The sequence below is a fragment of the Amphibalanus amphitrite genome, unplaced genomic scaffold (assembly GCF_019059575.1).
Source record: "Amphibalanus amphitrite isolate SeventyFive unplaced genomic scaffold, NRLGWU_Aamphi_draft 000718F_arrow, whole genome shotgun sequence".
In the NCBI taxonomy this organism is placed as follows: domain Eukaryota; kingdom Metazoa; phylum Arthropoda; class Thecostraca; order Balanomorpha; family Balanidae; genus Amphibalanus; species Amphibalanus amphitrite.
The window spans coordinates 299,584-371,672 of NW_024882212.1; the positions used below are offsets into that span (position 1 = coordinate 299,584).

The 72,089-nt window shown below is 48.2% G+C and overlaps 1 protein-coding gene and 3 long non-coding RNA genes across 4 annotated transcripts; all 4 read right to left on the bottom strand.

The window, feature by feature from the left end:
* Positions 1-16,427: 16,427 nt before the first annotated feature.
* LOC122365143 lies at positions 16,428-22,284 on the bottom strand. Its single transcript, XM_043336117.1, has 3 exons — positions 22,279-22,284; positions 18,360-21,771; positions 16,428-18,018 (listed from the first exon to the last, which is right to left on the bottom strand). Exons 1-3 carry the CDS (start codon positions 22,282-22,284, stop codon positions 16,739-16,741), a joined length of 4,698 nt encoding a protein of 1,565 aa, XP_043192052.1. The 3' UTR covers positions 16,428-16,738.
* Positions 22,285-23,487: 1,203 nt separating this feature from the next.
* Positions 23,488-25,357, bottom strand: LOC122365147. The gene is made up of 6 exons (XR_006253690.1): positions 25,272-25,357; positions 24,927-25,013; positions 24,553-24,666; positions 24,208-24,294; positions 23,834-23,947; positions 23,488-23,575 (listed from the first exon to the last, which is right to left on the bottom strand). It is a non-coding gene; the product is annotated as an uncharacterized LOC122365147 (long non-coding RNA).
* Positions 25,358-25,648: 291 nt separating this feature from the next.
* Positions 25,649-26,788, bottom strand: LOC122365146. The gene is made up of 4 exons (XR_006253689.1): positions 26,709-26,788; positions 26,364-26,450; positions 25,990-26,103; positions 25,649-25,732 (listed from the first exon to the last, which is right to left on the bottom strand). It is a non-coding gene; the product is annotated as an uncharacterized LOC122365146 (long non-coding RNA).
* Positions 26,789-27,088: 300 nt separating this feature from the next.
* LOC122365145 lies at positions 27,089-28,820 on the bottom strand. The gene is made up of 6 exons (XR_006253688.1): positions 28,749-28,820; positions 28,404-28,490; positions 28,150-28,263; positions 27,806-27,892; positions 27,432-27,545; positions 27,089-27,169 (listed from the first exon to the last, which is right to left on the bottom strand). It is a non-coding gene; the product is annotated as an uncharacterized LOC122365145 (long non-coding RNA).
* Positions 28,821-72,089: the final 43,269 nt, after the last annotated feature.

The window sequence follows — 72,089 nt, forward strand, 5'->3', positions numbered from 1 at the left end:
GAACGCCAATGTACATGACTCCATAGGGATGTCGCCCTATGAAGCTGTGTTCGGACGCCAGGTAAAGCTGCCTGTGGACCGGACGTTTGGAGAGGGAGCCCAGGTCGCGCCGGATCAGTCAAGTGAACCGGACATTCTGGCATACGTGAAAAGGCTCCAGGAGACTATTGACAGCACTGATCAGTTGATTCGTGATGCTAGCGTTTCAGCTCATGAGAAGAGTAAGGTTCTTCATGATTCTCGTTTAGTTGAATCGGTATTCGAGGTTGATGACAGAGTATGGCTTCGTAAACAGGTCTTCAAGAGAGGAGAGACGCCGAAACTTTCTTGGAGGTGGGAAGGTCCGTACAGAGTTCTCGAGAAAAGGAGGGGCTGGACGTATAGGATTGGCAAGGAAGGAGCGGGTGGTGCTTCGAAAGTTGTCCACCACAATCGTTTGAAGTTGTGTGTGTCTACCCCGACCGTCCCACAGAGGCACTCGGCGAGAGGTGATGAGTCTCGGCACGCGGCGCGAGATGATAAGTCTGTGAGACCAGTGGAGGCTCGCCGACGTGACAGGGCGCGCCCAGATCCGATACCAGCAGATACAGGCCGCGAGTATCAACGTAACCGTGTTTTGAACCGTCCTCGGGAAACCGACCTGACCCTTCCTGTGACACGGCACGCTGATGTTCGGGTAACTGACAGACAGACTGATGAATTCACAGGAGACGGGACATCAGATGTGCAGACAGACGGTGACACGGCGTCGACAGACCATGTTGTTGTTGACCCGACTGACGCCCTCCCAGTGCAAAATGACAGTGCTGACACGAGTGGGGTGACGGATGCTAACCCACCCTTACGGCGCTCAGGCAGAGATAGACGTATGCCTCGTCATCTGGCTGATTACGTGCTGGATTAGATTTAAGATTTCAGTGTGTGCTACATGCATAAGATTTGTTTTCGTTTCATAATAGATGTAGGAGAATGATGTCAGAGCTGACAGCAGAGCTTATCTGGATCACAGTATCTCAGTCGATCTCCAGGAATGGTTAAGGCAATGGTATTTACTGGCTGTGATATGTGCTAATTCATAAGTGCACATGTGAGTGAGCCCATATTAGATCCGAGTAGCAGAGCGGTGCCTTGAAAACAGCAGTCTATGACTCACTGTTTCCCTCAGGTTGATTGTTGAGTCGGTCAGATACAGGTGTAAGGTAATAACATGCAGGGACATCGTGTGATTTTTTTTTCTACGCTACGTTATGTTGTCTGACAGTTTTGTTGACGGGTCGTCAACTTATGTGGCCGGGGGTATTGTTGGCTGTCAGACCAAGGCCTCCGATCGGTGCTGACAACTGGCGACGGATTTGCGAATCTAGATGTACCGCAGCTGAGACAGATGGCGCTGTGTGTTCGGTCGGCCATGGGCAGTTCGTTCGAGGCGAGTCTATGCGGCCCTGTGGCCTGTGATTGGTCGCCGGTTAGGAGTGGGAGATCGGAAACAGCTGTGACGGGATGGGGGTTGGCAAGATGGCGACGATCGGAACGGCCATGCTTATATCTGTATTTTCGGATACAATAAACAAGTTTTGAGTGAGAATCACGTCTTGAGTGAACCCACGAGAACGGCCAATATAACGAATAACTATCATGGACGGAACCGCTTACTCGATTATGCTCGCAACAGTGAAAAACTATGTTTCACCCAAATTCGTTGACACTTGTCCCATTGCACGGACATTTGGGTGCCTGCTGCCACCAGTGACGTCATCATAGTATGTTCATTTTTAAGAAACAATTTCCAGCTACTTACCGTGCACAATTTGAAATCGATTATTTTTTCGGCAAGAAATTCTTGGCCAGACACTGAAGCTGCCAAAACTCACGTGAGAGCTTCGATATTGCACTTAGAGCCAGCGTCCTTTTGAAAAAAAAAAACGAACTATAGGCGCCTGTCCATGACTCCACGTGGGCAGTCATACACAGAGATATCTGCCTGCTTCTCATCATTCAGATGGTGACATTTTCGACCACATACCCATGTCTGTGGTCGCGTTGGGGGGAGGGCATGAAGGATCCTCACCAACTCTTTCGTGGTTGTTATTAAGAATCAGCATGTCGGGAGAACATGCATAACAAAATCGCGTGTGTATCAGTGTTAATTAAATGAGTGTGACGAGAACGGGAAACTGCGGATGATTCAGAATATAAAGTAGAACTTGGAAAATGTGTACTTGATTTTCATTTGCATATCATTCACCCTCCCTTTTCCACCCCTCCAAACCCCTCTTGGTAATTGAAAAAGTACGGGCTTCTCCGCCCGCGTTGTAGATACATATCTGTGGTGCAGATAAATATCTGATTTGCTCTCGGTAAAAGTTTAAAAAGTAAATAGGTTATGGGTGCTTCCCTGCCCCGTTTCGTCCTGCTCCGCCCCTACCCTTCCCGTTTCTCCCTAACCCTTCCTCCTGCTTCCATGCCTCTTCACTCCCCTTCCCTCACTTCCACTCTCTGACTGTCGCTCACTGACTCAGTGATTAACTCATTTATCCCTCCCCATCTGTCTCTCTTCCTTCCCTCCCCGTCTCTTTATCAGACTTACAGGGTGTCCCGAAATTGATGCGCGGTTGTTTTATCCTCAATAACTTATAAAGTATTTGAATTTATGTCATGATTTATTTACTATTGTAGTCCTACTTCAGTCGTATACAATGCCTCACGCGCTCGGACATGTCACATATGTAGGTACTGTGTTTGTTACCGTCGGTATTCTGCGGCTCTAGTGGTCAGCCAATGAGAGCGCGGCCACGTAGCCTGAGGGCCGGCCGGCGCTCGGCCGGTCAGCCGGCGCCGTCAGACGGGTCAAACTGATCGGAGCGCCAGCGAAGGGCGTTGTGCTTGTTTTGTGCTGCGCGTCTGCTGAACGGTGAGTTTATCATTTTGACTGATTTGCGGATATTTGTTATGTTCACTTCTGTAATGAGTTTGTGTGCTTTAGTCAATTTGGCTCGCGCTCCTATTACGGGATTTATGTTAATGGCATTTTAATACGTTTCAGGACGCGGAGAGCGTTAGACATGTTGATGTCGGTAGGTACTCGATACTCAAGGCATTCTGGCGTGAGCGTTTGGGTTATAATATACTGGAAGCCGGAATCAAGAGAGAGACGATTTTGCACTCCCAACCGCTTCGGCTTACATTTGGTGGCAGCCTGGTCCATTCGGACCCACGTGGCCGATCGGGAGTGCGGTGGCACCATTCGTCAAAAGTGATGGGAGTCTCCAGTCTTTTCCCATCTTTGGGAGGTCGGAGTTGCTCTGCAACTGCAGACTGGATGGCTCAGAATCGCCTGTGAGCTTCAGTTTGACTCGCCAACCGGCTCGATTCCCGGTTCAGCGGCCGGCTCAGCGCTGGCGGACACCGGGCTCCGCTGAGTCGCGGCGGCCGTGGCCTGGGGCGGTTGGTCAGCTGACCTGCCTCGCCCGCCGGCCGGGCGACTGTCTGGCTCGTGATCAGCTGACTGCGGCCTGACCAAGGCGCCTGACGTGGCTCGCCGGGAGGACGGATGCACCGGCGGACACGGGTCACCGCTGGAGCGTCAGCTGACTGCACCGTGAGCTACTGCGTGCGCTGTGGACTGCTCGCGCGCGTGAGCTACTGGTGCGCCGGACTGTGGATTTTCGAGGTGAGGAAGTGGGGCTAATGACTTTGTGAGGGGCCTTACTGTGTTCATGATAGGTGCAGCGGGGGAGGGAGACCAATTGAGGGTGATAATGTGACAGTGTATTGTGCATTGTGTTTTGTTATTTGCTTTTTGTCATTAGTTGCCGTGCTCCTTGAGTTGATATTGTGTCATTGAGTTGATATAATTAGCTTGTGTTAGATAGTTAGATCATTTGGCGGCCGTGCACACGTTCGTACTGGGTACTTTCCACTTTTCTCTCGATCAGCTCCCAGGCTCGGGTTACTGCTGCTTTGCACTTTGATTAATTTTTCTCTTATAAATTCATTCCCTATTTCCAAATTACCTTTATACTAGTATCATGGCTCAACAATCTGGTATTACACTTGGGTTACCTACCTTTGCTGGGAACACGGGGTCCGTCTCTAGATTTATTTCTGATTTCCGGACATTTGCAGCTTTTCAGGGTTGGGATGACACTAAACAAGTTAGTTTACTTCCCTTGTGTTTATCGGGGATCGCCCGTGATGCATACGATTGCTTACCAGAGCCGTCTAAAAAGTCGATTTCGTTGGCATTTGCTGGTCTTAAGCAGGCTTTTGACTGAATGGTCCAGATTCGGTGGGTCTTGGAGAAATTCAGCTGCCTCACCTCTGGACCAGGGTAACCTAGGAATGCATCCTGAGGTTGAGTGGCTTCAGCTTCAGGGTTAGGTCTTCAGATACCAGTGGATGGCGGATTTAGATGCCGGGTGCCCTGGTCCAGGTGCCCCTGGTGCCGAAACCGGTAAAATTAAATCCGTTCAGGACTCAGGAGGGACAACATAACAGGCCGCACCAACCGCGCATCAATTTCGGGACACCCTGTAATCGCTCGCTCCCTTCCTTCCCTCCCCTCCCCTCCCCTCTCCTCTCCTCCCGTCTCCTCCCCTCCCCTCCCCTCCCCATCCCTCCCCTCCCCTCCACTCCCCTCCCTTCCTATCCCCTCCCTCCCCTCATCCGTCCTCTCCTCCCTTCCCCTCCCCTCACATCCCCTCTTGGTTACTTGAAAAAGTGCAGTCTTCTCTGCCCGCGCTGTAGATGCATATCTGCCTCGCAGATACGTAGCTGATACGCTCTCGGTAGGTAGTTTAAAAAGTACGTAGATAATAGATGCTTCCCCACCCCGCTCCACCCCGCTCCGAACCTACCCTTCCCCTATCTCCCTAACCCTCCCTCCCTTATTTCATCCATCTTCCCTCCCCTTCCGTCACTTCCACCTTCTGACTTCGCTCACTAACCCAATCATATACTCGCTTGCCTCTGCCCATCTGTCTCTCTCCTTCCCCTCCCGGTCTCCTTCATCGCACTTCTTCGATCTCTTCCTCCCTCCCCTGCCACATACTCCCTTCCTTTCCCTCCCCTCCAATCTCATATTGGTATTTGAAAAAGTACTGGCTTCTTCTTAGCCCGCTCCGCAGATACATATACGTTTTTAAGTCCCAGTTACTGAAGCTGTATATAAAGGCTCGCTCTCGGTAGGTAGCTTAAACAGTAAGTACTGGGTGCTTCCCGCCCACGTCCGACACTAATACTCGGACATGATAGATAATTTTTCAATATTTTGTGGAATTCTCTAACCAACCTATCTCAAATCTGAGTGCCTTACCTCGTCAAGCTCCGCTCCTCTCTGTCTCCCCTTTCTACCCGCAAACCCCTATCCCTGCCCCGACCCCCCCCCCCCCCACACACACACCCTTCTTCTCCGCCCCGCCACTTATGATCGGTAATGTTTTCAATGCTAAAGATGACCCAAATCATCTGTCACACAGGGTGACCCAAAATCTATCACACCCTCCTACAACCCTCATTTTGCAATCTACGGCGTAATATCAATATAATTTCGGCGTTACTTGCTCCTTGAGACCATATTGGCTAAATTCTAGTCACGTGACCTTCGAATTTTTGTGACCCTGACCGGTGAAGGGGTGTACAGAGGTTATTTTCGGGGCAATACCCAGCGCCAGCGGACCAGGTGTCCGGGATGGCAAAACTGCACAGCAAATCGTCCCGCAACGGGGCAGTCGGCATAGTTGCCGGCGGCATGACCCACAGCCAGGTCGCCGAGGCACTGGGCATGACTTCCCGCACGAATTGGCGCTGGTTGTCACGCTACAGAAGCGGATAGACGCTTCAGAACAAGTTAGGTCGCGGTATGAAGACTTCCGCTAGTCGGGTGGCGCAGATCGTCATTGCGAAGTGTGGAGCTTAAGACGGGCAAACCCAAAAGGGAACTGGCAAGGAGGCTGACTGCCAACGAACATCCAGTCTTAAAGTCGACAATCCATCGGTAACCGAATTTGTCTTCTAGTTGAAGCCCACCAAGCCACGTCTCCAGCTGAAAACTTCTTCTGAACATGTCCAGGGTCATCTTTCAACAGCTCGGCGCCCCGGCTCAGCGAGCTAAAACGACCTAGGACTGGTGCAGATCGAACTTTCCGGCATTCTGAGAGAAGGACAAATTGCCGGGGAGTTGCCACGACCTATCGCCAATAGAAAATCTTAGGGCGAACGTCCGGTAAGAGGTACACAAAATGGCACAATGAAAACATGAAAGCATGCTGACCAGGAGCGTGGGATCTGTCTGGTTCAAGATCAGTCTACAGAAGCTGGACATGTTGATGTCTGATTTCCCGGACCGTATGCTTACCCGTATCAGGGAGAAGGTGGGATACAAATGTAAGAAAAGTGCAACTCTCATGTTTATTATTTTCATGCATTTGACGCTGGAAAGGTGTGACATTATTTTTCGGACACCCTGTAATGCTTGCTCTGCCTCTGTCTCCGTCAGATATGTGCATAGATTCGGGAAAATGGATCTGAGATCCGATCCCACGGATCTAGATGTGACCCAGCAGTTTTGTCGAGAGATCCTCCCTGCCTCCATCCTTTTTCCCTCCCTCCCTCACTTTCACTCTCTGACATTCGCTCACTGACCCAATCCCCTTAGGGCCCTTACCCCTCCCCATCTGTCTCCCTCCCCTCCCCACTGACCCAATCATATAATGCTTAAAACCTCCCCATCTGTCTCTCTCCCTCCCCTCCCCGTCTCCTTTATCACATTTCATCGCTCGCTCCCTCCCTCCCTTTCCCTCCCCTCCCTTCTAATCCCCTTCCTCCACTTATCCCCTCCCTCTCCCCCCTTATCCTCCCCTCATATCCCCTCTTGGTACTTGAAAAGTACGGACTTCTCGTCCCGCGCCGTAGATGCATATCTGCGTCGCAGATACGTATCTGATTCGCTCGCGGTAGGTAGTACAAAAAGCAAGTAGATAATGGATGCTTCCCCGCCCCGCTCCGCCCCGCTCTGCACCTACCCTTCCTGTTTTTCCATAACCCTCCCTTCCTGCTTTCACCCCTCGTCCCTCCTCTACCCACCCTTCCTATCCCCTCCCTCCCATCATCCCCTCTCGCTCCTCACTTCTCCTCCCCTCACATCCCCTCTTGGTTCTTGAAAAGTACGGACTTCTCTGCCCGCGCCGTAGATGCATATCTGCGTCTCAGATACGTATCTGATTCGCTCTCTGTAGGTAGTTTAAAATGTAAGTAGATAATGGATGCTTCCCCGCCCCGCTCCGCCCCGCTCCGCCCCTACCTTTCCCGTTTCTCCCCAACCCTCCCTGCCTGCTTCCATCCCTCTTCCCTCCCCTTCCCTCCCTTCCACTCTCTGACGGTCGCTCACTGACTCAATGATAAACTCATTTATCCCTACCCATATGTCTCTCACCCTCCCTCGCAGTCTCCTTTAGCACACTTCTTCCCTCCCTCCACCCCTCCTCTTCCCTTCCCTTCCCTCCCAACTGCTCCCATCCTTTCCCTCCTCTCCAATCCCATCTTTGCATTTGAAAAAGTACTGGCTTCTTCTTCGCCCGCTCGCAGATACATATACGTTTTATATCCCAGTTACTGAAGCTATATATTAAGGTACGCTCTCGGCAGGTAGTTTAAACAGTAAGTACTGGGTGCTTCCCGCCCACCTCCAACACTAGTACTTAGACATGATCGATAATATTTCAGTATTTTGTGGAATTCTGAAACCAACCTATCTCAAATATAAGCGCCATACCTCTTCAAGCACCGCCCCCTCTCCAACTCCCCTTTCTCCCCGCAACCCCCTATCCCGGCCCCGAATCCCCCTCGCCTCTTCCGCTCCATCCCCCCACGCTCCGCCACTCATGATCGTTAATGTTTTCAGTGCTAAAGATATAATACACGGTGACCCAAAATCAATGTCACATCCTCCCACAACCTTTATTTTGCCTAATACGGCGTAATTTCAATATAATTTCGGCGTTACTTGCTCCTGGAGACCATATTAGCTGCATTCTAGTCACTTGACCTTCGAATTTTTGTGACCCTGACTGGTCAAGTGGTTAACGGAGGCTATTTTCGGGGCAGTAGCCAGGGCGAGCGGACCAGGTGTCCGCGATGGCAAAATTGCACAGCAAATCGTCTTGCAACGGGGCAGTCAGCATAGTTGCCGGCGGCATGGCCCACAGCCAGGTCGCCGAGGCACTGGGCATGAGTTACCGCACGATTTGGCGCTGGTTGTCACGTGACAGAAGCGGATAGACGCCTGAGAACAAGCTACTGTGGACGTCAAACCGCGTGGGACGCGACTTTTTCGCAATAACTTTTGAATGCGTTGCCTCTCAAGAACGAAAGTTCGGTAATGGACGTTTCAGACCCCGGCCTAATTCTTATTACTAAGGTTTTTCAATGTCCGATCAATATTTAGGGCACTTCTCGTTCACTCGTAATGTTAAGTTTTGCTCCTGAAACTCTCTCGGTGAGCAGAGGCTACTCCACAAGGGGCGGAGCCATAGTGTGACGTTGGAGCTAAGCTCCGCCTCGGCTGGCCGTTGCCTGAGGCGCTACCTGACCCGAGACCGGTCAGTCGCGGTCCGTAGGGGTTGGTACAGTCGTGTACAGGTTGATGGTCCCCTACTCTTTATCCACCGGGTTCCTATGGCTCAGCATTGGCAGCAGCCGCCTGGTACCGGTAGGCTGTGCCGCATGACCCGAGAGTGAAGCGGCACAGTCTACCCACGCCGTTTGACATCGGCTCGGGTCGCCGGGTGGAGCGCTTTGTAGACCAGCTGTTAGTGGTGTCATTTTCCAAAAAATGTCTGACCGATACCGACCGAAACCGAAATTTGGGAAAAATTTCCGACCGAATACCGACCGATAACATCCCAAGCCAAAATTTGACCGAAATTTGACCGAAATTCTATTTGCTATTACTCTACCCCAAAATTGAATTATTTGGTAAATTCTGATGGAAACTAATGGGAAATGGCATTTCAGTCCAAGTTCAGTCAATTCTTAGCCACTGCAAAATACATTTTGTGGTAGAAGTTACTTACAGTTAAAGACTGGAATTGAGTTTCACAATGGTGTGTATTTGTGGGGCCAACTGAGTCAAAATCAGCCTGCTTGTGGTTGTGGTTGGACAATTGGTGGCTGCTGCCTGCTGAGTGGGATGGCTACTGAAGTTGCCAAAACATGGCATCCCTTGTAGTATTTGGGGGAAATTTTGCAACTTTATCATTAACATCCCAATAACTTTCATTTTAACTAGGCAAAAATGGAATACTTTCTCTTTTTGAAAATGGTTTCACTGACAGGGTGACCGAAAGTGTCCGATTTTTGGGGGGCCTGACCGACCGATTACCGAATCGGTCAGCATATCTTTTCGGTAACCGATTTTTTCGGTAACCGATTGACACCACTACCAGCTGTCGCGTCAGACCAGCGCGGGGGAGGGGCTCGTCTCGGTGGTTGGCGTGGGCTGGCGATTGGTGTGGGGCGTGTTGGTGGACCATGGGGGCTGGGCGGGTGTGTGTGGTCACTTGCTGCATTGCACATTTTGCGTCGCTTAACAATTGCATTCCTGTTTTTGCTAAGCACAATGCACGGAAGACCCAGCGAATATAATTTACTTGTGCATTGTGCAAAACGTGATTTGGCACGGTATCGACGCAACCATGGGTCTTGTGCCACATATATGCATGATAGTTAGGCAATACTCTTATGAAAATGGTAGATTGATCGGATTGATCCTGGATGTCAATTCGTATGCTAAATGTCGACATGTATTAAATGAACGGATGAATGAATCAATCAATCAATCGACAATTGACTTAAAGAAATAAAACCGTATAAATGGCTCGCGTCCACTAAAATCAAACCAGATCCTAACTCGGAAAAGTAGCCGGAGCCCCGATGAGGCTCGAACCGGGACTCCACGTTGAAAGTTTTGCCAATTGATCCATCATCATTCCACCAAGCTAGAGCGACCGGCACCCGAAACCACAAAAACATTCATTAACTTTGCTGCCGACCTCCCGGCCCCGCCGCCCGCCCGGCCAGACTTTGCCCCGGCCGTGGCCACCATCCGGTGTAGCTCAGCGTAGGAATGCTAGACTGTCAAACTGACCGGTAAGTGAGAGGCCCGGTTCGAGACGCTTCGCGTGCTGGATGTTTATTTCTGTGTCTGAGGCAATGCGATTAGTCCACTTTTCAGAAAGATTATTTGGTGACAGGTCTGTTTTCTTTCTTTGCTGCAATTCATGAGGAGACCGTATGGACCCTTACCTGTCCTTCCGCACCCCACTTGGGAGATGGGTGTTTGAACCTCCCCCCCCCCTGGGTTTTGTGAATATCTCTAAAGCGAATTTTTGGAGGGTGGATTACGATCGGTTCTATGCGACAAGTGACCACACACACCCAGCCCAGGTCCGCTCACTCCCTCCCCACATCACCCCCGCCCCACACCACACTCCAGCCCGCCTCATCCACCGAGCCGAGCCAAATAGACAGGCCTGACCCTTACCCCCCCCCCTCCCCCCAGCCGGTGTAACGCAGCGTCCGGTCAAATCGCTATACCAGGCGACCCGAGCCGGTGTCATACAGTGTGGGTAGGCTGTGCCGCTTCACTCTCGGGTCATGCGGCACAGCCTACCGGTACCAGGCGGCTGCTGCCAATGCTGAGCCATAGGAACCCGGTGGATAAAGAGTAGGGGACCATCAACCTGTACACGACTGTACGCGGTGCTTCCTGCCAACACACCCAGCCGCATGGCGTATGTACGTTATTCATGCTTGCCCTAAGGGCTGCAAGAAATATGCGCCAAATATTACGATGATTTAAGAATAACAGAAAATAATTAAATGATTATTTAATAAGTTTGTCAACGTAATTACGTAAATGAGATACATAATGATATAATATATTTACACTGTCAAGTTAATTTTTTAATTAAAATTTTAATTTTAGGTTCTTGTAGATATCAAACCGCCAGGAACGTTAGTACACTTCGTGTTATCCTGCCAATCTCCAATATGCCCCAACTTAACCCGCGCACCGACGGGGGTCTGCGCCAACTTCGCACCGACGGGGGGGGGCGGATGACCGCCCCCCCCCTGAGATCTCGAGAACGAAGCAAGATAGCGACAAGCGGCAAACGGCATCGGATACGCACGGTCAAGATCTACAATTTTTACTAAGGTCATTTTCAGGTCAGGTCAAAGATGACGTCACAGGGGTCGAAAAAGTCAAAATGGCGGCGCTAGATATGGAGAGAGTTTTTCTCGAATAACTTTCGAATTAGTCAAGATAGGAACAAACTAAGGGCATCATCGTGATCCTCTTGTCAATCCGCATCTAATGACATATATGTTGACCTCGAAAGGTCAAGGTCAAAGGTTGACCTCAGGTCACGTGACCTCGAGGTCATCATGTTTATCATTCGATGCGTCTTGACGAGCTGAACACAATGAGACCATCCACGCGTCTGTATCTTATTCCAGTACGGAGTTATTGGCCAAAAACCTTTGGTGACCTTTGATGACGTCACATGACCTCACAGCTGCCCAACAGCAAAACAGACCTCAAGGTAGTGAAGGTTGATCGTATATGAAGTCATGTATGGTATATGGGGCCATTCCGACCCGTTTTAGTGGTAAAAACAGGGAGTTGATTTTTCCCCCATTGACTTATAATGGGGAGGTCGCGAAATTGACCTGACGTTAGGTCACCGATATCAAAATTCCGAGATATACAAATTGTAGCTACTAATGACCTAATAATATTCTGCGACTTTCAAAGGCCTCCGACATCTACTGTAGCTCTGGCACGGTAACAAAGTTGCAAAAAAGTGACTTGAGGTTGGGTCATTCAAAGTGACCTGGTGACCTGACCTTAAAAGGTAGGAGGTTCAAACTTGCACACCATGTGTAAAATTGATAAAGGTATAGTCATACCAAATTTCGCGGCGCTACGCGCCGCGGTTTTCCCGCTATTCGCGAAAAACCTCAGGGGGGCGGATATCCGCCCCCCCGTCGGTGCGCGGGTTAAATGTTTCCGTAATGCACCGGTACGCATGCATATTTACGTCTGGACAACGAGTTGCGTTGGAGAGGCCGGAAATAGTGGCGATTTCAGGACCGCAAGAATGGACCGTCATTGGAATGATTCTTTTTTAAACCGCGCACTGTTTTCGGCCGGAATTTAATAGTTACTACAAAATATTTTGTAATTACGTTTCCATGAAGAATGAATGCCATCAGGGCTAAATGTTTACTACTTTTGCATTTTGTCAAGAAGCATATAGTGCTGAGTGCTGTTATATTGCAGTTTTAGCGCGTTTGTTACAAAATATGAAGCGAATAAGCGCCAGTGTAATTCATACACAGACACTGTGTAATCCATCAGTGTCAGCAAGAGTGTCAGAAGTTAACTTGTGGGGAGGCTATGCTAATTGCTCTTGTCCATCCACTAGAAGTTATTAAATATTTTGCTTTGTGTATTCCAAAAGGAGAGGGAACTATTTTATTTGTGCCTTCATGTCTGAATTGAAGGTAGATCATTAAATTTTCAAGGCAGTTTACAAACAAGCATTTGGTCTTTCTCGTATATAAGCAGTGTGGCTAAGAAGAGAAGGTTGATCAATCCTGAAGTTCAGTCATTGTACCTCAACTTGGCAGCCAGATCCCCAAGAACAGAGGATATATTGTATACCTGTCCTGTAAATCAAAGCATTTTTGTGCCTGCAAAGGCTTAAGTTCTTTGTGGTGTGTTCGGGGTGAGGCTATATGGCCGTTTTTGTTGTATGTTTATGTGGAGATTGAATATAACTGTGACCCTGTGCTTGTTTGTATACTTACTATGGTCAAACAGGGAACAGCACATTCACATAGCATACTCACCTAGCACCTAACTCATAGCTGTACCCTGCAGGATCTGTACTTAATCATGTCTCGAGCATTAACAAAGCACTTAAGTAGCTTAGTAATCACTAGGGTTACCCGCGTGCTCCGCAACGCTAAGGGGGGATTTTTTGACCCGTGGGTTGGTCTGTGTCGATTTGGTTGGTGAATATCCATTTCGTTCGATTGCTTTTTGACGGCCAAGCATTTTGTAAGAAAACAAAAAGATACATCGCATCGAGGTGCCCGTGTCGTATTATCATGCGTTCTACTTTAGAATGATTCGAAAACTGGCGTGAAGTCTTTTGAGGGCCATCGATGAATTTCGCTAAAAATGACAATGTAATGGTTTGGAACATTTACATTTTTAAGGATACTGTTGCTAATTATGCAAAAATGAAGAGTGAATATTGGACAGAATTGAATGCTCTATCCAATGGTACCATATTCAATTGCCAAAGGTATCAGGTTATACAGCAAACCCCGTGTGATTAATAAAGTGGCACAAAATTGACAAACACCATTTTCTCCTGTGATTTGCACCACCTTGATTTGGATCAATCAGCTTTTCATAATTTTTATATGAGAGGCGGTACCTTTCTCTTGCAAATAGGCGTTGATTCAACTCGCTCCATTTAACGGTCACCTAAAAATAAAATTAATTCCAAAATCCCTCAAAAACCGCAATTTTTCAAATAAAAGTGCCCTCTCCGGTGCACGTGGCGCGTGCTATCCTCTGCATTGCACACCATTCAATAGCCCGTTCAATTCCGTACACGATGCTGTTTTCCCCGTGCCGGTCGGATCCCTGGTCACCAAGATATTGCACGGGAACTGGACCCGTGTCGGCCAAAATTAGCCATTTTCGCCCGATTTCGCACGCCGATTTATACATGTAAAGTCTATGACGCGAATTTGCACTTTTTGAGCACGCACCACGCGCTCCCTATCGACCCGATCGAGCTGAGACCCCTCAAAGGCACGTCGCGCATCCTTGATCTATGAGTTGTGCAAATTTCACTGGGCTAGGTGCAACGGTCTGGCCTGCAGTCCACGCAAAGCACCACCAAGTCGGGACCTCGGTAACGGACAGACGCACCCTCCTCAAATAGTAATATAGACAAGCGGCTGCGCCACTTGCTTTGCTGCGTGGTAGGAAAAAATTGCAGCACCAGCCAATTTGCTTTTGAATGGTGTTTGATTCATGTCGATGTGTCCTCTAGAAGCATAGATATGGACGGAAATGTGAAGAGAATTTATAAAGAGCTGTTCTGAGGGCGTTGTTGGATGAAATTTGGGTGATATGGGGTCAAGACGGGTCAAAGGGGTCAGCCCCGGTCACTTTGGGTCAGGCCAGGTCACATAGGTCACCTCTCGTCCGCTGGGATCAGCCCGGGCCACTGTTCTGCTTTTGCCTCCACCACTACCCCTACCCCTACCACTACCCCTACCCCTACCCCTACCACTACCCCTACCACTACCCCTACCACTACCACTACATCTACCCCTACCCCTACCACTACTACTACCCATACTCCTACCCCTACCACTACCCCTACCACTACCCCTACCACTACCCCTACTACTACCCCTACTACTACCCCTACCACTACCCCTACCCCTACTACTACTCCTACCACTACCCTTACCCCTACTACTACTCCTACCACTACCCCTACCCCTACCACTACCACTACACTACCCCTACCACTACCCCTACCACTACCCTACCCCTACCAACACCGCTGGGTCATGTCAGGTCACAGAATAATTGGATCCAATCAGTACTAAAATATCAGACCTAAAGTGTTCTCAGCCCTGCCCCTATTCGTGCCATTCCATTACCCTTACTCGATTTTGTCGGAAATGGCGCTTTGTGGCAAATGTGGCGCATTGCGGCAAATGTGGCGCATCTGCACCTGTTGGTTGAGCATGCATCCTGGCACCAAATTGTACCCTTATCGGGCCATATTTGACAAAACTGTGCGATTTGCGGCAAAAATGGCGCCTTGTGACCAATGTGACGCATTGCGGCAAACGCGGTGCGTTTTTATACTTGTATCACAAACTGCTCCCATTGAAAGAAAATCAACACATTCTCTCGCCACTTTTTATTCAAATTAAAAACTTGCCCATCCGCCAATGCGAGGCACCCGCCACCGATCGGCATGCATTTAGTCCACAAAGTTTGTCGACCCCGGCTCTCAATGAAGATATAAGAACCAATCAAAATTTCATAGGCGTTCTTCCGGCGCGCGCCACGTGCCAACCGTGCACCCCAGCGAGCCGAAACCTAGAAAAGGCGCTGACCCGCTCTGTCACCTATAAGGTGTGCAAATTTCAACCCCCTACGATATACCGTCTGCCCTGTAGGCCGGCTAAATTGAACCCACTACACGTCGTGGCGGACAGACAAACAAACAGACAGATGGATCCTGTTCAAATAGTAAGATAGACAAGCGGCAAGCCGCTTGCTTCGCGTCGCGAGGATATGGTTTGCGCATAATTGTCCAGTTCGAGTAGCAAAGGTTTTGTGTAATAGTGATTTCAAGAAGCCTTGATGTACGCGAAAAGGTGAATGATGGGGTCCAAATGGATAAAATTCAAATAAATGGGACATTTCAGGTCACATGGGTCACAGTGGGTCATGCTAGGTCAGTTTTAGTCACCTCAGGTCACCTTTGGTCATGACAGGTCACTGGGATCCCCTCAGGTCGCGATAGGTCAGGTCATGTCACAGGGGTGAGCTCAGGTCACGATAGGTCAGACCAGGTCACTTACATTACGTTAATTATATTAATTACGTTAATTATTAATTATTAATAAACAGGTCAATTAGGTCACGATGGGTCAAGCCAGGTCAATGGTTGCTGGGCCAGGTGACGTGTCACGACCATATCGCGTGTCACATTGGGTCGCAGCATCACTACCCTTACCTAGCCCAAACTAACCGAACCTAAACTAACCAAACTAACCCAACCCAACCTGACCCGACTGGACATAACCTGACCTATAGGTATAGTATGTTGGTGTAGAAAAGACTGCAATATAGTGGCAAGCAGGAATAAGTCTTATGCAAGGGATAATATCTTGTAAGGGATGCGCTTGCTTCGCGTCGGAGATAAATTTGTTTTCGAAAGATATTTGATTCATATTGATGGGTTAGCTGGAAGCGGAGATACCTATAATCGGAAACGCTCCTAGGAAAATTTTGGCTAAAGAGCTTTGTTGGGTTAAATTTGGGTGACATCGGATCAGACTGGTCACATGGGCTACCCCCAGTCAAGCCTGCTCACAGGGCTACACTGAGTCAGACCAAGACTTTATGATATTATTTCACTATGATATTATGATAAACCAATATAGACAAAAGTCAATATATTAAGTTAATTTTGGTTCAAATTTCGCCCACAATCAACACTGCCTGAAGACAAATTCAGATTAATGAATACACACACAATGCACACGCACACGCGCATGCACACACTCGCTTGCAGAAAAAAAACAGACAATGTATCACAATGATCTCGTTCAGTGCAGCGTTCGTTTCGACGCAGCAGACACACACACACCACTCACATGGGCAAACACACAACAGGCCCGTAACACAGGAGTGTGACTCATATAAGACCTCCACCATGACCGCCTAACTGCACAAAAGAAGGCACAGTATACTCTGGCGGCATCTAGCACCCAATACCTTATTTTAATGACACACACAGCAGCAGACAATCAACATACCAGACCCATAATAGATGGGTGTGACGTATATGAGACGTGCGCCCTGCTCTCTGAACTACTGCCGTGTCAGGGATACCACTCACTACTCCAAGACCTCTTGGTACACGACATTGCGGGTGGAGGTGCCCGCTACAAACACCTCCACGCCGGCAGCGGCGCCCACTCTCGACATCGCCACATACAACTGGCCGTGAGTAAAGACTGGCGAGGGCAGGTACACGCCAACTCGCTTCTTTGTCTGACCCTGGCTCCGGTTGATAGTCATTCCGAAGGCTACACTCAAAGGGAACTGTAGCCTCCGGAATGAAAACCCCAGGCCAGAGTCAGACGAAGATTCGAGTGGGATGCGCGGAACGAACACACTCTCACCCCGAGCAGGGCCGGTCAGCACGCTCAGCTCGAGGACGTTGTCACCCAGGGTTTTGACCACGCACAGTGTACCGTTAACAGCGCGCGGTGCGTCCAAGTTGCGCATGAGAAGAACCGGTGCGCCGGCTTTCAGGCGAATTTTGTGAGGTGGTAGGCCGGAAATTTCTATCTTATTCAGTACCTCCGCTGTTAATGGCACGGCGTTTGTGTCGGTCATGGTGTCGACGCTGTCGTACACCTTCTCTTGCCCTGGCATGCTCTCCATGACGTGGTCGTTGATGATTTTAGCATCCGAATTGAGGACTGTCAGAATAGTGCGCTCTTCGAGCCACTCAAGATTTTGACAATTTTGGGCCAGATCGGGGTAGATGCGCTCGGCCAGCTCGGCGAGTGATCGCGCCGGGCTGAGCACCGTTGGCGGAACCGTCACGCTGTCGAGTGTGCCAGGGCATAGAGGAAGCCGGCCGGAACCGAGCTGCGACAGGAAGGTGGCATACTCGCCGGCCTCGAGGTCACCCTGTAGCTGCACGCGCATGTTTGTACGCAGCGTGAGGCATGTCACATACTGCCACAGCGGGGATGCTTTGAGGCAGGCACCGACAACCTGATGCCGCGCACCACCCTTCACGACCGGCAGGATCTGTTGCCAATCACCGGCAAACAGAGTCAGCAGACCGCCGAACGGCCGGTCGGTGTCCCTTAAGTCCCTCAGCGTCCGGTCCACGGCCTCTATGGCACGCCTGTGGGCCATGCCTGCCTCGTCCCACACCAGCAGGAGGCATCGGCGGATGGTATCGGCCGCTTCTCCTCTCCTACTTAGGTCACACGTGGAGGTGTCCGTTAGCGAGATGGGGATCTTAAACCTCGAGTGGGCGGTCGTCCCTCCATCCAGCAGACTGGCTGCTATGCCAGACGTAGCCACGGCTATGGCCTCTCCGGCGGCGGCACGCACAGATGCCAGCAAAACATTCTCTAGGAACGTTTTACCGCATCCTGTCGGAAGAAAACATGTATGTTATGCGTTTTATAAATTAACTACGAAAAGTTGTCGTAACTTATTAGGTTTGGGACGATACATATGCCATATGGTACATGGCCAAAATTTGCTATATCATCAGAGGTGGCAGAACGGTTTTTTTATAAATACCTTCAGCTGATTATATTAATGATTGGTCGGCATATCTAACTTTTAAACGTAATTTCTCACATATATTGAAACATAATATCTACATAGCCTATGACCATGTTTTTTCCAGAAAAAAAGACTGTTTTCTTCGCACATTAGTCCTAATGCATTAGCCATTGACTCGAATATGAAGTGCGACTGTACTCACCACCAGGTGCCTGTAGGAACAGCAGCCCGCCCTCGCCGGTGGCCAGACGGCGCGTGACTTCGTCGTAGACGTCCCGCTGATCTTGTGTGAGTAGAGGCACACGCTCGTCCACCAGTCGCTGGTGATGGTCGATCGGCTGGTTGTCCTCTTCTTCGGGGGCCTGGGCAGGCGCGTCCGGCGGCTGTGGCAGACCGACATCGGACAGGGCCAGGCCACTGATGCGCCGGAGCTGGCGGCCGATCAGCCGCAGTGTCTCGGAGAAGACGGGGTGTTGTGCGTCGTCACCACCGCCGTCCATGGGGTCATCGTCGTCGAGATCGGCGTCATGTTCCAGCCGGCCGAGCCGCTGAAGGCGCCGCCGCACGTCCTGCGACATGGCTGTGCGGAAGTTGCGCCACAGCAGCTGAATATCGCAGCTGGCGCGGCCCTCGATGGTGATGAGTGCGAAGAGGCACCTCAGCTGCCGGGGGAAGGTGATTTCGGCTGCCTCCGCCATGGCCCGATGCCAGTGCTGGCCGTCCTCCAGCAGACCGAGCACCGAGCAGGCCTCCTGAAAGGTGTCACGCACTTGACCGTTGACAGTGCGGAGCGCCTCAAATGAGCGCGGCCCCCGCACGTTGTGCAGGAGAAGGCGCAGGAAGAAGCGTTCCCCGGCGCGTGGGCTCACCGCGTAAACACGGCCGAGAGCCCGTGCGGAGAATATCCCCGGCACGTTTGGATGTGGTGCTCCCCGCCGCCGCCGCCTCCAGCTTTTTGTCGCCGTCTGCCATGTAAAGTACCTGGGGACTTCATGATAGAGCAGAGTAGCGGCGAACTCGTCCTCTGCGCAGATGTTAAAGAAGCTGGTGAGCTTAGACTGCTCCTGCCTGTCAATCACTTGCCGTAGCTGGTCGTCGGCGTGGAACCTTACCAATCGGTCTTGACCGCCAAGGTGGACCGGCAGCGCTTCTACTGTGGGCAGGTGCTCGTGGATTGGGTACTGGAGCAGGCGCCAGGCGGCCTCCATGGCGCTCAGATAGCGGCCCTGCTGAAAGGTCGCTATCTCGTCGACCACCGCCGGCTCACCTGGTGCCACTGCGAACATGACCTGGTCGCTTCCCTTCGTCACGTACTTCAGGACGTAACGAATGCAGGTGAAGGCATGGGTGATGAGCTCCACATTGACATGGCACTGCAGTGCGCGGCTGAGTAGGGGATTGTATGGCACAATCCAGCGGTTGTCCACAGTGATAGGACCACCGGGTCGGCCGGCCAGCTGCACGGTGCGCCCGCCGTCCAGCGGGCTGCGGCGGCGGTACTGCGGGTACCCCGTGTCGTTCACCTCGGTGACAGCGGCGAACTGCTTCGGGTATCGCTTTGTGCAGGCGCCATCAGCCATGCACGGGGCCGCTGGCCGGTGGGCACCGCACGGGCCGTGCACCATCTTGCTGGTGACGACAGCATGGAGCTCTGGCTCTGTTATCGGGTCCGGGATCTCGGCCGAGACGAACAGGTCGACGGTGTCAGGCCGAGGCTTGTCGTCTGGCTCCAACCACAGGACGATATGGGCATGAGGGAGGCCGCGCTTCTGCCACTCGATGCAGCTGATGAAGGCACGGACCTGACCGAAGACCGCGCCGTCTCGGAGCAGGTGCAGGAGGCCGCGCAGCTTCTGGCGAAAAACTTGTGACACCACCTCTGGATGGTCAGAAGGCTGCTGTCCCGGGTACAGGCGTCGCAGGGTGTCCTTAATTTCCGCCCACATTGGATTGCACGTGACCGTGATGAATAGGTCACCACCTCCAAACTCGCGAACGTACGCCATGGCATCGTTGAGCTTGGCGACCATGTAGCGGGCGCTGCCGGTAAAGGATGCCGGCAGCACGATGCGTCCGACATCAGCGCCGTGCTCGTCACCGGCATGAATGGCGTCCGTCAGGCCGCGCAGCGTCTCTGTCCTCAGTGCCGGCTGGTGTTGGCGCAGGTAGCAGAGGCGGTCCGATTCGATTTTCGCGAAGGCGTCCACCAGTAGCTGCTGAAAGAGTGACTGGCCTCTGGCGATCAAATTGAAATGGCCTGGACGATAGCGCAGATGGAACGCGTAGTACTCTGTTGCTGTTATGTTCATGGCGTGCTTCATTTCTAGGGACCAGCCGTCGGTGCCGTGAGGGTGTAACAGCACGTAGTGCAGGGGGTCGTAGCTGCGGTGGTATTCGTTAATCCGTTCCACACCGCCGTCTCGGTGGTGCAGGACGATGTCCCGGACGCCATGCGGCTCCTCGGGCATCAAGACCGCCACCTCGCCGGTCTCTGGCAAGTTGAAGCGGCGCTCGTGCTCCGTGGCGGGCCGACGCTGTGCGCTCAGAACGATTCTGAGGGGTTGGTCCTCTCGGCGCACCAGCTCAAGAGCCGAGCGAAGCCCGCGCACGTAGATGTTGTTGTCGTGCAGCATCTCCTGCAGCTGCTGGAGCACTTCTGGGTGTAGATTCTCGTACAGGTCCATCCGTGCTTCCAGCTCCCTGTTGTAAAAGTAAATCTGTAGGTACTCCGGCTGAGCGCCCTCCGCCGGCAGCAGGCTCCCGATACGGTGGCACACGGTGCCGTGCACCGTGAACACGGGGTTCCAGCCTGGCTGTCGCACCTGCTGGCAGCCCATGCTAGCCAGCTGGAAGGCGCTATTAAACGCTCTGAGATGCTGTGTGAAGTGCCGATGGTGTGGCGACTCTGGCGAGAAGAGCTGACACAGCACCTCAGGCGGTGGTGGGTGGAAGGGTGGAGCCACCTTGCCGGAGTGACAGCAGGCGCCGGGCGACTCCTGACGCCAGCGGAGCGCGCCGCAGTGGGCACAAACGACCTCCATCTGGCCCAGCTGCAGGCGAGGTGGCGCCACGTACGCCTCGCGGCTGTAGATGAGCGCCAGCTTGTGTGGCGCGCGGCGGCGGAGCTCCTCCCGCTGCAGGCGGTGCCGCTCGGCGTCTGCTGCCAGGAACGCGGCGCGGTCCTCCCGCTGCCGATCAGCGGCGTGACGGGCGGCGTCCTCTGCGAGTCGCTGCTGGCGCTCAGGAGTCGTTTCTCGGTCTCGGGCCACGGCGTGACGGGCGGCGTCGTCTGCGAGTCGCTGCTGGCGCTCAGGAGTCGTTTCTCGGTCTCGGGCCACGGCGTGACGGGCGGCGTCCTCTGCGAGTCGCTGCTGGCGCTCAGGAGTCGTCTCTCGATCTCGGGCCACGGCGTGACGGGCGGTGTCCTCTGCGAGTCGCTGCTGGCGCTCAGCAGTCGTCTCTCGGTCTCGGGCGGCGGCTTGGCGGGCGGCCTGCTGCTCAATTCGCTGCACGCGCTCTTCCGCGGTCTCAGCTGCTCGAGCCACTCTTTTCCGCGCAGCGTCCCCGGAATAGTCTCTCGTACGCTTTGCCGAGGGAAGGCCTCGATTAGCGCCCTGAAAAGGCGCAAAGAAAACAACTGTAATGCATAAACATTAACTCACGCCCGGGTGGGCCTCGCAGCCAACTTCGCCATGGTCGGGGGGGGGGGGCTTTTTGGCCACAACACGTTATCTCGGAAAGTAAGCAAGCTAGAAGAACGCGGTAAAAAGCAATGGATAGCCGCTATAAGATATTTTTGGAATTTTAAAAGTCATTTTCGCTCAGGTCATCGCAGAGGCCGCTGAAGGTTACCAAAGATAAAAATATCGCGACATTTTGTCCCGATTTTGACAACTTTTCACCAATCAAAGCGGGGCATGAGTAAGGAACTAATAAAGCTACAGCGCTGCCGAAACGCGCATTCGATAGCTCTTTGAAAGACCTTTCCGAACATTATTCTCAGATATGACCTAAGCTCAATGGTTTAGCCTCCAGAGGCTAAAAACTCAAAATTGAACGTTTTTGCGGAAAGTTTCTCTGTAATAACTGTCCACTCCGAGCTTGTATTACACTGATTTTACTGGCATCGCGGTTGTCTCGTCGACACGCGTCAAATGAACTATAAGTTGACCTTGAAAGGTCGACCTAAAAATTTGACTTCAGGTCAAGGTCACGTATCAGGCCATGTTGCATTACATTCGATTCGTCTTGTGTTAAACACATTTATGGTGTTTTCATCGCTCTAGCATGTCCCTATCTAAAGTTATTGTCAAAAACTGCTTGAGACGTTTCATGACCGGAGATGACCTTAGGGGCACCAAAGGGGTCACAGAGGCAGTTTTCCGGTTCAGTGCGTAATGTTCACCTTTGTCACGATCTTTGATGGTGTTTTCGGCCAAAAGAAAAGCATTTCAATAGTACTGATTCCCTCATGCGATAGCCGGGGTTCCAAGCTTCTGGGATGTAAGCTATAGGAATGAATGAATCACAATTTTTCTAGAGGCATGGTCACTTAAAGGCCGCCCCACACTGGACCTCGCATGCGGGTTTTGAGTTTGCGGGTTTTGAGTTTGCGGGCATAATACTAATTCATAGAGTGATTAGACCGTTTCCTTATGGTAACTTCATGAATGCAGTGAAGCCGGTACACCTTCAGAAAATTACATATAGTCGCAATACCAGAGTAACGAACCAAAATTCGACTCCAACGAAAAACCCGCAAACCTCACAGAACTCGCACACCTCGCAGCGAGGAAAATCAAAAGTTGACTAAACAAACTTTTGGAATGCGATGCAAGGTGGCTTGCAAGCTAAAAACATGCAGGCTCGCTTGTTAGATGGTAGTGTGGGTCACTCAGCTTAGATTGTATTACTTGATTTTGAAGAAACCCGAAAACCCAAAAACTCGCAACCCGCATGCGAGGTCAGGTGTGGGCGGCCTCAACTTGACCTGGTGACCTGATCTTATGTGATCTGCGGTCAACAATTATGAACACGATGCGAAATTGATGTATCATAAGCTGTACCAAGTTTCGAGGCGCTAAAAACTTACCCACGCAAAAAACCGGCAAGTGTTTCCAACACCCCCCCCCCTCCCCTCGGGCGAAGGTTAGACAAATGCTCCTTACATCACCAATGTATTTCTGTGTAACGGAACAGCTGGGTCCCTGTACGTTGCCAGAAACTGCTGGCGGACTTTATAGACTAAGAATGTTGAACAAATTGAATGATTCGATTGAATTATTGATAATTAAATAAATGATGCTGTCATAAATGATAAGATGTACTTACCGATGACGGGCCAGCAGATCCAAAGATCGCCGGTGGCGGCGGCGGCAGGCCGCTGGTCCCCTCAATGGGCGGAGCGGTGCCGAGTCCCTGTACGGCGCACAGTATGGTTGGCGTCAATGGATGCAACCAAGGGCACCGGTATTGAATAAAAATGTTGGCATATATAATGCATAGTTTAATGTTAAAATTTGCCGCAATACGTTCGGCTTGTTTGTTAGAGAAACGGGCATCAAATGCATTGCAAATCATATATTTTTTGGTGGTACGCATTAAATTTAATGTATTCAAAATGGATCGGTTTCCATAAGACATCGGTAAAATATTATCCTTTCCCTGTATACTCACCGATGACGGGTCAGCTCTCCTCGAAACGGCGATCACCGGCGGCCCACTGGTGCCCTCGCCGGGGTCTACGGCGGCGGCGGCCGAGACGCATGCGTCGGCAGAGGTGCTGGAACCCTGAATAATAAACAAATGGGTGTCATTAATGTGCTCCACAGCGATACACAAACGCGGTGAGCCGATCTATTGAAACGGAGTCTACTTTCAGCAATCTAAGGCACCTGTATTGATTAAAAATGATTGCAAATGTGTTGCAGAGTTGAACATCGCCGGCGCAGGGGGTTGATGCAACCCATCAAGTAAACAAATTAAAGGATTGAATTAAATTAATGACAATTCAATAAATGGTGATGTAATGCATGGTTAAATGTACTTACCGATGACGGGCCAGCAGATCCAAAGATCGCCGGTGGCGGCGGCGGCAGGCCGCTGGTCCCCTCAATGGGCGGAGCGGTGCCGAGTCCCTGTACGGCGCACAGTATGGTTGGCGTCAATGGATGCAACCAAGGGCACCGGTATTGAATAAAAATGTTGGCATATATATTGCAAATTTTAATGCTAAAATTTGCCGCAATACGTTCGGCTTGTTTGTCAGAGAAACGGGCATCAAGTGCATTGCAAATCATATATTTTTTGGTGGTACGTATTAAATTAAATGTATTCAAAATGGATCGGTTTCCATAAGACATCGGTAAAATATTCTCCTTTCCCTGTATACTCACCGATGACGGGTCAGCTCTCCTCGAAACGGCGATCACCGGCGGCCCACTGGTGCCCTCGCCGGGGTCTACGGCGGCGACGGCCGAGACGCATGCGTCGGCAGAGGTGCTGGAACCCTGAATAATAAACAAATGGGCGTCATTAATGTGCTCCACAGCGATACACAAATGCGGTGAGCCGATCTATTGAAACGGAGTCTACTATCAGCAATCTAAGGCACCTGTATTGATTAAAAATGATTGCAAATGTGTTGCAGAGTTCAACATCGCCAGCGCAGGGGGTTGATGCAACCCATAAAGTAAACAAATTATAGGATTGAATTAAATTAATGATAATTCAATAAATGATGATGTAAAGCATGGTTAAATGTACTTACCGATGACGGGCCAGCAGCTCCAAAGATCGCCGGTGGCGGCGGCGGCAGGCCGCTGGTCCCCTCAATGGGCGGAGCGGTGCCGAGTCCCTGTACGGCGCACAGTATGGTTGGCGTCAATGGATGCAACCAAGGGCACCGGTATTGAATAAAAATGTTGGCATATATATTGCAAAGTTTAATGCTAAAATTTGCCGCAATACGTTCGGCTTGTTTGTTAGAGAAACGGGCATCAAATGCATTGCAAATCATATATTTTTTGGTGGTACGCATTAAATTTAATGTATTCAAAATGGATCGGTTTCCATAAGACATCGGTAAAATATTCTCCTTTCCCTGTATACTCACCGATGACGGGTCAGCTCTCCTAGAAACGGCGATCACCGGCGGCCCACTGGTGCCCTCGCCGGGGTCTACGGCGGCGACGGCCGAGACGCATGCGTCGGCAGAGGTGCTGGAACCCTGAATAATGAACAAATGGGCGTCATTAATGTGCTCCACAGCGATACACAAATGCGGTGAGCCAATCTATTGAAACGGAGTCTTCTATCGGCAATCTAAGGCACCTGTATTGATTAAAAATGATTGCAAATGTGTTGCAGAGTTGAACATCGCCGGCGCAGAGGGTTGATGCAACCCATAAAGTAAACAAATTATAGGATTGAATTAAATTAATGAGAATTCAAGAAATGATGATGTAATGCATGGTTAAATGTACTTACCGATGACGGGCCAGCATCTCCAAAGATCGCCGGTGGCGGCGGCGGCAGGCCGCTGGTCCCCTCAATGGGCGGAGCGGTGCCGAGTCCCTGTACGGCGCACAGTATGGTTGGCGTCAATGGATGCAACCAAGGGCACCGGTATTGAATAAAAATGTTGGCATATATATTGCAAAGTTTAATGCTAAAATTTGCCGCAATACGTTCGGCTTGTTTGTCAGAGAAACGGGCATCAAGTGCATTGCAAATCATATATTTTTGGTGGTACGTATCAAATTAAATGTATTCAAAATGGATCGGTTTCCATAAGACATCGGTAAAATGTTCTCCTTTCCCTGTATACTCACCGATGACGGGTCAGCTCTCCTCGAAACGGCGATCACCGGCGGCCCACTGGTGCCCTCGCCGGGGTCTACGGCGGCGACGGCCGAGACGCATGCGTCGGCAGAGGTGCTGGAACCCTGAATAATAAACAAACGGGCGTCATTAATGTGCTCCACAGCGATACACAAATGCGGTGAGCCGATCTATTGAAACGGAGTCTACTATCAGCAATCTAAGGCACCTGTATTGATTAAAAATGATTGCAAATGTGTTGCAGAGTTCAACATCGCCAGCGCAGGGGGTTGATGCAACCCATAAAGTAAACAAATTATAGGATTGAATTAAATTAATGATAATTCAATAAATGATGATGTAAAGCATGGTTAAATATACTTACCGATGACGGGCCAGCATCTCCAAAGATCGCCGGTGGCGGCAGCGGCAGGCCGCTGGTCCCCTCAATGAGCGGAGCGGTGCCGAGTCCCTGTACGGCGAACAGTATGGTTGGCGTCAATGGATGCAACCAAGGGCACCGGTATTGAATAAAAATGTTGGCATATATATTGCATAGTTTAATGCTAAAATTTGCCGTGATACGTTCGGCTTGTTTGTTAGAGAAACGGGCATCAAATTCATTGCAAATCATATATCTTTTGGTGGTACGCATTCAATTTAATGTGTCCAAAATGGATCGGTTTTCATAATACATCGGTAAAATATTCTCCTTTCCCTGTATACTCACCGATGACGGGTCAGCTCTCCTCGAAACGGCGATCACCGGCGGCCCACTGGTGCCCTCGCCGGGGTCTACGGCGGCGGCGGCCGAGACACATGCGTCGGCAGAGGTGCTGGAACCCTGAATGATAAACAAATGGGCGTCATTAATGTGCTCCACAGCGATACACAAATGCGGTGAGCCGATCTATTGAAACGGAGTCTACTATCAGCAATCTAAGGCACCTGTATTGATTAAAAATGATTGCAAATGTGTTGCAGAGTTCAACATCGCCGGCGCAGAGGGTTGATGCAACCCATAAAGTAAACAAATTATAGGATTGAATTAAATTAATGATAATTCAATAAATGTTGATGTAATGCATGGTTAAATGTACTTACCGATGACGGGACAGCAGCTCCAAAGATCGCCGGTGGCGGCGGCGGCAGGCCGCTGGTCCCCTCAATGGGCGGAGCGGTGCCGAGTCCCTGTAGGTACGGCGCACAGTATGGTTGGCGTCAGTGGATGCAACCAAGGGCACCGGTATTGAATAAAAATGTTGGCATATATATTGCAAAGTTTAATGCTAAAATTTGCCGCAATACGTTCGGCTTATTTGTCAGAGAAACGGGCATCAAGTGCATTGCAAATCATATATTTTTTGGTGGTACGTATTAAATTAAATGTATTCAAAATGGATCGGTTTCCATAAGACATCGGTAAAATATTCTCCTTTCCCTGTATACTCACCGATGACGGGTCAGCTCTCCTCGAAACGGCGATCACCGGCGGCCCACTGGTGCCCTCGCCGGGGTCTACGGCGGCGACGGCCGAGACGCATGCGTCGGCAGAGGTGCTGGATCCCTGAATAATAAACAAATGGGCGTCATTAATGTGCTCCACAGCGATACACAAATGCGGAGAGCCGATCTATTGAAACGGAGTCTACTATCAGCAATCTAAGGCACCTGTATTGATTAAAAATGATTGCAAATGTGTTGCAGAGTTCAACATCGCCAGCGCAGGGGGTTGATGCAGCCCATAAAGTAAACAAATTATAGGATTGAATTAAATTAATGATAATTCGATAAATGATGATGTAAAGCATGGTTCAATGTACTTACCGATGACGGGCCAGCAGCTCCAAAGATCGCCGGTGGCGGCAGCGGCAGGCCGCTGGTCCCCTCAATGAGCGGAGCGGTGCCGAGTCCCTGTACGGCGCACAGTATGGTTGGCGTCAATGGATGCAACCAAGGGCACCGGTATTGAATAAAAATGTTGGCATATATATTGCAAAGTTTAATGCTAAAAATTGCCGTGATACGTTCGGCTTGTTTGTTAGAGAAACGGGCATCAAATGCATTGCAAATCATATATTTTTGGTGGGACGTATTAAATTTAATGTGTTCAAAATGGATCGGTTTTCATAAGACATCGGTAAAATATTCTCCTTTCCCTGTATACTCACCGATGACGGGTCAGCTCTCCTCGAAACGGCGATCACCGGCGGCCCACTGGTGCCCTCGCCGGGGTCTACGGCGGCGACGGCCGAGACGCATGCGTCGGCAGAGGTGCTGGAACCCTGAATAATGAACAAATGGGTGTCATTAATGTGCTCCACAGCGATACACAAATGCGGTGAGCCGATCTATTGAAACGGAGTCTACTATCAGCAATCTAAGGCAATAACTGATGATGTAATGCATGGTTAAATATACTTACCGATGACGGGCCAGCATCTCCAAAGATCGCCGGTGGCGGCAGCGGCAGGCCGCTGGTCCCCTCAATGGGCGAAGCGGTGCCGAGTCCCTGTACGGCGAACAGCATGGTTGGCGTCAATGGATGCAACCAAGGGCACCGGTATTGAATAAAAATGTTGGCATATATATTGCAAAGTTTAATGCTAAAATTTGCCGTGATACGTTCGGCTTGTTTGTTAGAGAAACGGGCATCAAATGCATTGCAAATCATATATCTTTTGGTGGTTCGCATTCAATTTATTGTGTTCAAAATGGATCGGTTTTCATAATACATCGGTAAAATATTCTCCTTTCCCTGTATACTCACCGATGACGGGTCAGCTTTCCTCGAAACGGCGATCACCGGCGGCCCACTGGTGCCCTCGCCGGGGTCTACGGCGGCGACGGCCGAGACGCATGCGTCGGCAGAGGTGCTGGAACCCTGAATAATAAACAAATGGGCGTCATTAATGTGCTCCACAGCGATACACAAATGCGGTGAGCCGATCTATTGAAACGGAGTCTACTATCAGCAATCTAAGGCACCTGTATTGATTAAACTTCATTTTTCTCAGATATGTGTTCCGTTCTTACAGTGTCACATTACATTCCACCGACGAAATTCTGTTTTCGAAGGTCATTGGCAAGCAAAGCAAGTAGTGGGATAACCGCGGCTGGAATAGCAACCCAAACACTCAATTTCACTCGCTAGATGGCAGAAGCGTCAAACGCCTGAATGCACGCTGTACCGCAATGCCGCGTCCGCAGCATAGTACCGCCTGAATGCATAGGTACTGTAACCCAATGTCGTTTTTTTGGCTCAGTCGGCCTAGTGCTACCTATTCCTGGGCAGGGGGCAGTTACTCCGGCAATTTTTGCCGGGGAGGAAGTCTTGCGTTAAACCGGTTTATGTGAACCCGGTACCAAAAACAATGTGGGAGCCTATCTTAGGGATAACCGCGGCTGGAATAGCAGCCCAAACATTCAATTTCACTCGCTAGATGGCAGAAGCGTCAAACGCCTGAATGCACGCTGTACCGCAATGCCGCGTCCGCAGCATAGTACCGCCTGAATGCATAGGTACTGTAACTCAAAACCGTTTTTTTTTTTTGCTCTGTCGGCCTGGTGCCATTCCTGAGCAGGGGGCAGTTACTCCGGCAATTTTTGCCGGGGAGAAAGTGTGTTACGTTAAACCGGTTTATGTGAACCCGGTACCAAAAACAACGTGGGAGACTATCTTAATATGGAATCAAAGGTAAGGGAGGTACTTACGTGTGCAGCCAAAGAGCCAAGATGTCTGGAGTCGCAAACACAACAACGGGAATGACTTTTATTAACAATACATAATAGACATGAACACTTGTAAGCTGGTGTCAGTGTAATGGAGCCGGGAAGATTTCATCGCACTGACAGAATGTATAAGACCTTCTTGGCTCCAGTCCCCCGGCGGGTCTGAGGAGTGACATACTTGTTTAGAAAGTACTTTTGTTTAAACTTGAATAAGTGCGAAGATGCTCATGTACTGTGAAGCATCAATTGAAGCATGCTATTCTGCCTGCTAAACAGTTTTGTAGTTTACTGTGGTTCTTCGTCGTCATCGCCATCGTGGGCACGTTTAGCGGTACCTACCTGAGTGTAAACCACGTTGCGAGTCACGCCGTGGCTGCAGGCGGGGAGGGCGAAGCGCAGGTCATCTGACCGTCCGACGCGCGAGGCCACCACGTAGAGCTGGCCGTGACTGAAGGTGAGGGAACACAGACACCCTGCCGAGGGGCTGACCCCGCGCCTTATGAGGGCAAAGGCCGGGCGGCCAGGGAACTGACACCGCTTGCAGAAGAGTGGGAAGGCGTCCTCGGGCGAGTGCAACGGCAGTCGTGGGACAAACACACCGCCCAGAGACAAATGTGACGCATTGCGGCAAACGTATCTGAAGCTGTTGGTTGAGCATGCACCCTGGCACCAAATTGCACCCATATCGGACTATATTTGACAAAACTGTGCGATTGGCGGCAAACATGGCGCGTTGTGACCAATGTGACGCCTTGCGGCAAACGCGGTGCATCCAAACAATCAAATCATTGCAATCAAATCAACACATATTTTCGCCACCATTTATTAAAATCAATAATTTCACCATCCGCCAATGCGAGGCACTCGCCACCGATCGGCATGCATTTAGTCCACAAAGTTTGTCGACCCCGGCTCTCAATGAAGATCTACGAACCGATCAAAATTCCATTGGCGTTCTTCCGGCGCGCCCCACGCGCGAACCGTGCACCCCAGCGAGCCGAAACCTAGAAAAGGCGCTGACACGCTCTGTCACCTATAAGGTGTGCAAATTTCAACCCCCTACGATATACCGTCTGCCCTGTAGGCCGGCTAAATTGAACCTACTGCACGTCGTGGCGGACAAACAGACAGACAGACAGATGGATCCTGTTTAAATAGTAATATAGATTTCCCACATTTTCTGAGCATCTAACATGACATACAGCAGTGCAGAGCAGCTTCAGAGAAGAAACACTTTAAATGCACAGACTCACCAGTCACCCAATGAGCCAGTTCCTCAGTTGACTGTTTCCCTGGATGCAGCTTGGCAAGGTGAGCTAACTATTGGCAAGTTGAAGGTTAGCAGGTAAGATTGAGTTAGGGTGAGTACCTACCTATAACTGGGTGCTACTGCTATGCAGGTCTTGGGTAGGCTGCAAATATGTGTGATGATTGAGGTTAGGTCAGCTGTCGGGTTATTCAGGTATGCTCATTGCTCAGGTCACATTTTTATGGACACTTGGCAAATTAAAAAACTAACATAACCTAATCTAAGCTGAATCTTGATCTAAGCTAACCCGACTAAACCTACACAACTGCTGACTATAGGAACTAAGCACCTACCTACTTGTGCCTACATCTCATACCATGTAAAAGTAGATCTGTTCCTTGGTGGAAGATTACCCTCAGTACTTTTTATCCCAGCCCTGTGAAGAAAACTAATACTTCTAAGCTCTGAGTCACTGCTGGCCATCCACAGAAAGAAACGCTGAGACTGAGAGCTTTGCCATTGTATATTGGACCAACAATCACTATCACAAATGACTATGAACACATTATATGATCACATTGTTGCATGGATTGTCACATTGACAATTTTATAACAATCCTTTTTTCAAGAAATACAGTAATGATTAACTTCAAAATCAACATAAAGTGGATTTAGTGATCCAAGCTTTCTCCTCCAGTAGCAATGGAATGATCGCATGTTTCATTTGCCAGACACTGAGTACCTGATGCACATTACAATCTCAATCTGCATAGCATCTAAGCATAGTAAAGCTGCCAAAGTCCATTCATTCTATATTTTTAGCTTGATAATTAGCACTAATTTATCTTGCTGTTGTAAGTTATGGTTATCATTCAGTATTCATACCAATACATCAATATGCGCTCATCAGTCATTTTCTGGCATGATCCTGCTCAGCGCGCTCTTCAGTATTGCTCCAAGATCTGCAAATTATAGCTTGTTTTCGGCCAATAAGCTCTTTTAATTTTACTTTTTCTTGCTGATATATGAGCCCGATCAACTTGTGTTTATCAACCAAAATTTCATAGTTTTCAATTCAACTTGATATTGATATTGTTCAGGAGTCTGAGTCAGGACCTCTGTCAGCCTCCTGGATACTTCAGATTGTTTTCAGTCACATGCTTCTTAAATATGATATAAGTCAATCTTAAAGGTAGTGTGCCACCTTTGAAAGATTTCCCATTTTATTTTTCCTAGGATAAGAAGCTTCTGTTTTTACCTAATGTCGCAAAAAAAATCAAAAATGGGCCTGGAATAGTGCCTTTTTCGCCTAAAAGTTTATCGGTTTTTAGATATGTATAACAACTGTAGTGGGCTCACCTGCAAACAGGCGTCGGGCAACAATCGCGAATGCAGCGCACTTGTGACAATAAGCAAAGGTCATTACAGTGTTACGACCATACGACGTACGGGAATGAGTTATCAGCTGTCTAATCGTAGACAACACAATGTCGAGCCTTAAACTGTAAGCCCGTATTGGTATTGTTTCTTTTATTTGGCTGTCGAACATTATTTATGGTTTGAAATATGATTTTATGTAAAATAATTGATATCAAAAGCCGTCTCTTAAGTTATGACCCCATTTCACCACACGCAAGTGGCAGAAATGACAATGATCAGCTGACGCATTTTTCTTGGCCGAAGTCAGAGCGCGCAGCCCGACGCACCACCACCGCACCACAAAGTATGAGCAGAAGCCGCGCCCAAAGCCAGGGCCCCGGTAACGTGAGGTAGCCGAGTCGGGGCAGCGTGCGCTGACCCAAGCCGGGGCCGCAGCTTTGGGCGCGGTCTACCGCATCCCCGCAGGCAGCCCCGGGCTATCACATGACACCGGGAGGACGCGCGGCTCCGGCTTGGGTCAGCGCACGCTGCCCTGACTCGGCTACCTCACGTTACCGGGGCCCTGGCTTTGGGCGTGGTCTACCGCACCACCTAACAGGCGTGTTCGAAACCGCAGGAGCTGATGATGAACGGGTTTATCGAAACTTGATTGGATGAGCATATCGGTAATAGCGATTTCAGTGTGTGCATTTATTGTTCATAGTGGTGTGAAATGTGGTTGGGGTACGACCGACAACCCGTCGGGGCGAATTTCGCACTGGGGTACTCAAAATTTGAAGAATTTAAGAAGTTTCCATGAGTTTTGAAGGTATGGATAAGTTCTAAAAATCCGGTTCTCCTTATCTGGGCCATTAACTCCATACGGTCCAAGAAAGCTGGCACACTACCTTTAAGGGATTCAAAACAGCCAACAAAACGACATACAAGAGTACGGAAACAACCAGATAAACTTAAAAAGCGCCTTGGAACAGAGCCAAGTGGTGCTCCATTTGTTTGTTTACAATCATTGTAGTGCTGATGTATTTTTAGGACTCTGAAGATCGGCTTATAAAAAACGAAACGTTTTTACAAAATTTGTAAGGCAATTAATATTTATCTGAAAATAAAAATAAAGAACTAAACTCTGAAAATAAGAACTAAAATATTCAAAAGCCAAACACTATGAAATACATGAATCGGAACGAAAAAGTAACCTCAAAATCCAGCCTAATCACCGGCTCCTAAAACTGCAACAAAATCAGCACTTTTCCCCGCAACTCGTTGTCCAGACGTAAATATGCGGTACGCATAGCCGGAGGGGAGCCGGATCCGCCGGAGTCGTCATATTTTGCCCTGAGTGGGAGCCGGAGCCGGAGCCGTATTGCCATTTTACTCGGAGCCGGAGCCGGAGCTGGAGCGGACTCAAATGTTCAAGGCTCTGCATCCCTGCTGCTAAGTCAATAATTCGTATAGTTAATTTGGTAAAGGGACATACTGAACAATCTCGGTTTTTTCTCGGATTAAAAAACCTGGTAAAAGGCCATACTGAACAATCTAGGTTTCGAGATGTCCGCCCATCTGAGACCCGACGCACACAGCATGCAGAACCGGTTCTGAGTGAGGATCGACCGACAGATGGCAGTCGTGTCTGAACGGTAGATGGCAGGGAATTCGTAGTTAGTAGGCGGGGCTTCGCGAGCAGCCTGACGATAGCCGCCATCCGGGCTGATATTTCACTTAGCATTACGAGTGAACGGGAAGTGCCCTAAATATTGATCGGACATTGAAAAACCTTAGTAATAAAAATTAGGCCGGGGTCTGAAACGTCCATTGCCGAAGTTTCGTTCTTGAGAGGCAACGTATTCAAAAGTTATTGCGAAAAAGTCGCGTCCCACGCAGTTTGACGTCCACAGTAGGTCGCGACAGGAAGACTTCCGCCAGTCGGGTAGCGCAGATCATTATCGCGAAGTGTGGAGTTTAATACTGGCAAATCCAAAAGGAAACTGGCAAGCAGGCTGACTGCTAACGGTCAACCAGTTTCCAAGTTGACAAGCCATCCATACCCGAGGTTGTCTCTTAAGCTGAAGCCCACCAAGCCACGTCTCCAGCTGAAAACTTCTGCTGAACATGTCCAGGGCCATCTTTCAACAGGTCGGCGCCTCTGCTTATCGTGCAAAAACGACGCAGGACTGGTGCTGATCGAACTTCCCAGCATTCTGGGAGAAGGACAAATTGCCAGGGAATAGCTCGATAGAAAATCTTGCGGCGAGCGTCCGGTAAGATGTTAACAGAATGGGTCAATGATAACCTGAAACCACGCTGACCAGGAGCGTTCGATCTGTCTGGTCGAAAATCAGTCTACAGAAGCTGGACATATTGATTTCTGATGTCCCAGACCGTATACTTGCCCGTATCAGGGATAAGGTGGGATAGAAATGTAAGAAAAGTGCAACTCTCATGATTATTATTTTCATGCATTTGACGCTGGAAGGTGTAAAATTATTTTTAGGACACCCACTAAGGCTCGTTCTGCCTCTGTCTCCGTCAGATATGTGCATGGATCCGGGAAAATGGATCTGAGATCCGATACCATAGATCTAGATCTGGGATCATCTATCTTGGGATCTACTAGGATCTTAGATCCAAACCCTCAATTTTGTCGAGAGATCCACTCAGATCAATGATCTGACCCATCAGTTTTGTCGAGAGATCCTCCCTGCCTCCATCCCTCTTCCCACCCTCCCTCACTTCCATTCTCTGACTGTCGCTCACTGACCCAATCATATACTCACTTACCCCTCCCCATCTGTCTGTCTCCCTCCCCTCCCCGCTGACCTAATCATATACTCATTTAACCCTCCCCATCTGTCCCTCTCCCTCCCATCCCCGTTTCTTTTATCACACTTTTTCACTCGCTCCCTCCTTCCCCTCCCCTTCCCTCCCTTAACATCCCGTCCCCCTCCCTTTTCCACCCCTCCAATCCCCTCTTGGTAGTTGAAAATGTACGGGCTTCTCCGCCCGCGTCGTAGATACATATCTGCGGTACAGATAAATATCTGATTTGCTCTCGGTAAGTAGTTTAAAAAGTAAGTAGGTAATGGGTGCTTCCCCGATCCGTTTCGTCCTGCTCCGCCCCTACCCTTCCCGTTTCTCCCTAACCCTTCCTCCTGCTTCCATGCCTCTTCCCTCCCCTTCCCTCACTTGCACTCTCTAACTGTCGCTCATCGACTCAATGATAAACTCATTTATCCCTCCCCATCTGTCTCTCTTCCTCCCCTCCCCGTCTCCTTTATCACACTTAATCGCTCGCTCCCTTCCTCCCCTCCCCTCCCCTCTCCTCCCCTCTCCTTCCCTCCTCTCCCCTCCCCTCCCCTCCCCTCCCCTCCCTTCCTATCCCCTCCCTCCCCTCATCCCCTCCTCTCCTCCCTTCCCCTCCCCTTACATCCCCTCTTGGTACTTGAAAAAGTGCAGCCTTTTCTGCCCGCGCTGTAAATGCGTATCTGCCTCGCAGATACGTATCTGATACGCTCTCGGTAGGTAGTTTAAAAAGTAAGTAGATAATAGATGCTTCCCCACCTCGCTCCACCCCGCTCCGAACCTACCCTTCCCCTTTCTCCCTAACCCTCCCTCCCTGATTTCATCCATCTTCCCTCCCCTTCCGTCACTTCCACCTTCTGACTCTCGCTCACTAACCCAATCATATACTCACTTACCTCTGCCCATCTGTCTCTCTCCTTCCCCTACCGGTCTCCTTTATCACACTTCTTCGCTCTCTCCCTCCCTCCCCTGCCACATACTTCCTTCCTTTCCCTCCCCTCCAATCTCATATTGGTATTTGAAAAAGTACTGGATTCTTCTTAGCCCGCGCCGCAGATAACGGGTGGTCAGTATGAAACTGGACAAAGTTTGAATTGTTACTGTGTCAAAAGTTTTGAAGCGAAAGCAACGAAAATCGCGTTACTGTGCCATTATTTTGTTGTGATCACGCTCGCCCTAATGGATCTGCGACACTGGACCTCTGTCAGCCGCCAAGCGCACGCGCGCTGGCAGCCCCGCTTTTGTCTTTCGCGGCACCTCCGGGTCGATTTGACGGATGGCCTGCTGGATTCTCCGCTTTAGTTGTGCGTCTCAGCTGACCTGCCACCTTCCCTTATACACTTTCTGTTTAATGAGCCCCCACAGATCCTCAATGGCCTAAATCTGAGGGGTACATGGCAGGTTCATGTCATGTGCTATTTCGGGCACCCCAGCCTCCTCAAGAAGTTTCGTGGTCTAGCGCGCGTACTGTGACTGTTGCAAGGTCAGAACCTAACAGAGCATCATGCTCTATGTTCTGAGACTCAGTAGTGGTAACAATGCGCCATTCAAACACTTTTAATAGCACAGTTTACCCGTTACATTGTCTGTGCTCGGCAAGTAACTGGACGCTTGATCCCCTCGGGCTCGTGGCAAGCCAGACGGGCATCTCGGGTGGATAACTTGCTCTCAGGTCGAAAGAGGAGGTGAGATCCGCACGTGGAATAGTGTCTCCACCAGCTGAGGTGTACAATTCGGCAATATAAGGCATTTGGCTGCCACTGCAGGTGAAATAAGATTCATCATCCATATGCACCTCCATGTTTTTGCTACTCTGCATTGGACCCTGTGACAGACGGCGCAGGCGGGTTTTCTGTGTACGCAATTGTGTCTCCGTCACCTTTAACCTATTCCTGTACTTGATTCCTGCTTGTTGACATATTAATTGGTCATATGTTTTGAGTATCCCAAAATTTATTCCCGGAGATCACTAGGAGAGCCCCAACTGTTCCGTGACGGCGCCGGTTTGTTTCTTCAGGAGCTGAATGAGCATTTTCTTGGTGATCTTGCCGTTCCCACCATGCAAAACATCTGCAAGTCCTCAGGACTTATTGATGATCACATATTCTTAAAATCTGGTGACACCCTATGGCGTAATGTGACGCATAATGGTACCATTTTTGTAATTTGGGTTATTCTCACAAACTTGTGCGAACAGGTCCCGGAACGCTTGCTGACTTACCGGCGCAATGTTTCTTACTAGTTAAAGGAACTATCCCACCTTCTAAAATGTTGTTAAAACCAGTTAAAAATGTGTTTGGGTCAAGTCGTGAGTTGATTCAATTTATTTTATAAATCCCTGAAATGAGGAGTTGAATCAAATCGTTTAACTGAAATTGGTAACTACAAAACAAATTAAATAAGAGCACGCAGCAATCAGGTAGGTATGTACTTACCTACTTTAACTTCTAATAAATGATCACTATGTCACGACAGCTTACACTGTTTATCAACATGAGTTGAACAGATTAACAGGATATGTGTCTGGAAAGCAAATATGATTGGAAAATAGGACGAATTTCCTAATAAATTGTAAGTATCATCTCACTGCGACAAATATAAGTCCAGAGTCTCAGTTTGGACTACATACCTATACATTACAACAAAGGCTACATATGTCATCTATAGTAGGTACATTACTTTAATAAATTAAGCGTAATCAATATTGAAAATAACAGTACCTAACTAGTCTCAATCCGAGCACTTCAACTTCAACTTTCATTTCAACCTCCTTTGCAAATAACAATGACAAATTTTAGGTCTTAGCAGACTTTTTTTAACAATGATTTTATTTATTACGTCATTAATATTTGCATGATCTCAGATCTCAGATGATGACTCTCAATTTCACTCTACCATTGTTCACCTGCATTCTGTATTTTGGGCTAGTGACGTAAGATGGTTTTGCTTTTGGTAAAATAATGGACAACACTTTGTTTGGTTTGCTAGTAGGTATCCCGACACATTTTCGTATGGCATTTCTTCGTCCACAAAACTTCGTACGCGCATTTCTTCATATCCTCTTTTCTTGGTGTTCACATTTTTTCGTCGGTGCATTTCATCGTAAACTTGCGGACGAAGATTTACGGAGGGGGGGGGGGGAGGAAATGATGCGTGACGAAGCTTTTCGGGGGAAGAAATACGGACGAATAATCGCGCGACGAAGAAATGCCATACGAAGATTTGTCATGGAATCCTTTGAAATTGAAGTCACGTTCAAGGCCATCAATTGTCACGTTAACAGTTTGTGTTGAGTTTATGTTGCAGTGACAGTGAGTGAGTGCGTACTGTACGAAATAATCACAGAAACACATTCCATCCCTGGTCTGTGGTCAATAGTCATCACTGGGTAGGCATCATGGTTTTCTCAGGTGGATTGTGATGGAACTACTTACTGGTGATATTGTAAAAGTTATTTTTAGTGCATGTTCATTTGTTGTAACTTCATCACAATTCACATTGCCCTATTTCTAGTGTTGACATATTATATATTCACGTCAAGAGTCAACACTCAATTCATATTTGCAACGAAGTACCTGGAACAGTTGGTATTGAATATTTTATCTAGTCACCTGACAGGGGTGAAGCTGTCAACGTCATCATGTTTGACTTTTCATGCGGATCTATGATCTCATTGGATCTCTGACAAAATGGAGGAGTCGGATCTATGATCTGAGTGGATCCCGATCCAAATCCATGGGATCAGATCTCAGATCCATTTTCCCGGATCCATGCACATGTCTGACTGAAAATATGGTTGAGTCATAATTTGAATCGAATCATACATTTGTTGTCATGTTGAGTCATGAGTCAAATCATGTTTTTCATGTTTGAGTCATGAGTCGAATCGAATTATAAAATTTTGTCATGCTTGAGTCATGAGTTGAGTTGAATCATTTCAATTGAGAAATTTTGAATCAGAGTCGAGTCGATTCAATTTTAGAAAAATCTCTTCATAATCGACTCACCAAAAATTTGAGTCGCATACATCCCTGCTCTGAAGCACAGTGCCGCCCTCTGAAGTCATAGTGCCGCCCTCCGCAGTCTTCGTTAAGCTCCTTGAAGTCATTGCGACGCCCTCTGAAGTCATAGCGCCGCCCTCGGAAGTCAGTGCCGCCCTCTGAAGTCATAGCGCCGCCCTCCAGTCTTCGTGAAGGTCATTGAAGTCATTGCGCCGCCCTCTGAAGTCATAACGCCGCCCTCTGAAGTTATAGTGCCGCCCTCTGAAGTCATAGTGCCGCCCTCTGAAGTCATAGCGCCGCCCTCCAGTCTTCGTGAAGGTCCTTGAAGTCATTGCGCCGCCCTCTGAAGTCATAACGCCGCCCTCTGAAGTTATAGTGCCGCCCTCTGAAGTCATAGTGCCGCCCTCTGAAGTCATAGTGCCGCCTCTGAAGTCATAGTGCCGCCCTCCGGTTGTCCCAAAGTGACGAGAATTTTCCCACCCAGTCGGAGTAAATAAGGCGCTTCAAATATTATCCAGCATGAAATTAGTTGTTGAACCCGGTGTCAGACGAATTTGCTGTTTCACTTTCTCATTTTGGCGCCAGTGTTTACACGGCCAATAGCCATTCGTCCAATATAGTAGGGCAGGTCATCAAGTGGCTATTAATATGTTGGAAAGGGGAGGAGGCCAAACATGGGAATTAAGACGGGGTCCTATCTTAACTTTAGGGGCCCCAGTGGTAACCTACTTTACCCGAGCCCGGGTGCGGTTCCTAGCCAACTTTGCCAATTTTTCCCCTCGCATCCGGGCGCATAGCTCGTGAACCGTAAGTGTTACAGCGTCACGGAACAATGCATTTGATAGATCCTTGGAAGCTCCCTCTGCGTTGTCCTTAGATTGGAGCTCAGTTCAACAATTTGGCCCACACTGAGAGCAAAAACTGCCAAAATAGACGGATCTTGCAGAAGCATTTGTTCCATTTCTTTACGTATATCTACTCACTTCACGTATGGTAGGCACAGTTTTTACCGTAATTATGTCTCTCGTATCGAGAGGCGTTAAATTATCTATAGTAGGACCTATAGTCCTATGACCTATAGTCAGACGCATGCTCTAACCGAAAAAGGTCATGCTGTACTAAACTGATCTGTGTTGTTGGGCTGAAGGCATTACATAAAACACTCTTTCATCACTTTACTATGTCTTCTTTTAAAGCCATTGTTGAATTTTTTGGTGCCTTTGGTGACCTTTCTAGTGACTTCTACAGGCTCCTGCACAGACCGGTAGATGCCATGCTGGTCACTGAGAGGTCACGCTGGTCATAGGTCGGTCTCTAAGAGCTCCATGTCGTCGACCTCTAAGGACCCTGCACAGGCTTTGGAGGCTCCACATCGGCCCCTGTAGATCCTATCTCCGGTCTTAGATCCTTGAGGGCTCAAGATGGTCCCCGAGAGCCCTACGTCAGCCTCAAAGAACAGATATCGATTTGCCTAGAGTCTTGCGCTGGTTGAGGGCTGATACCCTAAGCTTTAGGTGGGTCCAACTCGGGCTATGAATTCCTCTGATGGCTCCATGTCGCCCGCTGGGGCCTCAGTCCGACCTCTAAAGCCCAATCATGCATAAGTGCTGAATTCTGGCTGTCGAGGCCTTCAATGTGGCCTCTGATGGCCCAGCACCAGTCTATGAAGACTCCGCGCTGGCTTCTGAGGACTCAGCAGTCAGCACCAATATCAGTTTTCAGAAGACAGAGGGCCCCACGCTGGCCTCAGAGTGTCCAACGCTGTCCGCAGAGGGCCCCCACACCGACCAAAGAGAGTACCAGGCCCACACTGGCCTTTGAGGGCCCAAATTGTCATCATAGGGCCCTATATGGCCTCAGAAGGCCCTACCCCGTTGGTCCTACAAGGCCTACGTGCGGGCTTTTAAACCCCACACGCCCCCCCCCCACATTTGGCCTTTTAGGGTCCCCAAAGCGGCCTCTGAGTGCCCCATGCTAGCCTCCGAGCCCCGAGGGCTCGTCCTGGGCCTTCGAGCGCCTTACGCTGGCCTCTTAACCCCTCGGTAGAAGTAGGTGTACGAATACTTATGTTTGGGCAGAAATTTTGTATCCTAGCCTGTGCATGTTACATGCAGTGTATACGGTATATGTATGTTACGTGGTGTCATTCTGGCTTCTGAGGCCTGGTTTGCCCCCTAGTCGAAATTCATTAGCCAAGACCCTGAAATACAGTGCCGCCCTCTAAAATGAAAGTAGTTCCCTCTGAACTCGTAGCGACGTCCCTGAAGCCAGATTAACCCCTTCTTAATCTTCGCTGGCCGAGGGAGGAGGGGGGAGGGGCACCCCTTACGATTTTTTTCGTGACTGCTCCGGATCACCGTTTTCGATAGAGAGCTGAAACTTGGCCTACGTGAGCCCCCATCCAAACCAGACCTTATGACACCTGATTCATTTTCAGGTTAGTTCAGGTCCATAGGTGGATAATTGTGCCGGATGGTGGGTGCTTGGGCGCAGCAAATCCGCCGCCGCCCTAGCGGTGACCTTGACCTCCAGTCTGTTGCGGCTTCAAAGCCAAGCCGGCGTGCAATTGGGAGAGCTCGTGCACCCACAGTTCCACACAATTGTCCACCTATGGTCAGGTCACTGACCGATGCATAAACCTCTAAAGGTTATAAGTAAACCTCTGCAGTCTGCACTGTCAAAAAATGTCGCAAATTCGCAACGCCGCCAACGCCAGGCAAAGTGTCGGCGAGGATGATGACACTTTCAGAAAGTAACAAGCTCTCGGGTACTCATGCTTCGTATATCTTGGGTTTTTCGTACAATTCATCTTGGGTCAGGTCCAGACATCTGCATGGACCCGAGTGATGGATCTATGATCTCAGTGGATCTCGAAGCAAAGTACAGGTTGGGATCTATGATCCCACCGGATCCGGCGTGAAACATACATCTTGGATCTATGATCTCATATGATCTGACGATAAATTAAGAACATAAATCTATGATCTGAGTGGATCCCACCATGCACCACATTTGAAACTATGTTTTAAAGGGTTTCTATACCATTAAGTGACATAGAACTATGGATTATGACGTGCGATCACATAAAATCACTAAAACAGAACGTTTGTGAGTTGAAACAAGTGCTTTTTTGGGATCTTCGATCTATGATCTCATATGATCTGACGATAAATTAAGAACATGGATCTATGATCTGAGTGGATCCCACCATGCACCACATTTGAAACTATGTTTTAAAGGGTTTCTATGCCAATAAGTGACATAGAACTATGGATTATGACGTGCGATCACATAAAATCACTAAATCACTAAAATCGTTTGTGAGTTGAAACAAGTGATTTTTTGGGATATATGTGCTGACAAAAAAAGTGAGGATCTACGATCTCACTGGATCTCAAGCAAAAAATGAGACTCGGATCTGTGATCCCTGCGGATCTTTCGATAAATTAAAGAGCTGGATCTATGATCCCGTCGGATCCGAGATCAGGATCCGTGGGAGCAGATCCCAGATCCATTTTCTCGGATCCATGCACATGTCTGGTCAGGTCAGACACGTGACCTCCCCATTATAAACCTATGGGGGAAATACTGAACTTGCTCTTTTTGCAACATATCGGTATTATATAATCCACCCGAAGACGCATAGAAATGTGTTTTCATACGCTCGTCAAAGGATTCCGTGCCTTACTTTGGCATTTTTTACTTTTATGACGTCACAGAGAACGTCACAGAGGACGTTCTTTTGGGTCATAATCGTTTTTCGTTAATAACTTTCGACCAAATTAAGCTAGAGTCGGGAAAGGTACCATTGTGATTGTAATGAGCTTCCAAATCGATTGATAGGGGAAGGTGGGGTAAGATGGCCCAGCGGGGCAAGACGGACCACCAGCCCTCCCGGCTGAACCGCTGCTGGTATCTACTGCTTTATGCACTCACTATGTTTGTTTTCCTTCGTAACAATGGCCACTTTGAGCTCATGCTGCTAGGATGCATAGCTTTTGAGTTATTGAGAAAAATGTTGTTTTTCGTCAAACTGATCTAATATAAGAGGTCTATGGGTGATTCAATTACGGCGCCTTTCTTGCACGATTAGTTTCTATTTTGCACTTAACTGTGAAGAACAAAGTTATAAACTTAGTTATAGTCACACTTTAGGAAAGGCAAGGTTTTGCAATGTTGGGCTATTTGACATATACGTCATGATAATGACAGAATTTAGATTTGGGGCAAGACGGACCACTGTGGTCCATCTTACCCTGTGGTGGTCCATTGTACCCTGCATATGGAAAGTTCTTTTCCAAAACATTGACACAAGTTTAAGTAAGCTAATTTTTCAGGAAGGAGTCTTTGTTGCATGTGAGCCATGCATGCAAGTGCTCAGTTAGCATGCATTAATGCCAAACGACAATCAACACACATGTTCCCAGCTTTTAGCTGCACTTCCATCACACATGAGTAAAGAATAAAGGCTCATTTTGTTATTTTACCATTCTGGTTACTTTTTCTTACAAGAGTACAGAGCAGAAGTGTAACACACATGAACGGATAGCAGGCACTGCTGGGTGGTCCGTCTTACCCCACGTTTTTTCTTGTCTGAGTTTTTGACATGTCCCTCTTTAAAAGCATCCACCACCTAGATGTCCTTAAGTTGAAATTTAGTCTTTACACATGTCAACAGAGGAAGGATTGAGCATTCCGAAGACTATAAATAATATGAATTACGAGAGCAGTGTAGCAAGATATGCGGCCTCAAACCTTAGCTGGTCCGTCTTACCCCACCTTCCCCTATGCAGCCTGACCTAGTCCGAACAGTGTCCTGAGGGGGCTTGACCTGACGACCTTTGTGTCAATCTTGATTGTGACCTATACCGAACAAAAAGTACCCACAACATTCGACGCAGCTTGAGAGGAATACGATTATGCCTAAATTTTGCTCTGTGTCCATTTGTTTGCAAAATTATTTGCCAAAAACAAAAACCCGACTTTAGGGTAAGTTACCTGACCAGAGTTCGCCAGTCTCGTGACGGCCATCAAGCTCGTTTTTTTCCGCTGGACACACCTTATGAATGCCGCCCCCGTATGGCGGAAAATGTGCCGCCCCTGTGCTTGACTGCCCCCACCCTATCGAAATCCTAGATCCGCCCCTGACACACACCCTCCTTCTCCGCCCTGCCACTTATGATCGGTAATTTTTTCAGTGCTAAAGACGACCCAAATCATCTGTCACACAGAGTGACCCAAAATCAATATCACACCCTCCTACAACCCTCATTTTGCCATCTACGGCGTAATATCAATATAATTTCGGCGTTACTTGCTCCTTGAGACCATATTGGCTAAATTCTAGTCACGTGACCTTCGAATTTTTGTGACCCTGACCGGTCAAGGGGTGTGCAGAGGTTATTTTCGGGGCAGTACCCAGCGCCAGCGGACCAGGTGTCAGGGATGGCAAAACTGCACAGCAAATCGTCCCGCAACGGGGCAGTTGGCATAGTTGCCGGCGGCATGACCCACAGCCAGGTCGCCGAGGCACTGGGCATGACTTCCCGCATGATTTGGCGCTGGTTGTCACGCTACAGAAGCGGATAGACGCTTCAGAACAAGCTAGGTCGCGGTATGAAGACTTCCGCTAGTCGGGTGGCGCAGATCGTCATTGCGAAGTGTGGAGCTTAAGACGGGCAAATCCAAAAGGGAACTGGCAAGGAGGTTGACTGCCAACGAACATCCAGTCTTTAAGTCGACAATCCATCGGTAACCGAAGTTGTCTTCTAGTTGAAGCCCACCAAGCCACGTCTCCAGCTGAAAACTTCTTCTGAACATGTCCAGGGTCATCTTTCAACAGCTCGGCGCCCCGGCTCATCGAGCTAAGGCGACCTAGGACTGGTGCAGATCGAACTTTCCGGCATTCTGAGAGAAGGGCAAGTTGCCACGACCTATCGCCGATAGAAAATCTTAGGGCAAACGTCCGGTGTAAGAGGTAAACAAAATGGCACAATGAAAACCTGAAGGCACGCTGAACAGGAACGTGGGATCTGTCTGGTCTAAGATCAGTCTACAGAAGCTGGACAGGTTGATGTCTGATTTCCCGGACCGTATGCTTACCCGTATCAGGGAGAAGGTGGGATACAAATGTAAGAAAAGTGCAACTCTCATGTTTATTATTTTCATGCATTTGACGCTGGAAAGGTGTGACATTATTTTTCGGACACCCTGTAATGCTTGCTCTGCCTCTGTCTCCGTCAGATATGTGCATAGATTCGGGAAAATGGATCTGAGATCCGATCCCATGGATCTAGATCTGGTATCCACTCGGATCATAGATCAAAACCCTCAAATTTGTCGAGAGATCCACTCAGATCATAGATGTGACCCAGCAGTTTTGTCGAGAGATCCTCCCTGCCTCCATCCTTTTTCTCTCCCTCCCTCACTTCCACTCTCTGACATTCGCTCACTGACCCAATCCCCTTACCCCTCCCCATCTGTCTGTCTCCCTCCCCTCCCCGCTGACCCAATCATATAATGCTTTAAACCTCCCCATCTGTCTCTCTCCCTTCCCTCCCCGTCTCCTTTATCACATTTCATCGCTCGCTCCCTCCCTCCCTTTCCCTCCCCTCCCTTCTAATCCCCTCCCTCCACTTATCCCCTCCCTCTCCCCCTTTCCCTCCCCTCATATCCTCTCTTGGTACTTGAAAAGTACGGACTTCTCGTCCCGCGCCGTAGATGCATATCTGCGTCGCAGATACGTATCTGATTCGCTCGCGGTAGGTAGTATAAAAAGTAAGTAGATAATGGATGCTTCCCCGCCCCGCTCCGCACCGTCTTCTTTATCACATCGCTCGCTCCCTCCCTCCCTTTCCCTCCCATCCCTTCTAATCCCCTCCCTCCACTTATCCCCTCCCTCTCCCCCCTTTCCCTCCCCTCATATCCTCTCTTGGTACTTGAAAAGTACGGACTTCTCGTCCCGCGCCGTAGATGCATATCTGCGTCCCAGATACGTATCTGATTCGCTCGCGGTAGGTAGTATAAAAAGCAAGTAGATAATGGATGCTTCCCCGCCCCGCTCCGCCCCGTCTCCTTTATCACATCGCTCGCTCCCTCCCTCCCTCTCCCTCCCATCCCTTCTAATCCCCTCCCTCCACTTATCCCCTCCCTCTCCCCCCTTCCCCTCCCGTCCTATCCCCTCTTGGTACTTGAAAAGTACGGACTTCTTGTCCCGCACCATAGATGCATATCTGCGTCACATATACAGGGTGTCTCAAAAGTTCGTTCACAGGTACCAGCCATGCTTTTTTGTCAATAATTCTGAATCAACAAGAAATTAACAGTCGAAATTTTGCATGGGCATTGGTGACAACCTTCCTCAAGCAGTCTCGTTGTTTTCAAGTGCATTCGACCCTTCATGAGCTCACAAAAAGGGTTCACCTCTGACCATGGGTCAGGCACGAAAATATAGGTTGCAAAGTCGGGTATGTTGTGAAACTCTCTGTTTCAGGAGTAATGGGAATGGTTAAGTCGGAAATGACACATGGCTAAGTGTCGGCGAGGATGAGTGCAACATGATGATCATCTCATAAAAACGGTGGCTAAAATTTTTGAAGGACGAAACCATGCGAGACTAACGGCGTTTTGAACGACCCTCGCACGACAGCAGACTCGTGTTCCGGAAAGCAGCTGAAAATGCGGTCATAACTATTGAAAACTGGCAAGAAGGTCACAGACAGAGGTTACCCATTTTCAAAAAGTGCAGGTCATCGTAAAATAAAGACAAATTATAATTTAAAATTGTTTATAATATCTATAACGCTAATTTTTGGGGACAATACCTAACACAAAAATCGTCAATGCCAAGGACACCTGACCCTCCAAAAGTGTCAGTTATTGTAAAATTTTATCTAACGGAGTTTCAAGAGGCAGATCTGCAGCGAATAATTTTCTTTTAAACACAAAATCCCGATAAAACCACACGATGGACAGGTTTGGGCCGTTTACAAAGCAGAACATCTCCCGAGGAAAACATTCCGCAACCGAGCGAAGGTCTTGGCATGGGGAATGACGAGCGCTTGGAATTTGCAAAATTTGCACAATGTGTCTGAGAAACAGACGTCCCACACATTCTGCTACCATATGATGCGAAAAATTTACTCCTGGCACTTCCCGTTTGTTCAGGACTGGGGTCGTTTTGAAAAGGAAAATGGCGCTTGGGATGTCGGCGCCAGTCATTCATGAAGGAGTTAGCGCCAGAGAATGCCTACAAAATACTCAAGAATGGTGTCGATGCAAGCTGTCGGCTTTCAGGGAAAATCAGATGTTGCCGGGGAGCTAGTCAAAACTAAATCCGACTCAGAAACTGCAGGGGATTCCCCTACAAGAGCTTGAAAGCTGGTAACCTTTTATCAGCCTCCGGCAGCTGACGGAGCAACAAAAATCGGTATGGGCAAATATTTTTGGAGATACAGCAAAGGGGTTGGTTTCCAACCTTCTTAATCAGTTGTCAAAGCATGCATATTTATCTAGTGTACACACAGACACCAAAACCTTATACTTTTGGCCGGTTCTTATATGCTTTATTGGCATGGGAAATGTGTGAACGAACTTTTGAGACACCCTGTACGTATCTGATTCGCTCTCGGTAGGTAGTAGAAAAAGTAAGTAGATAATGGATGCTTTCCCGCCCCGCTCCGCCCCGCTCTGCACCTACCCTTCCCGTTTTTCTATAACCCTCCCTCCCTGCTTCCATCTTTCTTCCCTCCTCTACCCACCCTTTCCATCCCCTCCCTCCCCTCATCGCCTCCCGCTCCTCCCTTCTCCTCCCCTCACATCCCCTCTGGGTACTTGAAAAGTACGGACTTCTCTGCCCGCGCCGTAGATGCATATCTGCGTCTCAGATACGTATCTGATTCGCTCTCTGTAGGTAGTTTAAAAAGTAAGTAGATAATGGATGCTTGCCCGCCCCGCTCCGCCCCGCTCCGCCCCTACCAGACATGTGCTTGGATCCGGAAAAATGGATCTGAGATCCAATCCCATGGATCCCGATCCGAGATCCATTCAGATCATAGATCCAACCCCTCAATTTTGTCGAGAGATCTACTGGGATCATAGATCTGACCCTTCAATTTTGTCGCTAGATCCACTCGGATCATAGATCTGGCTCCCCAATTTTGTCGTGAGATCCATTGGGATCATAGCTCATAGGTGCTCAAAAATGTTAACAACTTTCTTTCATAAAAAAGTTATGAATACCCAAGTATGGCTTGAAACAAACAATCTTATACAAAGGCCATATTAGTAAAGGCATCCAGTTACATTATACAGAATACAAAATAAAGGAGGCTCATGACGGTCACAACTTGAGAGAATTGAGTGACATGAAGATTGTTCACATACCAACAGAAAAGTTTGCATTAACAATTAACATAGAGGTAAGTCAAAGTAATGACTAATGAACAATACATTACTAGGCACCTACCACATCACAATTCATGTTAGAATCTACATAATGACATTGATAAGACAATCTTGCATTAGACAACCATGAGGCTTTCCAGTTTACGGCTAACACAATTGATTGATAAACAATAAAAGATGATACTGACACATGTTGCTTGGTTAGGAAAATGTATTTCAATCTATTGAAAAAAATATTTGATAAAATAAACTGAGATATAAACAAAAGTATAAAAATATTCAACAGCTTGCGGAAGCGATGGGAAGCGAAATATCAATTGTAATGGCCTTGGATTTTACCGTAAAATGATTATTCAGTATCTAAATAGAACTCGTGACGTCATTTCAAATAACAAATGAGCTTAGCGTTCTACCTTCGAGTATAATGAAAATAAATAAAAAATCAAACTGGAAATGCAAAAGTCTGGAGTTTTTTCAAAAGGATGTTCAGTTTTTTTTCTGCCTCACATGATTTTAGGATACGATTGTTTGTGAATATCATCTTTGTAGCGTTGAATTTAATGACTTAAACGTAAGCTGAAACGGTATTACATGGCCCTGAGCCGGGTGTGCGCCTTGCATCTTTATTTTATTCACTTTTCAAAAGAATCACAATATCTTACGTCATTAGTTTGAAGGGCCTATTACGGGGAATCTTTTGGAATCATTACGGATTTAGTCAAATTGAGATTTTTCATTGGTCAAACGATAATGACGTAATAAAACAATACCTATTACGTCGTTTCAAACGTGAGCTGTGAATTTCGTTTGTCTTTTTTTGGGAGGTTCTCTCATAACGAAAGCACAGCATGGCACCACATGTGGCACGATGCCAAAAGTAGGTAATCTGAAGAAGTTGATGCCATTTTTGAACTTGTATTTTTATTAGGAAAGTATTAGAGGTTGGTTGCTATTCTTATTAAATCAAAATTGTGTTGCACATACTAATAGCTCATACGAACATTCTGGATTGGGATTTCATACCTGGCAGAAGTGGATTGCTGGATTATTTTTTAACAAAACTGACCTATTTGGCTTCCAGGTTTGATTTCCTAACATCTGTCCATAGGCGGCGGAACAGGGGGGGGGGGGTGGCACCAGGGTACAGTGCCCCCCATAGATTTTGGCATTTTAACATTAGCCCTACTGGCGTTGCATGGAAAAAATGGGACCAAAATGAAAATCTGCAGTGCCCCGCTGCCACTGCATCTGTCTGTACTGTTTGTTCATTGAATTTAACGCCCGTAATTCCCCAGCGAACGCACACGGATGCCCACTTGCTGAATTGGAGTAAATGGACCCCTAAGAGTACCATGTGAGTTTGGTAAATGTGCGAAATCTAGAAATATCCTTTTTTGAAGTGGTACCTTTTGGTACCACTGGGCGTTGGTGACATCATTTTTTTCTCGCAAAAACATGCATTTTAGCAGCATACAAGATATGTTTGCCAAGAAGACTTTGCAACTCATTCGTGAAAATTAGAATATTAGACGACATACTCATCGGCAACATTATGGCAAACACTCGCCTCTGATGTTTTCCAAGTTGTCAGATTATGACGTCATTACTGACATGCTATGCCTAACTCACTGCCATAAAGATCGATGCTATTATTCATGGTGGTGGGTCGGCCTAGTGAACTGTACTGTTTCAAGCAAGGATGCGGAGTCGATGGATTTTCGGTGACTCTGACTCTGACTCCAATTCAGACTTTCACTTATCACCTCCGACTCCGACTCCGACTCCAGGTATGGCTGTCGACTCTGACCGACTCTAACCCCGACTCCATGTCCGCAGCCCTGGCATTTGCGCGGAGTCGCGGGATTTTCGGTGACTCGAACTCCGGCTCCGGCTTCCACAATCGACTCCGACTTTGACTCCGACCTCGGCTAGAGATATCAACTCCGACTGACTCCGACTCCGACTCCGCAGCCCAGGTTTCAAGGCTTGCAGGGTCGTTTATTTTCCTAAAATGCACAAATATTTCTATGCAAATGACAAAACTAACAGTTTTCTGAACGTCATTACCAGCAACCACTCTATAATTTCTTTCAAAACTATAAAAACCAACTTGAAACCCATAGATCAAGAGCCAGCAGAGTTTGTGGTTACGGTTCATGCACAGCAAGACCCTTCCAAATCTAATTCAGCAACCAAACGAGACAGATCTCCAAAATGGACTTCAACCGGATCGTGCAGTGCTGCTTGCGCCGAGGCACACGCTGCAGCAGTCAACACGCATACCCTGGTCAATATAGGTCTTACTTTTAGCCGTGATGCTTCTCTCCATGTAAGTATGTCTCCGAGCAGAGCGCCACTCGCCACTTGCCACAGATGACTTTAGTGGCAACCACGTACTTTGCAGACGCTTTGCCTTCGTGGTAGGGCCAGCTCTAATCCAGTGTCCGAATCCGTCGCGGTGTAGGTATGCATCCCATTCTCAGGTGTACGTACCACTGACCAAGCAGCAGGTCTGCAGGAACTCGTCTGTCAATACCATCCGCATCAATATTTCCTCCGTAGGTATATTACCGCACAAACTGCACTGGGATATGACGTCGTTACTCATTTCTTCCTGAACAACAGCAACAGCCTTCCTAAACAACAGGACGATCTCAAAACCGTGTCCCTTCCCCTCCCCGAAGCAAAATTCATTTGGGGCCTTAACCACATGGTTGCTCCACAGGGGTACCCGCAATAATACCAGCGATTATAGGGTAAAGCATCCTATCCAACATCCATGCGTTACGTTAGCAGTGAATGACCAATCAGCAATGAATGCTCCAGCTTTTTTGGTGGCGACGAAGGCGCTCCCCTCTCCGACCTCTTTTTAGATTATATTTGCCGCAAAGGGCGCACCACCCCTGAGAAACGTTACACAAACGACCTTCAACCTACATAGGCACCCCTTTTTCGCATGAAGACGCCCCCATAACTTTCATAGGCGCCCCTCTTTCGCATGTAGGCGCCCCTATGGGCATCAAAAGCGCCTCTGTAGACCTTACAGGCGCCCCTCGTTCCCAGTGAGGCGCCCACAGGCGCCTATGGGCTTCACAGGCGCTCCTTCCTCTTTCCATAGGCCTCAGAGGCGTGGCCATCTTTGGGATGCAGGGACCGATCTTTCGTATGGAAGCTCCATTATGGCGTTCATGGGCGCCCCTTTTGCATGTGGGCGCCTCTACTATGGGCGTCATGGGCCTCAGAGGCATTCCTATAGGCTTCACAGGTGCCCCTCTTTCGCATGCAGGTGCCCCTATGGGCATCCTCATTTGCGTTGAGGCGGCCCTAAAAACTTCATGAGTGCCCTTCTTTCGCATACAGGCGCCCTTATGGCCTCAAAGGCGCCCCTCTTACGCACCCAATTCCCTCGGGCGATGGCGTCCCCTTGAGGGATGGCTCCCCAAATAACAATTTGTCCGCATCACTCCGTTGAGCGTTGTTTCGCCTCTGCAAAGACCGCACACGCATGAAATTGCGAAAAAAACGCTTAGCCTACCGCCCAGTGGTACCAAAAGGTACCAACAATAATCCTGCCCCTAGGAACGCCAGGATTCATGACGAAACATCGGATTTTCTGCTTAACTGCAGCTGCCCTCATCTTTAATGTTCCTCATCTTTAATGTAAACACACTTTGGCTAAAAAAATATTTACAGACAAGCAACCACAAACGTTTTTATCTCCCAACGTCAGCCCATGACTGCGGCGCCTCGAAACACTCCGAGCTTTTCTGCACCTCAGACGAAGCTCTTCGTATCAGCACGTTATTTATACCCAACAGCATATCCGGAAAGGAGGTCATTATCCGATGACAGAATCTATCTGGCGAAAGAACGTGTGGTCTCAACGCAGCAAACCAAAATGTGCGTTGGTACCTTTTGGTACCGCTGGGCGTTAATGGGTTAAAGTGGCTGTAGCTTGTTGATAAGATTGCTGTCATGAAAAAGTAACAATTGGTCAAAAAAGTAGCAATGTGCATGTTCTTGGTTTATTTTAAATGTAGTACAAATGTTGTTGATTTAAATTCAAATTTCATGATGATACCTAATGATTACAACTGGTCTTAACCGTGTCCACAAGTGACAATTCTCAATTGTATTGCACTGTTAGGTCTACAATTATGTAGGATAACGGTTTCATTGGCTACATGTTGTCGTGAGATCCATACAGATCATAGGTCCTGCACAAATTTTTGCCCGCTGGATCCACAGAGATCATAGATCCAACCCCTGAATTTTGTCGAGAGATCCACTGGGAGCATAGATCCAGCCCCTCTATTTTGTCGAGAGATCCACTGAGATCATAGATCCAGCTCTTGGATCCATGCACATGTCTGGCCCCTACCCTTCCCGTTTCTCCCTTACCCTCCCTGCCTGGCGCCTGCTTCCATCTCTCTTCCCTCCCCCTCACTCACCTCCACTCTCTGACTGTCGCTCACTGACTCAATGATAAACTCATTTATCCCTACCCATATCCCGCGCCTCAGTGGCGGTCTCAGCCAACTTCGCCCTAGTGGGGGGGGGGGCATATGTTACCACCCACCTCTAACTCAAAAACTAAGAGGGCTAGAAAGACGCGGTAAAAAGCAATCGATAGCTCTCAATGCGTACGCTTGAAAGTATTTCAGTCATTTTTCATCTTAGAGCAATATTGGGGTCACTAGAGGTCATCAAAGGTCAAAATTTGCCAAATGTCATTATATCTTTCCGAAAACATGCATTTATCTCAGGAACTATGATAGCTAGAAAAACGCATGGAAAAACAACCGATAGCTCTTGAACTCTTCTTTCGATAAGGTCAAAACTCCAAAAATAGCTGTTTTTACGAAAAGTGTTTTTCGACAATAACTTTTGACTAAAAAAAGCCACGACATTTCTATTGCCAGAATCATGTTCCTCTCGCCGAGACGCATCGAATTTACTATAATTTAGCCTTGCAAGGTCAACTTGAAAATTTGACCTCAGGTCAAGGTCATGACCTGACCGGAAAAAGTCATGTTGCATATCAGTCGATGGGTCTCGGCAAGACAAACACAATGAGATCATCCCCAACGTTCTATCTCTTTCCAATCGCGAGTTATTGGCAAAAATCTGTTTGTAGCCTCAAATGACCTCGGATGACCTTTCAAGAGGCTATCAGCAAAAACAACACCTTGGTCGTCACGGGTGGTATAAATCATTGTGATTCTGAAATATTTGGACTGTTCCTATGCGTACACACGGATCTAGAGGCATTTTCATTTTTCTCCATTGACTTATAATGGTAAGGTCACGCCAATGACCTGACCTTAGGTCACGGATATAAAAAATCCGAGATATACAAATTGTAGGCGCCCATAACATCATGCAATCCACCAAGTTTGAAACCTTTCTGACAAACACTGCAGGCTGGACATGATCGCAAACTTTTTTATGCTTGGTCAGTTAACTTGACCTGGTGACCTGACCTGGCATGACCTGGGGTCTAAAATTTCACACATTGTCCAAAATTGATGTACAAAAAGCTACCCCAAGCGGCGCGGCGCTACGCGCCGCGGTTTTTTATTCACACGCGAAAAACGCGACAGGGTGGTAACATATGCCCCCCCCCCCCACTGGGGCAAAAGATATGTCTCTCACCCTCGGTACGCTCTCGGCAGGTAGTTTAAACAGTAAGTACTGGGTGCTTCCCGCCCACCTCTGACACTAGTGCTTAGACATGATCGATAATATTTCAGTATTTTGTGGAATTCTGTAACCAACCTATCTCAAATCTAAGCGTCATACCATACCTCGTCAAGCTCCGTCCCCCTCTCCAACTCCACTTTCTCCCCGCAACCCCATATCCCGGCCCCGAACCCCCCCCCCCCCCTCGCCTCCCCCGCCCCATCCTCCTACGCCCGGCACTCGTGATCGGTAAGTTTTTCAGTGCTAAAGATATAATACACGATGACCCAAAATAAACGTCACATCCTCCCACAACCTTTATTTTTCCTAATACGGCGTAATTTCAATATAATTTCGGTGTTACTTGCTCCTAGAGACCATATTGGCTGCATTCTAGTCACGTGACCTTCGAATTTTTGTGGCCCTGACTGGTCAAGTGGTTAACGGAGGCTATTTTCGGGGCAGTAGCCAGTGCGAGCGGACCAGGTGTTCGCGATGGCAAAACTGCACAGCAAATCGTCTTTCAACGGAGCAGTCGGCATAGTTGCCGGCGGCATGGCCCACAGCCAGGTCGCCGAGGCACTGGGCGTGAGTTACCGCACGATTTGGCGCTGGTTGTCACGTGACAGAAGCGGATAGACGCCTGAGAATAGACGCGCATAGTAAGATAGATAGACGCGCATAGTAAACGGTGTATGAAAGGGAGACTCGGCAGAGGCTATCCGGGTGGCCGGCGGGCGGGAAGTCTCGGCTCTAGGTTTTGGAGCTGTGCAGTCAGGAAGGGAGGGGAGGATAGCGCTAGCCCGACTGACTAGTATCTCGGCTGATTCGTGTGGGGTGGAAGGGAGCACAGAACGGGATGGTGGTTAGTGGTGGATGGTGGGATGGTGGTTAGGTTAGTGCGTACTGCGTAGAACGTAGCTGAACATGCAATGTTACAAACAACATGCAGCATAATGTGCGGGATTATGCCAGAACTGATACAAAAAGGGAATTAATTATTTTTCGGGCGAGGGAGTGGATGGGTGCCGTGACACAGCATGACGAAGACGATGCTGCCGAAATCGGGATGCTTTTTTTGCCCCCAGTCTTTTACCCCTAACATGGAGCGCTTGACCCGAACTTAGAGGTCCCCGACTGACCTTAGACCTTACAATCGCACCCGTCCGGTGCGCCACCTTTTCTTCAGGGGCGCTCTTCCTGGTTGCCTCTGTTCTTACCAATAACTAAAGCAAATCGAACGTATAATTAAAAGGCATACCTCAAATACAATTTTATTCACACCCACTCGTGTTCATACTTGTTTTGACCTATATCTTCCCGTATCATAATATATCACTTCAGTGCTTAACCCTCAGCGGACTTGTGGGTTTTCTGCATATACCCCGGCCGAGGGGGGGGGGGGGGCGATTACGACCCCTCTCCGCCTTTTCGCCCCTAATTGAGCTAGCGCCTTGGGGATAAAACTGAGCGCGTGCATCGTATGAGATGAAGAGTTGAATGTCTCAGGTCAACCGATAAACTCTGAGGTCAGTATAAGTGTTCCAAGTCGCGGGATCGGTTTTTGGTAAACAACTTCACCATAGTGGATACAGAGCCAAGGAAATAGCATCATCGAGTTTTGCATGCTCAAGCGCGTCGAATAGTATACGCTTTGTTTTTGTTGAGGTCAATTTAAGGTGTTCACCTCAGGTCATGGTCATTGGTCAGGGCAGAGCCACTCAGGCCACGAAGCTGGCCCAAGGAGGTCATATCGCTTATTCGATTCGGTAGGTCCTCAAAAGTCCACTGGTGGCTTCCCGACTCGCTAGCTCAATTTGATCGGGACTTTTTTGGTGAAAACTCCTGTGACCTTAGTGACGTCATAAATAAAGTCGCCTATGATCAAGAATTCAAAAGTTAATGCTGGGGCTCGCAAAGATTGTATAATATCACGAATTAATGCGCTTGAGACAGCTTAAGATGGCTCCCGGCGCGAAAATAACAGTTTTCATATTTCCACATTGATTATTAATCGTGAGGTTGCGTGACCGACCTAACTTCAGGTGACTCTTAACCCTCGCCCTGGCAGGGCATTTTTCATAACACGGCCTGGTAGGGGGGGTCGATGCGACCCCCCCTCGCGATTGGCTCCTATGGCACCTAGAAACACTAAATTTGGTAGGTAGGTGGGACCCCTGGAGTTCTCGCCCCTGTGCAAATTTGGTTGCTCTAGGTCAATATTTAGGGGGGTTTTGGGGGTATAAATGTAAAAATTTCGCTAAGAACAGGTCAAAAGTTTTTCGCTTATAACTTTTGATCTAATTAAGATAGAGCAAAACGAAAAGTACCAGTGAACTCAGCACGTCAAGGCGCGTCGAATGATATACTTTTTAGCTTGCTTAAGTGTACTTAAAGTTTTTCTTAATTTTTAAGTAAACTTTAATTAATCAATTAAGTTCAACATGGTTCAACTTAACCAAATTGCATCATATCGCATATCATTCGATTTGGCTGATCACCAGGAACACAATGAGACCATTTTTTAAGCTCTAGCATCATTATGTGCCAAGTTATTGGCAAAAACGTCATTTGACCTCAGTTGACCTCATTTGACCTGACCCATGGATAAGTACATCAAACAAAGAAGCACCAAGTGACCTGCTGGTAATTACTGTGGTTTCAAAGCACAAAAGTGATAGAACGAAGCTGATATCTCCAGTATTTTTCGAATTTAGTATTTTCCCATAGGCTTAACATTACGACGCAATGACCTCTAACTGACCTCAGGTCAGTGACCTCAAAAAACCCGAACTATATGTTATACAAATCGGTGAACTTAGCACATCCTGAAAGTTTGAAGGAAATCAGTGCGAAACTGTGAGTTGGACAGGTGCAAAAAGAAAATTGAAATTTGACCATGACCTTGTACCGATTTTTCTGACCTGGTGACCTGACCCAAGGTCACCCGGACCTGAAATTTTGAGGTCATATGTAAAAAGGCTGCCCCATAGGCTGTGCCAAATTTGGCGGCGCTACGCGCCGCCGTTTTTACGCTATTTTCGAAAAACCTTAGGGGGGTCGCATCGACCCCCCCTGCCAGGGCGAGGGTTAAGAAAAATACGAGATAACTACATACAAGTTGTGAGGCCTCCAGGAGATAGTACTATGCAGATCATATAAGCTTCATTCCCCAGTGAAAGGTCCCCTGGTACGAAAGGTGGTGCGACGTTGCGACATTTTGGGACCTTACAGAGGTTCACTTTTGACGTCATTGGTCAACGGTCTGACCTTAACCTTCGCACTTGTAGGAGGGTGTCGAACAGACCCCCCCTCTCAGTTTTTCGAAAATAACTCGCGCAAAAAGCTGCTGTTCGCGACGAAACTTTCAGTACCCTCGAGTTAATCAATATTACGCCTACCCTTAACATTTTTATGACCCTGACCCTTTGACTTGTGACCTGTTTTCTGAGACCATGTTTGGCCGGAATCGCGATTTAGCGTATTTCGTCTCACAATATGAGCGTGTTTATTGTCTTTTTTGTGGCTTTAAGCGATCAAACATGTGAAAGGATGTTGATCCCATGGATTCTAGTGGGTGTCAAGGTCACGTGAAGGTCATTCAGGTCACTGACCTTTGATGACCTTAGTTCACTGCTTCGAGTTCTACATGTTTCTAGGGTAGATTTTGGAGTTGATTTCGCATTTAGAAACCGTTTGAACATTTACGAAGTAGTTTTGGTTCCCTCGTAACATGTGACCTGACCTGAGCTGACCCGACCTGGACTAAATGCACGAAAACATCATCTGTGATAAAAAATAGTTTGAAATTCGTGATCAGCACCCCGAAAAGCCTTATAACAGCCTCACTGTAAAAAGCTCTAACAGGTCCCGATTTTCCCGACTTTTGAGTACATATTGACCTATCAACAAATGACCTAGGACCTTAAAATTGGGTATCAACGGCCTCCTCTCGTCACGGGCAACACGCTCTTTTTCCGCGAACCTCTAGCTCGATCAGGGGCCGAACGGCAAAGGGGTCCAACGGACCCCCTCCCCTTTACGCTAGACGCTGGCAAAACACCAATATAAGCGATGGTTAGCCCTCGCCGGCACAGGCCATTTTGCGTCCTTCGACGGCACAAGGGGGGGCGGGGTTGGTACGACCCCCCCCCCTCGCGTTTGGCCCCTGATAGAGCTAGAGCTTCGCGGAAAAACGAGCGTGTTGCCCGTCACGAGAGGAACCCGATGATACCCAATTTTAAGGTCCTAGGTCATCGGGTGACCTTCCAGGTCAGGTCAATAACCCGAAAACCGGGAAAATCGGGACCTGTTAGAAAGTCGTAAAGTGTGACTGCTTTGTGGTTTTCCGGGGTGCTGATCACGAATATCGTGTCAGTTTTGATCAGAGATGATGTCTTTAAGCATTTAGACCAGGTCGGGTCAGGTCAGGTCAGGTCAACCGGTAGGGGTTGTGACGGGTATTCGTAATACGTGTCAACCACCTCTGGCAGCTTCGTAACATGTTACGAAGGCACCAAAACTACTTCGTAAATGTTCAAATGGCTGCTAAATTCGAATTCAGCTCCAAAAACTAGCCTTTAAACATGTAAAACTCGAAAAAGTGAACCGACGTCACCCGAGGTCGCCAAAGGTCAATGACCTGATCTGAGCTTCAGGTGACCTTGAAACCCACCCTAATGTATGGGAGCAACATCAAATCACATGTTTGAACGCTTGAAACCACGAAAAGCTTGCAAACGCGCGGCTAATGCGAGCCGACATACGCCGAATCGCGATTCCGGCCAAACATGGTCTCGGAAAAAAGGTTGGTCACAGGTCAAAGGTCATTTGGGTCAGGGTCATGAAATTTTAACCCGCGCCGGGCCGGGGGTGTTTGAACACCCCCCCCCCTGCGGTTTTTCGCAGATATCTTGGCATACCTGTTTGTGCATCTTTTCTGCACATGTTGTAAAAATTTCAGACCCAGGTCAGCTTAGGTCAGGTCACCAGATCACGCCAAGTGACCTCACCTCAGAAAAAATAAGAGTGCTCGTCATAGCTACACCGATTGATCGATTGCCTTGAAACTTTCAGCGATTGATAAGAGCAACATTATCTATAAAATGTATATCTCGGAATTTTGATATCGGTGACCTAAGGTCAGGTCAATTTTGCGACCTCTCCATTGTCAATGGGAGAAAATTGAAAAGCGTCTGTTTTCCACGAACGCTATTCTAAACACTCAAACATCGAGATGTAGATAAAATGGACACACTGAACCGGAAAATGGCAACTGTGACCCCTCGTTATGTCCCCGAGGTCATCTCAGGTTACGAACAGAATCTGACAGTTTTTTCGCTAATAACTTCTGATAGAGGCGTGCTAGAGCGCTGAAAACGCCTTAGATGTGTTCGACTCGACGTTGCAGATCGACTGATATGCAACATGACCTTTTCCGGTCAGGTCATGACATTGCCCTGAGGTCAAATTTTCAAGTTGACCTTTCAAGGTCAAATCATAGTTCATTCGACGCGTCTCGACGAGAGGAACACGATGGTGGCAAAAGTAATGTCGTGGCTCTTTTGAGTCAAAAGTTATTGCCGAAAAACGTTTTTCGTAAAAACGGCTATTTTTGGAGTTTTTGCCCTCTGGAGGCTAAACCGTTGACCTGAGGTCAAATCTGAGAATATTATTCAGAAAGGTCTGTAAAAGGGCTATCGAATGCGCTTTTCCGCGGCGCTGTAGCTCTATCGGTTCCCGAGATAGCCGTTGGCAGTTTCCAAAATGGTGGACATTTGACCTTTGGTTACCTCTGGTGACCTGACCTTTGACCTGACCGAAAAAAAATGACCGAAGTGTTTTCGTCCTTATTTTGGACGTTCTTTCGATTGCCGCTTACCGCGTGTCGCTACGTGGCCCAGGAGCCGAGTTAGAAGGGGGGGGGGTGTTCAGACACCCCAACCCCCGGCCCGGCGCGGAATCTCAGAGCACCGGCCCGGCGCGGGTTAAAGGTAGTGTGCCAGCTTTCCTGGACCGTATGGAGTTAATGGCCCAGATAAGGAGAACCGGATTTTTAGAACTTATCCATACCTTCAAAACTCATGGAAACGTCTTAAATTCTTCAAATTTTGAGTACCCCAGTGCGAAATTCGCCCCGACGGGTTGTCGGTCGTACCCCAACCACATTTCACACCACTATGAACAATAAATGCACACACTGAAATCGCTATTACCGATATGCTCATCCAATCAAGTTTCGATAAACCCGTTCATCATCATCTCCTGCGGTCTCGAACACGCCTGTTAGGTGGTGCGGTAGACCGCGCCCAAAGCCAGGGCCCCGGTAACGTGAGGTAGCCGAGTCGGGGCAGCGTGCGCTGACCCAAGCCGGGGCCGCGCGTCCTCCCGGTGTCATGTGATAGCCCGGGGCTGCCCGCTAGGGTTGTTAAAAAAAAACCGAATTTTGGAAAAGTATATGGGCTCATGGCTCATGTGGTGCGGTATTCTTTTCTGAGTCCAATGATACCCTTTTTTCCGAAAAGTATTACTGCTAGACGCTGCTCAAACGGCTTAAAGAGGACCATGTTACGCCCGCCGACCGGCCGGTGTCAATAAGGGCGAGAATTCGACGCCGCACGGCGGCGGCAGCGCCTTATCGGCACCGCGCGCCACGACATCTGCCGGGCGGCCGGCTGGGCGGTGGGAAGTTATAAGTGCGTGGTCTTATTGCACACGATCGGGGTGAGCTATCCCATGTTTTCGGGGCGGAAAGTTTCAGTGCAGCATCGGTGCGTCTGCCACGGTGGTCTGTGTCGATGGTATAGAAAATAACTCAAGCAGAGCTCAGAAAAGAATGAATGATTCCGGGTAGTTGCCTCGAAATAATCCGTTTCAAGAATACAGCTGCCTTCTTAACGTACTGTATCACTTGTTAATTCTTCAAAAAGTAAGCTCTGAGCAATAACAGACTTTTTTGCATTGCTGTTGACAATTTAAGTTGCTTTTGGACGGTGGCTCGCAGCCCCAATATGCTGCTGCGTAACTCTATTCCAACGACGAAACGGCAACTTAGCGAGAATCGAAAATTTAACGAAGTAGGTACAACAGGAGCTGGCAAGGCTCCTGCATTGGTCTATCCGTCATGAGTGACACACCGGGGTAATGTGTCACGTCAGGGCAGAGCTGTGTTCTATGCCGGGTCTGGATTCGGGTCTTGATCGGCATCGGTGGTCACGGCCGCCCTGGCCGGACTGCCGGCGTCGCTTATGCTCGAAGGATTGGATAAACGGCGCTTGATTTATATGAGTAGGTACTCCGGCTAATGTCTCTAGTCATGTCTCACTTCGTCACACTGTCAGGGTGGCCACTCTGTCATTCCCAGACATGTTATGTTTTCTTTCGACCCGCTAATCTAAGTTACACCTGGCGTCGATTCTGTTGCCCCAGCATCTGACATCAACGTATCTGAATAATGACATTGGTGACGCATATGCTCGTCAAAGCCACCCCCAAACTTGGGCCGATGACTGTCGGGTCTCCTCCATATTCTGTCCTTGTGCATACTGCATTGCCAGCCCCTGCTGTACGTATATCGTGAATTTTCGATTCTCGCTAAGTTGCCGTTTCGCCGTTGGAATAAAGTTGCGCGGCAGCATATTGGGGGTGCGAGCCACCGTCAAAAACTAACGTAAATTGTCAACAGCAATGCAAAGAGGTGTGTTATTGCTCAGAGTTTGCTTTTTGAAAAATTAACAAGTGATACGGTACGTTAAGAAGGCAGCTGTATTCTTGAAACGGATTATTTCGAGGCAACTACTCGGAATCATTCATTCTTTTCTGAGCTCTGCTTGAGTTATTTTCTATACCATCGACACAGACCACCGTGGCAGACGCACCGATGCTGCACTGAAACTTTCCACCCCGAAAACATGGGATAGCTCACCCCGATCGTGTGCAATAAGACCATGCACTTATAACTTCCCACCGCCCAGCCGGCCGCCCGGCAGATGTCGTGGCGCGCGGTGCCGATAAGGCGCTGCCGCCGCCGTGCGGCGTCGAATTCTCGCCCTTATTGACACCGGCCGGTCGGCGGGCGTAACGTGGTCCTCTTTAAGCCGTTTGAGGAGCCCCTAACAGTTAATACTTTTCAGTAAAAAGGGCATCATTGGTCTCAGAAAAGAATACCGCACCACATGAGCCATGAGCCCATATACTTTTCCAAAATTCGGTTTTTTTGAACAACCCTACTGCCCGCGGGGATGCGGTAGACCGCGCCCAAAGCTGCGGCCCCGGCTTGGGTCAGCGCACGCTGCCCCGACTCGGCTACCTCACGTTACCGGGGCCCTGGCTTTGGGCGCGGCTTCTGCTCATACTTTGTGGTGCGGTGGTGGTGCGTCGGGCCGCGCGCTCTGACTTCGGCCAAGAAAAATGCGTCAGCTGATCATTGTCATTTCTGCCACTTGCGTGTGGTGAAATGGGGTCATAACTTAAGAGACGGCTTTTTCATATCAATTATTTTACATAAAATCATATTTCAAACCATAAATAATGTTCGACAGCCAAATAAAAGAAACAATGCCAATACAGGCTTACAGTTGGCTCGACATTGTGTTGTCTACGATTAGACAGCTGATAACTCATTCCCGTACGTCGTAACTCTATAATGACCTTTGCTTATTGTCACATGTGCGCCGCATTCGCGATTGTTGCCGACGCCTGTTTACAGGTGAGCCCACTACAATTGTTATACATATCGAAAAACCGATAAACTTTTAGGCGAAAAAGGCACTATTCCAGGCCCATTTTTGACTTTTTTTGCGATATTAGGTAAAAACAGAAGCTTCTTATCCTAGGAAAAATAAAATGGGAAATCTTTCAAAGGTGGCACACTACCTTTAAGGGTAGGTGTAAAATTGATCAATGCGAGGGTACTGAAAGTTTCGTCGCGATCGGCCGCTTTTTACTTGAGTTATTCGCGAAAAACATTAGGGGGGTTGCATCAACCCCCCCCCCCCCCTGTGCCGGCGAGGGTTAAAATACAGCTGCTGTAATAAAAATTCGGCTGGAATCAAAGGTCAGGTTTCCAAAATTTCAGCTCTCGCGGCTATCAGCAAATAGACACATGTATAGGCGGCATCCGCCTCCCCCCCCCTCTTCTCCTCTCGGCCACTACCAGCGAGGTTTTAAACGTATCATACACATTGCAAAGCGTCATATCAGATGACGCACCCGAGCAGCCATATGCAGTGAACAAAAGCTTATTACCCACGCTAGTCCATCGGCACCATAGCACATGGTCGAGACTGTCATCAGCCACGGACGCGCACTCGACCAACCCTCTGGGCCCGTTGACTGCGGGTGACCTTGACATGTCAAGCCTGATCGGCCGCCGGCCGCCGTCGTGCGGTCGTTACACGCGGAGGGGAGGGAGACACAAAGCTCTACGTTATGGCTGACCTCTGACCTTTCCCCGTGCCCTGGTCACTGACCCCGCTCCATGTCGCTGGGCGGTGGCATGGTGGTGGAAACCGGTTCTAGCCTCTACACATGCCACCATTCTAACGCTCCGCTCCCCACGCTACTACGCGGCGTGGAGTACAGTAGGTCTACTAAAAAAGTCCCCCGCTCCAGAGGCGGCCGGCCGGCCGAACCCCGGGATTCCAGCCCCGACTCTATTGCGCAGGCCGCGGCAGTGACACGGGTCAGGTCGCGGCGCCCGGCGAAAGGGTCAGTTGGCGGCGGCCGGCCGTGGAGTGAGGACGCCGCGTGTGGGGCGCAGCGATGCCGCAGTGCAGAGGAGGGGAAGATAGTGACTGCACGATGCCGGAAATGATGCCTTTGTGATCTAAATTAAACACCTGCACTGCAGTGCATATCCTCCCTTGCCCCATTCCTATTATGTATATCATAATCCTTCAATAATCCGTAATGACCATTCAACGCAAGCAAGCAAACAAAACAACCCGTTTAGCGGCGACATCATCTCTGATAAAAAAGCGACAGTGATGAATAGAATTGACTTAGCGCGAGGGCAAATCGAGGGGTATATATGTATCATAATTTATGCCGAGTATTTTATTCCCATCTAGCAAATTAGGATTGGGGATCTTGTCCAACAAGTCAGCGGCCGTTCTAGACACAGATAAATACTTTGTTTTCGGTCGCATCATTATCTGCAATAATTCGAAGCGAGGTTTAACCCTCGCCGGCCGAGAAAAAGGGGTGGATGCCGCCACCATGTATTTTTTTTTTTTTTGTGGGAGCTCAAAGCACACTAATGATAGAAGGCTGACATTTCATATGCCTTATGTTTGATTCAAGCCGGATCATTTGAAATCAACCACGTTTTCATGTCAGGTCACTTAACTATGTCGTCTTAACCCTCGCCGGCACAGGCCATTTTGCGTCCTTCGACGGCACAAGGTTGGTACGACCCCCCCCCCCTCGCGTTTGGCCCCTGATCGAGCTAGAGCTTCGCGGAAAAAACGAGCGTGCTGCCCGTCACGAGAGGAAGCCGATGATACCCAATTTTAAGGTCCTAGGTCATCGGTGACCTTCCAGGTCAGGTCAATGACCCGAAAACCGGGAAAATTGGGACCTGCTAGAAAGTCGTAAAGTGTGGCTGCTATGTGTTTTTCCGGGGTGCTGATCACGAATATCGTGTTAGTTTTGATCAGAGATGATGTTTTTAAGCATTTAGACCAGGTCGGGTCAGGTCAGGTCAGGTCAACCGGTAGGGGTTGTGACGGGTATTCGTAATATGTGTCAACCGCCTCTGACAGCTTCGTAACATGTTACGAAGGCACTAAAACTACTTCGTAAATGTTCAAATGGTTGCTAAATTCGAATTCAGCTCCAAAAACTAGCCTAAAAACATGTAAAACTCGAAAAAGTGAACCGACGTCACCCGAGGTCACCAAAGGTCAATGACCTGACCTGACCTTCAGGTGACCTTGACACCCACCCTAATGTATGGGAGCAACATCAAATCACATGTTTGAACGTTTGAAACCACGAAAAGCTTGCAAACGCGCGGCTAATGCGAGCCGACATACGCCGAATCGCGATTTCGGCCAAACATGGTCACGGAAAAAAGGTCACAGGTCAAAGTTCATTGGGGTCAGGGTCATGAAATTTTCAGGGAACGTGTAAAATTGATCAATGCGAGGGTACTGAAAGTTTCGTCGCGATGGGCCGCTTTTTACGCGAGTTATTCGCGAAAAACCTTATGGTGGGGGGTTGCATCAACCCCTCCCCCCTCCCTGTGCCGGCGAGGGTTAAGTAAACCTCTGCAGACTGCACGGTCGTCGGTTGTAAAATGATGCAAATCCGTAATGATGACCTAAAACTATACCTCAAGCACATGAACTCGTGACTTCATACATTATTGGCAAGGTTTAACCCTCGCCGGCCGAGGGGGGGGGCGGGTGCCACGCCCCATAGGGTTTTTGTCGCGATAGCTCCGAACACGCTGGCGATAGAGAGCTGAAACTTGGCATACCTGACCTTTATTTCAAGCCGGATCTTTTGACACCAACCGCATTTTTTAATCAGGTCAGGTCACTGACCTATGACGTCATAAGTGAACCTCTGCACGGTCTTCAGATGTCGCAACTTCGCAACGCCCTCACTGCCAGACAGACTTGTGCCGTGACCAAAAATCAAGGTCCAGGATCCTCAAGGTCCCCCGGCAAATTCAATTTCTAGAATCCAAGGTTTCCAAGGTCCCACGGCAAATTCAATTTCTAGAATCCAAGGTTTCCAAGGTCCCACGGCAAATTCAATTTCTAGAATCCAAGGTTTCCAAGGTCCCACGGCAAATTCAATTTCTAGAATCCAAGGTTTCCAAGGTCCCATGGCAATTTCAATTTCTAGAATCCAAGGTTTCCAAGGTCCCACGGCAAGTATACATTGCAGGATCCACAGTCCCCAAGGTCCCACGACAAGAATGCATTGTAGGATCCACAGTCCCTAGGGTCCCACGACAAGTGTAAATTTCAGGATCTACAGTCCCCAAGGTCCCATAACAAGTATACACTTCAGAGTTCAGGGTCCACAGTCCTCAAGGTCCCACGGCAAGAATGCCTACATCTCAGGATCCAAAGTATTCAGGGTCCCACAACAAGAACTTAAACTAACATTCTGAAGAGCAGACTTACTTCTAAATATTCTGCCAACGGATGCTCAGCAACATTGAAAGGGACAGAACCTATGCAAGGCTGTGGTGGTTTTATCATTTACCAACATAGGTAGGGGGAGCTTCAACACAAGTTAAAGATGAATCATAATATCAATCTCTCCTTCTTTAGCTTGACAAATTCATAAAAATATAGGTGGGTAATAGGTACCTTGCATTTTGTATTGTCATGTCCCTTTCAAATCAATCTTACCTGATCATTAGGAATGTAGGATAGCACCTTACAGTTATTGAAGACAGACATCCAAGTATTCATTCAGGCAATATCATATGATATAAAAGAAAAACAGAAATAAAACCTACAGGCTTCATAAAAATGGAAAAACTGAATTGGATACGTATATGCTTTCGATTTTCTGCACATTACATAATTGTAATACCTAGGATAAAAACTCGAATATGTTCTAAGTCTTGTTTGCGCGAGCGCTAACAGAAAAACTGATCGACTAAGCTAATAGAATTAGAGTATCAGCGAGCGCAAAACTTCCTTACTGTTCATTCACAATAACTTGAAGGCTCTGAACAAAATTCCATCTGACAATTTTTTCGTCAGACGGTTCGGAGTCGGCAGATTTTCGTCTGACTTTTTCGTTTTGCATTTTTTCGTCTGTACGAATTGATTTGGTACATTTTTCGTCTCAGTATTTTTCTGTCCGGCATTCTTTCGTCTGGACGAGGCGGAAAATGTCCTTACGAATAAATGCGCGGACTTAAAAATGCACAGACGAAAAAATGCATAGACGAAAGTCTGCGGACGAAAATCTGCAGACGAAAAATTGTCCGACGAAAACCTGCTAAACGAAAAAGCTGAACTGTCATGGATTCATTGCTTATATTGGATGCTCATTGCTCAATGGTGATTTGATGACTTGCAAATCAAATAAGTTTGACGCTTACTTGGTCAAGTGGGTAGCCTCCAAGTAGCTTCAAGCCCGGCATATCACAACCCAGAAAATATGTGAGGTGAGATAATAGAAAAGAGTTTTCCAAACCACCACTGTCCTTTGTTTGACAGTTTCATAATCCATAACATTGATTATGTAAAGAGCTACCAGGTCTCTTGTTCCAGTTCTGCCTCACAGCCATGACAACGATTTGGCTCTATATATGTCTACACTACTCTACACAGTCTGGTTCGTTTTCTCTTCATGTATCTATCTTAGCCCCTTGCAGCTGGTCGGTCAACCATAGATATTTATTGAAGTGTCTACAGACAAAACCTAGTGCAGGGTCCTAAGTGGCCCATGTGCAACATAAACCTCATGGTTCAGCTTCCAGGATTCTTGAGATCCCTCAACAAAATGATGGTGTAAGTCCCGGCCCTTCTCCTAAGATCCTATGACAAATAATAAAACTGGGACTGAAGATCTGCATTCTGCAGGGTCTTGCAGCACACCAAAATTTTAAGGTCCTGTCCCCTGGGTTTCCATGGTTTCACAGCATATGCCATATGAAATGTTGAGGTCCTGGGTTTCTAAGGTCTCATGTCACATGAAATGTTGATGTCCTGGTATTCCAAGGTCTCACGGCATATGCAAATGTTGAGGTCCTGGGATTCGAAGGTCTCGCGACATATGCAAATGTTGAGGTCCTGGGATTCCAATGTCTCGCGACATATGCAAATGTTGAGGTCCTGGGATTCCAAGGTCTCGCGGCATATGGATGTTTTAAGGTCCTGGGTTTCCAAGGTCTCACGACAAAAATGACAACGCAAGGTCCAGGATCCATCAAGGTCCCAGACCTTGGACTCTGCGAACCCTGGATCTCGGACCTTTTTGGGACCTTGGCACAAGTCTGCTGCCAGAGGAGATGTCACAAGGAAATGAAGCTTGCAGGATCTAGTATCCATTATGAGGCTCACAACTTGTATATCTCGGATTTTTCCTAAAGGTTATATGAGGTCAGGTCATTTTCGTGACCTCACCATTATACAGGGTGATCGAAAAAAAGTGTCACCCCTAATTTTAAAGCCATATAACTCGCGATTGGTTGGTCGTACGACTTTGCGCCAGGCAGCATTGGAAAGAGCATACAATTTCCTTTCGAATGGATGTAAATATGCATGGTTTATGCCGCAAACGAAGATGTAGCTATTAACAAAGTATGTTAAGGACGCAAATTGGCGTGTTCAAAAGTTTGGTTGTGCAAATTTGTACTTTTGACAGAGTTTTTGATCTGACAGCTCACGTGACAGCTCACGTGAGCATTTTTCTTAACTGTTCCATGTTACCGCTGCATAAAATTGATAATCCGGTAGTGCAGGTTGTCGCAATAATTCGCTAGTTACCGGCGAATTTGTGAATAATGAGGCCGCATATTTGCAAGGAAGATCTGATAAGGTCTTCCTTGCCTAAGGTCAGCTGAGAAACAAGTCTAAGGTCAGCTGAGAAACAGTCTGCAGTGAACAACATACACTCCATGTGTAATGTGTAAGGTGTGTGTTATGTTGAGTTACGATACTCATTGTTCTCGTTCAGCGGTGTCCGATCCCGTTCGGTGAATTTCGTTTCACGTGAAAGCCGGACATTGACTGGTTTTTGAGCCCATGGGGACATGATTTGGAATAGAAAACAATCATGAATACATTCAATTGAAAAGAAATTGCCTGCTCTTTCCGATGCTGCCTGGCGTGAAGTCATCCGACCTACCAGTCGCGAGTTATGTAGATTTTAAGTTAGGGGTGACATTTTTTTTTCGATCACCCTGTAAGTCAATGGGGAAAAATGAAAACTACTATTCTGGCACCGGGAACGATCTCCAACTATCTCAAGCACACAGAATCGTGATTTGATGCACTCCTTGCAAGGTTAGATGCGTCACTTTTGCAATGTTGACCTTGTGTGACGTCATTTATGACGTCATCAAGGTCATATTAGTTTTTCGTCAATAACTCTTGATCAAATTGAGCTAGCGAGTCAGGAAAGCCACCAGTGGACTCAGGAAGACCTACCGAATCGAATGATATGCGACATGACCTCTTTCAACCAACTTCGTTAGCTGGGGGTGCTGACCTGGCCTTGACCTGAGGTCAACACCCCAAGTTGACCTGACCCGAACAAAAAGTATATCATTCGACGCGCCTGAGCAAGGCGAACACGATGCTGCCAAAATCGGCGCTCTGCGGCCGTTTTTGCGAAGTTATTCACCAAAAACTGAACCGTACCTTGGGACACTTGACCTGACCTCAGAGGTCACCGGTTGACCTAGGACCTTAAAATCGGGTATCAATCTCTGCGTCTCGTAACGGCGCACACGCTCGTTTTTTCCGCGACGCGCTAGCTCCACTAGGGGCGAAACGGCGAGGGGTCGTACCCGCCCCCCCCCCCTCGGCCGGCGCGTATGTAGAAAACCAATAGGTCCAGCGAGGGTTAATGCTTCACTTTTGCATTGCTCACCTTGCGTGACGGAGTGCTCGTCAATAGGAGTGCTTCGTCAATAACTCCCGAGCAAAATGAGCTAGCCAGTCGGGACAGCCATCAATGAACTCTGCAAGACTTGCCGAATCAAATGTTATGCAATATGTCCTCCTTTCAACAGCTTCGTGACCTGTGTTGCCCTAACATGACATTGCCCTAAACATCCTAAATTGCTTCACCTAAGCAAAAAAGCATATAAATCGACGCGTCTGAGAACAGACAACACGATTGTATCGAAATGACGATAATGCGAACACTTTTTGCGAAGTTTTTCACCAAAAACCGATCCAATGCCGTGGGGCCCTTGACCTGCCCTAAGAGGTCACCGATATTTTAAAATGGGGTAACAGTCGCTGTGTCATGTAACGACGCAAGCGCTCGTTTTTTTTCCGCGAGGCTCTAGCAGTTAGCTCAATTATAGGAGCTAAACATGGGGTTGGGGAATCGCTCCCTTCTCACTCACTATTTGGCCGTGATAGTGTTCGCAATTATTGTTAAAATCTGACATTTTAAGATTTCAAATGACCCATTTGTTTCCGCCCAAGTCTTTCAATTGAAGGTCATAACACCAGGTCACGTCAAGTGACCTTACCTCAAGGAAAGTTCCTGTGCTCATCATATCTAAATGCATCGACTAACCGATCACTTTATTTCACACGATTTCAATGGGCAACAGTATATGTATTTGAAACGTTTACTTTGCAAGTTTGATATTGCTGACAGAAAGGTCGGGTCAATTTTGAGATCGCTAAAGTCAATGGGAGAAAGTCGAACTGCGCTTTTTTTTGACGGAACGCATAAGAAACACTCTGAAGTCTGAAAACATGTGATGCCTGATGAGATACAATACTGAATGAGAAAATTGTTTGTTTTGTTGGGAGCCATCTTTTTCGGTCTGAGAAGGCCCTTGCAGAGCTATGACATAACTATGTTCTGGTGTAGTAATTTGGTTGTGCGAGCCAGCGACAGTGATCTGCGGAAGCGTGACTGTTCTCGTGGGACGATTGCCCTGTCGAGGCGTTCCAGTCGTCTCCCCAACGGTCACCCGAAGAGGATTATGTGTCCTGGAATGGAACCGACATCAACTACAGGTTGGTTGGTGGGGTGACCTCCAGTCCAGAGGGGTAAGCATGAAGGCTAGGGGCGATGCGGATTGGTTTTTCCTGAGGATAGCGAGGACGGAAGCAATCTAGCACCCTTGACCCTTCCTTATACTGAATGTATCTCAGTGTTACCGCCGGAGTGTTGCGGTACAGGCGCCGCGGGCGCGTCATATTTCGTCGCTGCATGGCGCATGGAGTGGTGCGTGTCCATGTGCCTGTTTTCACTGTATCTTCCTTGTTTTGTGTTGATTTTGCATTCTTGCCCGAATGCGTAGTGTTACAGTTTCTCTTCTTTCATTCCAGCATTGAATGAGATTGAAGATTGATCATTTGTCTAAATGCTCCTGCTCAGTTGAGCGGCTGATTGACACACCTCCCAGATACCCGGACGAAGTATGTTTCTTATTTCTTTGTCCCATGATATATCTGTTATGATTGGTTTATCTGTGTCATTGCATTCATTGATTGGTTTACATTCATTTATTGATTTTAGTTTACGTGTCAAAACCAATAAGTTATCTAGTCATTTATGTTTGTGTTAACCCTATTAGTGGCAGGCTCCTGGCTACCCCATATTAGTGGCAGGGGGGGGCTGTTTACGACCCCCCCTTGATATCTCGAGATCTAACCGGCCGATTTTCAAAATTCAAACGGCATTCGATTTGGCTCAACGAGATCTACATTTCTAAAAAAAATAAAATGAAAAAATGTCAATAGGGGGTAGAGAGGGGTAAAAACGGGCAAATTGCAGATACATTTTAGACTGTTTATCACGGCCAGGTTTCTGAACTAATTTTAACGCAACTTTTGCCGATCGATAGAGAATGAACCAGGACTTCACATGGATCCTAAAAATATGCATTTTCAAAAATCATAGGCGGGTACAGATCATTGAGATTGGGGGTACACAAAAAGTATAGTAAATAAGGTTTTTGTTGGTACTGTTTCTAAAAAGGGTGGCAATGGTCTTGTTATGTTACAATTTTCTTATGAGAGAACGACTAAAATTCTATTGGTCATGCATAGGCGGTGTCAGGGCACCTATGTTGGGAGGTAAAAATAACCCCCCTTTTTGGACGCCTGGATCCGCCTATTATAGCAAAAACGTGTCAAAAGAGGATGCACAATAACTTTGTATATGTTATCACATGATACCTTTCATTCACTGT

What these genes read in the sequence shown, in the direction of transcription:
- LOC122365143 (XM_043336117.1), bottom strand. An exon ending in GTTCCTACAGGCACCTGGTG is followed by an intron (nt 18,019 to 18,359) that starts GTGAGTACAGTC and finishes TTCTTCCGACAG; the next exon opens with GATGCGGTAAAACGTTCCTA.